General features: G+C 47.4%; 1 protein-coding gene and 2 pseudogenes across 1 annotated transcript; 2 read left to right on the top strand and 1 right to left on the bottom strand.

Annotated features, from left to right (window-relative positions):
* Position 1: 1 nt before the first annotated feature.
* LOC114910217 (plexin-B2-like) lies at positions 2 to 10,607 on the bottom strand (annotated as a pseudogene).
* Positions 10,608 to 22,801: 12,194 nt separating this feature from the next.
* On the top strand, positions 22,802 to 25,210 carry LOC114910199 (plexin-B2-like). The gene is made up of 5 exons (XM_029250355.1): positions 22,802 to 22,823; positions 23,263 to 24,378; positions 24,600 to 24,784; positions 24,903 to 25,028; positions 25,106 to 25,210. The coding sequence occupies exons 1-5, from the start codon at positions 22,808 to 22,810 to the stop codon at positions 25,208 to 25,210; spliced, it is 1,548 nt and encodes a 515-aa protein (XP_029106188.1). The 5' UTR covers positions 22,802 to 22,807.
* A 12,657-nt stretch (positions 25,211 to 37,867) lies between these two features.
* LOC114910288 (uncharacterized) lies at positions 37,868 to 37,976 on the top strand (annotated as a pseudogene).
* Positions 37,977 to 72,089: the final 34,113 nt, after the last annotated feature.

The raw sequence follows: 72,089 nt of genomic DNA, 5'->3' as shown, positions 1-72,089 counted from the left end.
ATAGTACCAAAACCGGCCCCTGCCCTCCTACAGAGGTTAGGGGTCTGTCACTTTGTTCTCCAGTACAGCCACTATCTGCTGCAGTTTCAAGGCGAGCTGTTTATTCTGGGCTGCGGGGTCCTCGTCTAAGGAGGTGATGATCTGGAATCAAGGCAAGAAGAGATTCCATTATCTACTTGAACGATGAACATCGGCGCAGCAAGTGGTAGGTAATAAACTAGGTTTGCTTGAGACTTTCATGTCTGCAGCTGTGCCTCCTTCTCAATGTAATGCATAAATTGTACTTTTGCTGAGATGTACGTCGCTTTGGACAAAAGCGTCTGCTAAATGAATAAATGTAAATGTTAGAGAAGACGCGCAGCGTCGTGTTCAATCTCAGATCCTTGTGTTCATATGTGTCTGACAGGAAAGGAAAAACGAGTCACATACCACATCATAGTACTTGTTTGCATACTGGTATAGCTGATGCAGAGCCACCTGGGTGCTGAGTTTGCCTGTGTGAGACTGCGAGACAAAGAACAACTTGAAGTAAGGAACTTCTAGGGCTGACCAAAACCAGCCGAAGCAGCCATATCTACACCCCCTTTGAAGGTAAGATCTTCTGGCTCCTCACTGTGTCCACATAAGACATAACATCACAACCTCACAGAAGTATCTATTCTGCACTTACGTGAGCGATGAACATCGGTGCATCAAGTGGATAGTAACAAACTAGGTTTACTTAATTACATGTCTACAGCCATGTCTCCTTCTCTTAATGTAACGCACAAATTGTATTTTTGCTGAGATGTATGTCACTTTGGAGAAAAGCGTCTGCTAAATGAATAAATGTAAATGTAAGTACAAGGGCAATAGTGGAAGACTCACTCACCCGTGACACCTTCGCTAAGTGGGTGTTCATATGCTGGTTGCTGACAGGCACCATCTCCCTGATGCCCTTGTAGTAATTATGGACAAATACAAGCCGAGACAGGTCATCTTGATCAAAGGCAAAGGGATTTTTGCAGATGGTAGGAAATGGTGAGATTACCAAGTGGTAGCCCTGACAGTACTTACTCCTCCACCATCTTCTTGTATGTGGAGATTTCCTTTGCATAGAGTAATTTGTGATTCGGGGAATCCTGTAAGGAATAATGCCAAAGGAAAGTGGTTAGAGAGGGATCATGGGCTGGAGAAAAAAATGAAGTCCTGGCTCTTGGATCCTTCGCCTGGCTTAACATCAACAAAGGCGTAACATCGAAGCGCTCCCAGGCTCACCCGGCTCAACTTGTGCTCGCTCTTGGTGCAGACGTCCATGAAGGTCTGGGCAATAACAAACAAGGAGGTGTCCACCACTTCGTTCACGTGAACGTCGAAGATGAAGTGGGGGTTCTTCAAGATGTTCACCCAGAACCTCAAAGGCAAGCTGTGGAGACACAAGCCTTTTCAAGAAACACACACTAGCACTCACACTCATTCCATGCAAATATAACTGTGGCCTCATCTTTAACCATGTTTCTGGATGTTATTCCTGTTCTTAGCTCTCAGATGTCCCAATGAATACTCCCACAATTAATCAGTTAGAGTCTGGCTGCAATTCACTTTGCCTTATCAACTGAGTACCGAGGCACACAATACAGGGATCATACAAATGCATTATTGTGTTGCAGATTAATTTTAAAAGTGCAGAAAATAGACACTTCTTCCCCCACATTTATTTAAGAGTTGAGGCATCTGAGCCAAATAAGTTTGGAATTCATCTCTGATTTAGTGCCCAGAGAGATGTTCCAAACAAATGAACAAAAAGAAGTGGATTTAATAAATTAGCAGGGGACATAATTATCCTGTCTGTTCAGCATGTAATAGTACACAAATTCATCAGTAAGCCAAAAGTGTTGTAATTACACTGTTAATCACTCATTCTCACAATACCAACACTTTCAGTCTATGCCCTCAAAAGAGCCTGTCAATCAAAGATAAATATATATGACGCAGATGGTTTACTGCGGTATAAATTCCACATCAACGTATCCTGTGTGTACGGAGCTCTCAGTAGAAATTTTAAATGAAAAATACAATGTCAAGCACGCACACGCGCACACATGCACACACGCACACACACGCACACACACTGTCTGAAGCTGCTCGTCCCGAGCGGGGTTACGGCGAGCCGGAGTCTAATCCGACAATGCAGGGCGCAGGGCTGGAAGAGGAGGAGACACACCCAGGACGGGACGCCAGTCTGTCGCAAGAAACCCCAAGCAGTACTTGAACCCCAGACCCACCACAGAGCGGGCACGGGCCAAACCCCCCGCACCCCCACGCCCCTGCGCCTCCTCTCACCGTGAAGCATTTGTCTCTGAAAACTGACAGCTCCAGCACTGCTTTCTCGGGAATTCTCTCTGCCAGAGACGGCAAGAGCACTCTACCTGCTGGTCTTCCACATGTCAATGGTCTGGTCATCCACGTTGTCGTGCTTCTGTGCCTGTTCGTCCAGGAAGTCAAAAAAGTACTTGACTGCTGGGGGCCCAACGGATGAACAGAGGACACTGCGGAAGAAGTCGTCCACAAACCGTTGCAGAGTGCCCTGAAACAAACACATTTGCGCATATGTAAGCAAGCCCAGGTGAGGAGGAGCCGTTTTCAAACGCATAGCAATCCTGTTATTTCTGTCATGAAATCTGATAAATATATTGTAACGACCTGCATTACAGTTTTGAGGGGGAAATACGCTTGTTGTAATTGGCTAGCGTTTGGTGACGCGCGGGGGATATAAGGGGGTGATTGCGTCTGCCAGGGGAGAAAGAGGAGTGAGCCTGGGGGTGCTAAGCAGGGTGGGAAGGCTGGCGAGACGCGCAGGTCCTGGAGGAAACGGGGTCCCTGGTGCCGGTGTTCAATGAAATGTTCGAGATGAACATTTCCTCTGCGTCCTTCTTCGCCCCAATCAAACCCACGGCGCTGCGTGCCACAATATGATATCCAAATACTAATCCAAATATTTCACTTTGCATTCCAAATACAGATTTTATTATTAGAACTATCTTTTACATATTCAGGGCTAGAATATAGAAGTATGATTGGATTCTTAGCAATGCACAACCAAACTGCTGCATATTAATGTGTTGTAGGCTTCACCAGCCCAGTGTATTTAGCATTCTAACTGCAGCAGGCTATTAACAAACCAACCTTGACAGACAGCAACCGCATCAAATAAAGCTCTGTGATGGCTTTGGTCATCGACTTGTCCTTCATGTTGCCCTTCTTGGATTTGACCTCATCCACCTCCTCTGCTGGCCGCACCAGGTGGAACACCTTGTCCTCTTCAAGCAGAGCATTTCCTGAAGGAGTAGGTAGAGTAGGGTTGTCAGCAAGACCATGGGAACACTACGGAAGGCAAGAAGTAGTACAGGAGCACCACTCACTCTCTTCATGACTGTCCTGGTGCTGGTCATAAGACTGCAGAGGATGCAGGACCCTAGACAGGACGAGAATGGCATTGTCTTGCACCTGAAACACAAGAACTATGTTCAGCCCGAGCTGGATACAGTCTGACAGATTTCAGGTCTGGAGCAGACACGACACAGACATTTGGTCACCACGTAAGGGGCAAGCCGTGACTCAACCTGTACCGTTAGAATCGATGCGTCCATTTCTTAAGATGTAACTCACGTCATAGTGGGCCAAAGTGTTCATGCGCTTCCATCTGCCCTCCTTTTGCGATGTCAAGTCAAGGTCCGACAGAATCTGCCCAGCAGATTCTACAGAGCAGAAAGACTATTTCAACATTCATTTTATATCCCAATCATATGCAGACTGGTGCAATCCAAGCAAGGAAACCCTTGCCTATAAAACAGAAATAATGTCATACCTACTTCAGTAATAAAATAGAGAAGAATAAGACACATTTTTGTACACTTGCTCAAGGATCTTCTCCTTCACTTGGGAGATGGTGTCACAGTTGAGTACCTTGACCAAAGTGACACCTGGCCCTTCCCCGTGAACGAGGACCTGCAGAGTCTAAGGCGAAAAGGGCGGTTAGCACTTGGCCTTCTGTGCATGCATCCAGTTCCCACACTGTAGATTTAACGTGCATCTTCAAAAACTGTCATAGATCACAAGGATTCTGCTGATCACGAAAGTGTCCACCGGTATTGTCTTCTTCCCATTTCTTGGAGTTCATTTAGCACCACAGATAATCCTTTCAAAATGAAGCATTCATACCCCAAGTGACCGCCGACGTGTGATCGGGTTCAGCCTACATAATACTCACCAGCGTACAGTACTCCACGTCGTCCCCCAGCAGGTCAGCGTCATTCAGCGTGTACTTGGCCTTTTTCATGACAGCATCCACTGGGCCTTTCTCCACTTGGTGTTTGACGGCTTTGAACAGCTTGTACAAAGGCTCTCCTGCCGAGTCCTGCCCGCACAAGAATTCACCATCAAGCTTCTTTCAGAACAAAACCGTTCCCTGTCACTAAAGCAAAAACCTTCATTTTGTTCAAACAAAGATCTGAACCAGTAGAAAATAAGATTAATCCACAGAGTGGAATCAAATGAGATTAATTTTGTGTCACAAAAGATGATACCTTCAAGAACTGATAGAGACAGATAGACATCCAGTTGCACAGCATTTTCTCCACCACTGTCTCTAACCTACAAGTAAAGGGCAGAGAAATTACTTTTTTTAAAGTGGGCAGGGGAAGATCACATTATTTAAAAAAAAAAAAAAAGGGCCGTTCTGAGACACCTTAAAGATACGCTGGTCTTATACACCTCACCTGTGCAGCATGAGCTTGGGGTTCTTGCTAGGGGCATATTGTTCCATGAGTTCTAACAGGAGTGTCCTCATGATGTCTGTGTAGTAGTCCAACTTGCCGTGAAGCGCCACCGTCAGCAGGGAGGCAAAGTAGCCCTTTGACCGGGCATTGAAGTCAGGATGCCCCTCTAAGGTGCGGATGAACTGACAAAGGCACGATCTGCTATACACCTCATATATCATTCTAAATTGTGTGCTATACAAGCTGGAAAACACATAAAATCCATTAACTTTTATGCTGTGAAAGCCAGTCTGATGATTGTGATCACACACAGGCTGAAATCACTTATCCCAAGAGGGGTCGCGGCAACACAGGGCGCAAGGCTGGAGGGGGATGGGACACACCCAGGACGGGACGCCAGTCCATCGCAAGGCACCCCGAGCCCCCTCTCTTTCAAACACAGGGGAAACGTATGAACTCCACACAGACATTTGAATTTGAACTCACACATAAACCCACAGCCCAGGAGTCACCCATTGAATGACAAGAGCACACTCGAACCCCAGACCCGCCAGAGAGCGGGACCTGGCCAAGCCCGCTGTGCCACTGCACTCCCCAGTGATGATTGTGAGGATTGTATTAATTTCACATTAAAAAAGAACTGGAGCAGCAAAGAACAGATAGGAAAAGACACAAATATGCAGTTTTTAGGCACTTGTGACAATAAGGAAAGTTTTGGGAGCTGCACTGATGTTAGGACCTACACTGAGAAGGAAAGGCTTGCTATTCAGCAGGTTGAGGAACTGGTTGAGGGCCTGCGTCACTGTGGCCCTCCTCGCCTCAGGAATGTCCAGCTTGCCAGTGATCATCACGTCACTGGCGCTGTCCTTGAAAGGCAGGAAGAAAACGCGGTCTGTGTAGGTCTTGTAGTCCAGGAAGGGGATACAGGGTTCACTGAGATCACCAGTGTGGTCCTCCATTTCAATCATGAGCTCTGAAAAGGGTTAGGAATAAAACTTTACATGCGCTATACAGGGGATTGTGCAACTGTAGATTAAAGGGCTCTTGCAAGTGGTAAGAGCCAGAGTAAAGGCTGCAGATGAGCAGAATATTAGTTATGGAAAAGACCTGTGAACTCCTTCTTGCAGCGGTCACGAACGCTCCCCTCCAGGTTCTCGAGCTGCTGCCTCAGTTTCTCATATTCTCTCTCAGCTTGCTTCCTGTGCACACGCATGCAAATGATCAAATTACAAAAGTGCCTCAAAAGAAGAAGCAATAAAATTCATACACTGAGTAACGGTGTTATGTAACTCCCTACCCACAGTTTTATCTTTTTTTTTTTTAAAGGAAAACTCAGGATGTGTGATAACTTATGTTCTCTCAGTTGACATTATATTTACATTTATTCATGTAGTAGACGCTTTTGTCCAAAGCGACATACATCTCAGCAAAAGTACAATTTATGCATTGCATTGAGAGAAGGAGACATAGCTGCAGACATGAAAGTCTCAAGCAAACCTAGTTTGTTACCTACCACTTGCTGCACCGAGGTTCATCATTCGAGTAGGTGCATAAAACACAGGACAGACAAATCCCGATACCCTCCCACCATTTTTTTTTTTTTTAAATATTATAAAATACGACCCAGAACCGAGAATCTCCAAGCTTTACCTTTCGTGTGCGGGACCACCAAGCGAGCAGAAGTAGACGAGCGAAGGGGCCTGGCTGGGGTGTAGCAGTTGAAGGGCATACGAACAGCAATGTTCCAAATTTGGAATTCATGCTCTGAGGTTTAAAACAAAGTCACTTACCTGTAGCAGCACACTGAGGCTATGATTATGATTATGGTGATCCCCACCATCGGGGTAATCACTTCAGGAATTATGATGTCCAGGGGAGATGTCCAGGATGCCTCAGTCTTCTTTTCATACTCCACTGAGCCTACAATCCACTGCCCATGGCCGAACTTAATCTGAAGGAAGCAGAAACGATACAGTTGGAGCAGAATTAAACCATAGGCATTCAGGCAACTCCACTAAAGCTGTTAGCAACTTCAGTAAAGCTGAGCAGCCTTTTCTCCTCTTCAAGCTTCAATTCAGGAATCCTTCTCTGCACAGCACAGTGCCTTACCTTAAGTTCCAGCAAATCTGCCTTTGTGTCTCTCTTGGGCCTCTTGAAGCAAGATGTTGGTTGGGTCCAGTCCAGGAAGAGCATGTCATCCTGTAAGATGCTGACCCCACAAGAGACGTCTCCCACAAAGGCTTCTGCTTCTTGGGCTGTCATTGCTTTGGCAAAACCTTTACCCTTGGGTGCGAGAGACAAGAAGATGGCTTAGCCACACTGTTCTGTGTTAACTGCAAAAGCTCTAATACTGAGAAAAAGAATTTATTGTATTTCAGAAGGGGGGGTGCGGTGGCGCAGTGGGTTGGACCACAGTCCTGCTGTCTGGTGGGTCTGCGGTTCGAGTCCCGCTTGGGGTGCCTTGCGACGGACTGGCGTCCCGTCCTGGGTGTGTCCCCTCCCCCTCCGGCCTTACACCCTGTGTTGCTGGGTAGGCTCTGGTTCCCCCGCGACCCCATATGGGACAGGCGGTTCTGAAAATGTGTGTGTGTGTGTGTGTATTTCAGAAGTACTGTATCAATTGGGTTTCATCAAGAAAACTGGGGACATTACATCACCTGTAACCGTTGCTTTTCTCAGCTGTAATTTTACATGTTAAAACAGACAACAAAAACAGTATGCAAACATTTGGTGAATATAAAACAATTTTGCAGGAATTACTCCTAAATAATGCCAACAGAAGATTATATTTACAGTTACAGATATGATGCTGTTCTCTGAAACAATCCTTTTTTGGTTCTCTTCAAACGTAGGATCCGGGTGGTAGTCAAAAGGCTTGAGCTCAAGCTCAATGTTGTCCATGACGATGTAGGTCCTGAGAGACGCTATCCCATCGGTCACGTTCACCGTCGGGGAGGAGAACTGCGTTACTGTGTCATTTTCGCCTTTTACCTCCACTTCAGACTGCAAGGGAAGGATCAGACTGAGAGAGACACCAGAGTAGAGTTCATGGCTTCTACCTGACCCACAACAAATGTATACACACACATTAAAATACTGGTGGAATGCTGGTGCTATAGGTGCTCCATTACTTAAAACCCCTACTGCTCCAAAAAGCAGAGAAGACAGGCACTGCACACTGGGAGTGATCTTTTGGTAAGAAGCCTTTCATCGGACACAAACCTTCAGTGGACTGGTGACGCCTGACTGCTCGCTGGAGGGCATCACTTTCACGGCAGCGTTCTGGATGAGGTCAAACCCGGTGCCGACGATAAAAATGATCCCCCCCCCCCACTGAAATTAGCACAACACTAATGTCACCCTAAATCTGTACAATATGATCAATAAACACCAGCTTTCTTCTCAAGGATTTGACACGTATACGAATATAGCATGTGCATGTTTAACTCCGTAGGTAAGGATAGGAAGTCGAACCCAAAGCAACCATTGTCTCATATGGAGCTGGCACAAAGCAAGGAGATGAGCTAAGGTGAGAAAATGCCACCAGTCATACCCATTGTTCATCACCTAGCGATGAGTGATCTGTATAATCTACTGAAAAGATGTCACACAATACGGTTCATTACAGCATAGTATTACATCTCCTGCTCAGTCCAGACCTATGGGAATGTGGTCCATTACCAGCATAATGCTTCAAAAAGATTACATATTGTGTAGTTCTCTCACTCTCCCAGTAAGAAGGGAAAAAGAAGTAGAGGACAGACTCACCATACAAAACTTGTGTCTGGATAGTGGTGATCCAGTTTAGGATTCTCAAAGAACCTGAACGGCGTAGGCACATCTTTCGTGGTGTGCTTCCCGTACTTCACTGTCACTGTCAGGTTATCAGAGGGGACCTTCTGTACCGTGTACTCTCTGGTTTTGCAGGTTATATTTTTCCGGAACGTCTCCCTGTGGACGGGAACGGTGGGTGCAGTTTGTGGCGGAAATTTGCACTGGGGTTCAGCAAAGAGAGGTGCAAAGACGACAGACATCTCGTGTCTCGGTGACCTCTCATCGCTTCTTCTCAGAAGCAAACTGGGAATTGCACTGCAGAAACTCAGACTCGGAAGAGCATCGCTAAGGCTTGGTGTCATGTCTCCAGGGCACAGAGTACTTACACGATACACACCACCCCGCCGACAGTGATGCTGACGTCATCCTTGGTACCGGTTTCCAGGTCCGTTCCTGTTATTGTGATAAGAGTTCCTCCCGCCCGTGGGCCTCGGTTAGGCTGGACCCTTTCGGGTCTGGGATCCTACAAGCGTTTGGTAGGACAAGAAACCTTCAGGACTTCTTGGAAATATGAATCCACACGACACAAAGTACTCAGCAGTGAACAAGTGAGCAAGTTCTCGACACGGACTGACAGCGACCGGGGCGACAGCTGGTACGGGAATGACGGTATGTTTACGTCAGTCTCAGTGATGTTCTCACCCTGTATGTGAACATGACACTCGACGTCCCGCTTTTCCCTCCTTTCACCTTCACCTCCACAACCCCTGACTGTTTCTGTTAGACTCCACCGATCTCACACACCACGCTGAAGCAGGAAGGGAAGAGGAGCGGCAGTTACAGAAATGCTGCGGTGCAACCGACAATGTCTGTTTGCAAAAGTGCAGGTGACCGGGTGCTCTGCTGTACCTGGTGGACACGGAGTACTTCTCTTCCTGGTGCACGCAGGGCTCTCCGGCCACTCTGATGCTCTCTATGTCCTCTTTCACGATACCCAGGTTGGAGCCTTTGATGGTCACTGAAATCCCCCCTTTCAGAGGCCCATACCGAGGTATGATCTGAAAAAAGAGCATTTCCTCTTCAGATACATACTTACAATGTACAGACAGGTTATCTGCATTTTGTAACGATTAGAGAGCCCGTGGGGGGGGGGGGGGGGGATGTTTGCCAGAGTTTATCCCTTCTTGTTATTACTTTCGGTAGAAAAACGATAAGGTAAATTGGTGTATTTGTGAGATGTTTGTTTTGTACGTGCATTTTTCGTGAGGGAAAAAGTCATTCATTCTAATAAAACCATTACCATCCTGCTCCAAAGGGACAGGTGTGTCACTAATAGAAATAACTAGATTACTTTTGCCTTGGTAGAAGTAAGTCAATGCCAGCATTAGGATTGCCAAAAGTGTTTTTTTTTTTTTTTTGTTAACAAATCGGATATAGAATAGTATTCATGGTAGGAGATTAGACACCAAGTGAACTGTTAGACACGAGATCTGGCAGTTTTTAGCTATGACCAAAAGGACATTTATTAATTTGCTTGGATAGATAAAAGGACAGGAGGTAATAAATGTGCTATTTTTTGTATGATACAGAGAAAACATGGTGCAGCGTCTCCAGAAACTCACATCAGTGATTTCAGGGTTGGGACAGTCCCTCCTCCGCTCACCACTCGGACACCTTTTCCGATACTCGCAGGACTTGGTTTTATCGCACCACACACAACTGTACATGGGGTCTGCACTCTTGCACAGGCTGCAGTCCTCACGGCCCACAGCACAGGAAGGACAATGACCTTGCCTTCCACAGCCCCATCTTCCGCCTGGCTATCGCAAGACGCTCCTCCCAGTTGACCCGGGCCGCTCCTTCTGAAAGAAAAATCACACCCAGCACTCTGAGGGGACCGCTACAAAGCGAGAGACCACCAAAGGTATCTTTTCGTGCTCACCAGAACCCAAAGCACTTCACCTCTGTCTTCCCGAGGTTGAGCGCTGAACCCGAGGCCCTACTGAACGTCTGAGTCAGGTGCAACGCTTGGGCAAGTGAGCAGTCGGAACATGCAAACAGGACTGTCATCTGCATACTGGGCCAACTTGACAGTCCTGCCCCCGCCTCCCGAAATAGGCAATCCATCTATCCCCGGGTGGGCCCGAATTGCTGCCACCAGCGGCTCCACGTACAAAACGTAGAGGAGGGGAGACAGCGGACACCCCTGTCTTACCCCACTCGTCTGGGGAAACCACTCCCCGAGAGAGCCGTTAATAGGAACCCGGCTGCCAACCTCATTATAGAGTGTTCGGACCCACCTGAGAAAAATGGGGCCCAATCCCAATCTGCCCAAAACATTAAACTTTAAATTGTGGTCCACCCGATCGAACGCCTTCTCTTGGTCCAGGCTGACCAGCGCTAGGGGTCTTCATGGACCAGGAGGGCTATAACCTTCCTCAGATGCTCGGTTAGGACTTTAGCAACTAACTTTGCGTCAACGCGGAGCATAGTCAGGGGCCTCCAGTTGCTCAGATCAGCTCTATCGCCTGTCTTATGCAACAAGGATAAAACCCCCGACCTCATGCTCTCCGTTAGCTTACCTCGGGTCAGTACTTCTTCCACAATCTCAAGGAAGACAGGGCCCAGGACATCCCAAAATGTGGAATAAAATTCCACCGGCAGTCCGTCCAACCCTGGGACTTTCCTCCAGTTCATTCTGGAGAGCCCCTCAGACAGTTCCCCCAGGGTGATGGGTGCCTCTAGGCAAGCCCAGGAATCAGCCGGGAGGGTCGCCTGCAAATGCTGTAAAAAAGAATCCCCTGTGATGGGGTCGGTTTCCCTAACCTTAAAAAGACTTTTATAAAACTCTGTAGCAACCTCAATCATCCGGGCCGTTTCATTAACCAGCGCTCCTTGCCTAGCTTGTAAAGAAGTAAAACCCATATCGTGTTGAAAGCCCCTCGTTTTATTAAACAAAAAGGAGGAACAATTTTCATCTTCCTCCAATTCTCTTATTCGGGCTCTTGCAAGGAGCCGTTCGCCGTTCACTAGCTCGCTGGTCATAAAGTCGCCTTAATTCCGCCTTTAGTTCCGCTTCTCTGTCGCTATTAAAATCTTTTCCATTGTTATGGTGGGCATAGAGCTTTCCCAACTTTTTCTCCACTTTCCAAATAGCTCTGCGAGATTGAGCCTTCCTACGAACACAATATTGCCTAGTAATAGTTCGCACCTTCGTTTTGGTGGCTTCCCACCAATCCGAAGCAGAGCTACAGAAAGGTTTGAGCTCCTGCCACACCTTAAAATGTTCATAAAAAAGGTCCCTTTACTCTTTCTCCTTGAGAACATCTACGTCCAGTTTCCAGTTCCCAGGACCATGCAACGAGGCCTCTATGGAAACTGTGGCGTCTACCATCAAATGGTCCGTCGGCAAATGAGGAGAGAGATGAACCCGTTTAAAAACAACAGAGTCGGAAGCTAAAATATAATCCCGGCGACTTTATGCTCCTCTACTATTAGATCAGGTAATGCCCGGATGACTGGGGTTGCATACTTTAAAACCATCAGAAAGACCAAATCTGAGCATAAAATTCTTAAAATGTTTGATGCTAACATCCTCTTTACCCTCCAGATATATAGTAAAATCCCCACCAATTATTAAATGTCTATTACAGACACAAAAGGGGGCCAACTCTTCTAAAAGAGATATGAGGGATGCGGCCTCTACCGGAGCATAGACGCACATCGCACGGATGCGCTGTCCCCTCCAGGTGGCGTCCACTCCCAATACTCTACCCTGTAGAACAGTAAACGTGCTTACATTCTCAAAACTTTGTTCACCAAAGAGAATGCCAACACCTGTTGAGTGGACGCCACCCACACTCCATTATGATCTACCTTTCCTCCAACCCGAAGAGAAAACGACCACATCCCGCTGGTCTCGAAGGTGGACTTCCTGTAAAAAACATAACTGGAAGGCAGAGGATGCAAGCCTGTCAAACATCGCTGCTCTTTTCAAAACATTCTTCAGTCCTCTGATGTTTAAGGTTAAAATTTTAAAATCAGCCATAAAAGGGGGCAAATTAAGTTTCAAGTTTATTGTCATAGATACAAGTACCAGGTACGTGTATCATGAAAATCTTCCTGAATGCTTCTCCACAGACTATGGGCAAGGACAATAGAAATACTGCACAAACAAAACAATGACAAACAAAACAGTGTCAATGACAGATAATGAGAATGCTTAAAGTGACAGTTTAATTTCCCAGTGTGCTTAGGTGGAGCAGTCCAACTCTAGTTACTAAAGGTGGCACATTGGTTTGTGTTGTATAGTCTTACAGCAGTGGGGTAAAAGCTGTTCCTGTACCTTGCTGTGTGGGTTCGAATAGACCTAAGCCGTTTTGCAGATGGCAGGGAAGAGAAAAGTGCCCGTGTGGGGTGACTACGATCTCTCGTGATGCGCATCGTCTTTCTGAGGCAGCGTGTCGTTTAGGTGTCCTGGATTGCTGGTAGCTCACTTTGTTCTTCTTAGGAACGGGGATGATGATGGTGTTTTTGAAACAAGTGGGTACAGTTGAGCTTTTTAAGGAGGTGTTATGTCCGTGAAGACAGCAGCCAGTTGCTCACTGCATGTTTTTAAAATTCGCCCTGAAATTCCGTCCGGTCCAGCAGCTTTGCGGATGTTGACTCGGCTAAAAGTTCTTCTCACTTGTGCCACAGAGACGGTGAGACTGGTGTTATCATGTTCTGTGGGGATGCGCAGTGGGGGGTCTTCGTTCTCGAACTCGAAGCGGCCATAAAAATGATAAAACGCATTCAGTTGTCTGGGAGAGACTCAGCGGCACCTGTCAATGACCGCCTTTGTGGTTATAATCCGTTAGTGTTTGGATTCCCTGCCACACAGCCTACGTGCATCTTTAGTACAGTTAAACTGTGATTCCACCTTCCTGCTATATTCGCGTTTCGCGCTGGCGATGGCTTTGCGGAGCTCGTACTTGCTCCTCTTGTACGCGTCCGTGTCTCCGGATTGAAACGCGCAAGTTCGTGCGCGGATCTTATTTCGGATTTCGGTAGTAATCCACGGTTTTTGATTGGGGAATAAGCGGGATGTTTTATGTGGTATGCAGACATTTACACAGAACCCGATGAAGTCCGTGACCACTGGCATACTCGTCCAGATTGGAGGATGAGTTTCTGAATATGTCCCAGTCCACGGAGTCAAAGCAGTCCTGGAGCCTTTCCTCCGTTTCTGGTGTCCAGCGCTGTACAGTGCGCGTCGTCACAGGTTCCTCTCGCTTCAGTTTCTGCCTGTAGACTGGGATCAGCAGAATCGAGGCATGATCTGACTGCCCGAGGTGTGGACGCAGCAGGGAGCGGTACGCACCTTTGTGTGAAGTGTAGCAGTGGTCGAGGGTGTTTGAGCCTCTGGTGGGGCAGGAGATGTGCTGATGGTACTTGGGGTACACGTTCCTGAAATTGGCTTGGTTAAAGTCCCCAGAGATAATGAACAGTCCATCTGGGTGCTTGTTTTCGTACTTAGTGACGACGTGGTACAGTTTGTGCAGCGCGCTGTGTGTTCCCTTGGGGTGGGATGTAAACTGCGGCCATAAGCACAGCCGAGAACTCCCTGGGGAGGTAGAGAGGTCGGCATTTGATCAGGATGTATTCAAGGTCCGGAGTGCAGTTCTGTGCAATCACTTCCACATTCGTGCACCATGCATTGTTAATAAGAAAGCATACACCCCCTCCTCTCTTTTTCCCCGATGAATCAGTCCGATCTGCGCGGTAAATTGAGAATCCCTCGGGCTGCACCGCGTGGTCCGGTGTGCTGGCGGTGAGCCGCAAAGCAGAAAACGCAGCAGTTCCGTAAATCTCTTCGGAATTTAAGTCGCCCTCTGAGATCGTCCAGTTTGTTGTCCAGAGACTGAACGTTGGACAGGAAAATGCTGGGCATCGGAGGTCGTAGCCCTCGGCATTTCGCTCTCAACTGAACGCCGGCTCTGCGGCCCCATTTCCGAGATCGCGTCTTCTGTGTGGTCTCAGGTGGGACGCGGTCATGATATTGTTCGCGGCAGAGCGAAGGTACCGAGTTCAGCTCTATAAACGCTAAGAATTGCGTCTAATCGCACTGTTTCACGTATTTGCAGAAGTGTTTGGCGGTCATGAGTAATAAGAGAATAAACTGGCTGGAAGGACAGTGACACAAACAAAATAATATACACTAAACTAACAAGTCTGCGAGGAGGAGTAATCAACACGTCGCCTCGTGCTGGCGCCATGTTGAATGTATTAAAATAACTAAGTAATTAAAATAAATTAACCAACCATAAGAGCAATAAAAACCCTATTAAAATTCATTAAAAACAAATTTAAAAATAAAATTCATTCCCCTCCTGACATTCTATCATACTCTGAAAATCTACAGTAACATATGGCTGCTCATTAATATCATCATTCTGGTCTGAATAAAGAGCTCATCATACTGTAGGGGGGTGCAGCCACAACCGGCCAGTCCGTATGACTTCCATCCCCTACCAGCAAACATCGGTCTCGGTCCTCCTCCATCTTTGCTGCTGGCTTTTCCTCTTTCCTGCTCACCCCCTCCTCTCTTCTGCTCTTCTTGTACTCCTTTGGAGTAAGGCCTTTGCTCCGCTTCCTATTTGTATCCTTTAGGGTACTTTGGGCTTTGGTGGGTGAGGTCCTTGGGGTCACACACATCAGGTGTTCCTTCTCTGCTCCTAACTCTGCATGCACCTGCTCCTCAGCAACATTACGTTGGACAAACATCTCTTCCTCCCTTCCGCCAGACACCCGGCTCCCCGACACGGCGTCAGTATAGGAGGGTTTCCTCTGAGAGCAAGTGCGGGCAAGATGCTTTTCTGCCCCGCAGATATTACACCTGCATGGACCTTTACAATCTCTAGCCATATGGCCTTTCTCCAGACAGTTATTGCACTGCATGTTGGTGCACTCAGCCCCCGTATGCCCAAACCCCTGACACATTCGACAGAAGGGTGGCTGGTTAGAATAAAAAAGATAGCCCTTGCTTGTACCCAAATTAAAAGTAGCGGGTGGGTGGCGAAACCCATCTAAACCTTGTGGATGAGGGAGCAAACGGATCCGAAACTGTCTTTTCCCTATCGACTTCGCCAAAATAAAAGGGTTAAAAACATGCACAGTCACTATGCGCTGGTTATTAACCCAACGGTTCTCGACATCATAGAATTTCAATGCAGAATGATTGGCGAGGGTTCTGCAGTTCTCAAAAATCCTTTTAAAACAAAGTTCTGTAGTTAAAGTGACGTCAAAGAACCGCAGCAGGTTATTCCATTGAACGCAAATAACATCCTCCACAGCAAGACTGAGGAGACCCAAAATTACCTCTTTTATAAAGGTAAGTCGGTCACGGAAGTCTCTGTCTTCCTCCTAGGATCTCCAGTAAAATCAAGCTGTTTTTCAACGGTCCTCCATCCGCTGCCCGCATTCCATTCGGCGAAAAAGAAGTTCTGCCAGTGTCCATTGTTTTCGCCAGTGGTCCATCTGCAGTTTTCAGGGGTGTACCCATCGAAGGTTCCTCCCTTGCAGATGGAGTTCTTCCTGGCGAAAACTTCATGTATAAACTAAAAAAGGGATACTTGATTGCAGGACACCAAATGGACAAACCGTGCTGCTGAAGTCCGAACCAAGCCGTCCCTTGGAAAAGCATGCCTTTCAACAGCAGTCTTGACAAAGACACTTTAGACAGTACAAGTAGTACAGAACATTGGAGAATCTCCCTGGGTCACTCCCAGCCCCCCTACCGCACCCCACGGTTAAGGGGCCACCCCAGAACTCCCCAGAATTCCCCTCTTGACCACTGAGCATAAGCAGAACGACAATCAATCAGAACATCACACACTCAACTATGTACATACATGAACACTAATATCAACTATTTACACAAAGCTATTACAACTCTCCTCAATACAACTCCATAGCCCCTACGTTTAATACTACTTCTGAAGTAAGTTTAAATGAAAGTTTACTCTCCACAGTTTCTTTTCTGCTCCTTGCGCCCATCTTGGGCGTTGATGTCACAGCAAACCTAACATCCAGTCTCTCACTTTCATTTAACCAAATCTGTGCAATGCATGGATTGATCATGCACTGATTGTAATGGGGAGAGCACAAAAAAATGACTGCCACTTGTATGCAATTTGTATATGAGAGTTGATTTTATGTGATTTCCCTTCTTCTGTGTGTTACTCAGGCAGTGAGACTGTTGAAACTTAAAAGTGTATCATTTCATTTCACAAATGCAGCATGCAACATTTAAAACACAAATTGAATGGGACATGTGGAATGTGAAAAATTGATTCTACAGCTTTGCTGTGCGCTATATGCTTTTGTATTAGAATGTCTAATTAGTGAAACGGCCTCTGCAAGAAGGCGCCACATTCCAGGCAGCAGTTTGGTTCCAGTCCGTCCCTTTCTGTGTCAGCCTGCTCCCACAAGATATCTGGAGGAATACAGAATTACGTAGTTCGCGTGAGACTGTGCGTAATGAGACAGATAACAGTGGGGACGGCTGGGAGTGTTTTCATGAAAGGATGGGAGATTGGGGGGCACCTTGACCTGTTTGGAATGATGAAACAAAACATGTATCTCACCCATGCTTGCGAAGAACCGCCCTAGAATGTGTATAAATGTCTGCTTGCTTAGCTGCTGAGGTGTGACTCTCTCTAGGAGGCTCACCCATGTGCGCACATGAATAAATTAACTTTTCTGTAATCTGACTGTCTTGTTGAACTGAGTCTTTTCTTCCTACCGCAGATGCCAGGCGGCCCGAGGTGGGCCTTTAACCCCCCGTATCCGCAGGAGGAGAGGAATGGGGCCGAGGTCCACAATTGTCCTCTCAATTAAAAATAAATTGAATGGGATTCTACACATTTTTTCTTCACCAGAAGAACACTGTTCTTGCTTGATTTTCACTACTATCCATAATATCGTTGGGTTATATGATTGGTTGTGGGTGTTTTAATATAAAACGATAAAGTAACATTGGAAGGTCTACTTTTTGGACTTTAGGCTTTCACTTTTCCTGTCTTTTCTGAAATTAAGGTAATACACATTTTTTTCGCAACGTAGTGAGCTCGAGGGCTGCCCACAGCTCCCACAACCCCGTTGTGAGAGAAAATTTCATCAGTTGTTCATTTTACTTTTTGTAAGGCTCTTTGTTCGCCTTTAAACTATGAATTAGGGATTGTTGGGGCCTCGGGTTCCTCTCGGTGTGAAGGAACGGTCTCATGAGACAATGACTGAGGAGGAGGAGGAGCGAGTCCAGCGGCGGATAATGCGCTGACGCACAGGTGCTGCAGCACGAGCATGTGAGCAGAAAATGTCCCTGCCCTTTGTACAGACCGCCCGTCGCCACTGCCGATTGGATGGTTTAGTAAGGTCTTTGGGTCGCCGAGAAGATGATCGAACTTGACTATCTAGAGGAGGTTAAAGTCGTAACAAGGTTTCCGTAGGTGAACCTGCGAAAGGATCATTAACGGGCAGCCGGAGCGACCTCCTGTGTGCAGGTGCGACCAACGCCCATCATGTTGCTACAGATTCAACGATTCTACCCTCTTTCAAGTCCAACATTTGATTGAATCCCCACATGTTGTAGCTCAAAATAAAGATAATAACCTGTAGAATCAAAGTAAATTCATCTGGTAGCTGTGGGGTGCTGCACACACACACATTTTCAGAACCGCTTGTCCTTTACGGGGTCACGGGGAACCGGAGCCTACCCGGCAACACAGGGCGTAAGGCCGGAGGGGGAAGGGGACACACCCAGGACGGGACGCCAGTCCGCCGCAAGGCACCCCAAGCGGGACTTGAACCCCAGACCCACCGGAGAGCAGGACTGCAGTCCAACCCACTGCGCCACCACACCCCTGGGGTGCTGCATTTGTGATGTATCGAGCAAAAAACTAGTGGGTTTATCCTGTATATGGGGAAAGTGTGCAATGAATTGTGTGCCCTGGCAAGCCCAAAAACTGCTTCAAACCCCCTACCTAATGCCATTGCTAACACTTTCCATATGATACTTATATAATATATACGCATATAACAATGCATATATATGAAATGCACCGTAAATGCACCATACCACAGCTACCAAGCAAATTTACTTTGGTTCTACAGGTTATAACCTTTAATTGGACGTATAATATCTGGGGTTTGAACAACTTTCGGAGATTGAATGAGGATGCAATTTATTGCACAATTTTAGCACATACTGGACATAGCCACTATGGTTTTTGCACAAAAACTCACAAATGATGAATCCTACAACTACAAGACAAATTTAATTTGATTTTACAGTTTATTCCCTTTACTTTGAGGTAAAATATGTAGGGTTGGAAGCAGATCTTGAGGGTCCCTGAGCACACAATTCATAACACACTGTTTCCACACACTGGACAAACCCCCTATGTTTTCGCAAAACCTCTTACGAATGCAGCATCCCACAAGTACAAAACAAATTTTATTTGATTCTACAGGTTATTTCCTTTACTTTAGACGCCCTTGGCAACTTAGAGAGCCCCATTACTTTGCACAAGCTGTCGGAGGTGCTTGGCAAAATGAATCGGCGCAAGGTTCCCGGCCTTGATGGTTTAGCAGTGGAATTTTGTTCCACGTTCTGGGACATCTTGGGGCCGATTTTTCTGTGCGTTGTTGAGGAGGTGCTGGGCAGCAGCTTGCTCACTAAGAGTATGAGGACAGGGGTGCTCTCCTTGTTGTACAAGAAAGGCGATAAAGCCGATCTTGCCAACTGGAGACCCCTCACGATGCTTTGATGCAAAGATCATAGCGAAAGTCCTGACTGAGCACCTGAGGAAGGTAATGGCCGACCTGATCCACTGGGACCAGACGTGCGGAGTACCCAGGCGTTCTGTGTTCTGGAATTTGCACCTGGTCCGGGACGCGATCGCCTGGGCGGAGGACCGAAAGGTCCCCCTCGCGCTGGTCGGTTTGGACCAGGAAAAGGCGTTTGACCGAGTGGATCACCGCTTCCTATTTAATACCTTGAGCAGATTGGGCTTTGGCCCTAACTTCCTGAGGTGGGTGCGTGTGCTCTACACTGAGGAAGTCACCATCAATGGCTCCCTCGGGGGGGGGTGGGTGCCCCAGTGGAGTGGAGTGAGGCAGGGTTGCCCGCTCCTTTATGTTCTTTATATTGAGCCGCTGGCGGTCACCATACGCGCCCACCCAGGGATTGATGGTCTGCTTCTGCGAGGGTCCTCTTAAGGTGTTGGGGGTCAACTTTCTTGCAGAAGGTGCAGCCAGGGTTAATTGGGAAGAACGTTTGACCAAAGCCAGACGGAAAATGGGTTTGTGGAGGACAAGGTCCCTCTCCTTAATAAGGAAAACACTGGCGCTGAAGGTAGACATCCTCCCCACTTTGCTCTACCTTGCGCAGGTGCACCCCTTCCCCCGCACGATGTGGAGAGGCCTCCCGAAGGACGTTTTCGATCTCGCCTGGGGGGGCAGGTATGAGTATGCGAGGAGGGAGGTCATGTACCTTCCAAAGGAAGAGGGAGGGATGTGCCTGATATTCCTCTTAAACTGGATTGTCTCTTCCTCTCCCAGTTATGTAACCGACTGGCAGCTCCGATTGAGCATCCCCACCAGGACTTTGTGCGTCTTTGGTTGGCCCTTCCGATGCGCCAGTTGGTGAAGTCCTGGTCCAACACCGGGCCTAATGCCGAGACACGGCCCGCCCATTACAGCCAAGCTGTAAAGTGGAGTAAGCCCATGGCGGCCAGGGTCGAGGCAGAGACCCTCGTTAAGCACAGGGCCTTGTATAAGATTTGAACTGGTGTTGAATACACAGTAAGTTGCCGGTCAAAGTAGTCCTGTACAGGCACAAATTGACCAGCCACCCACTCTGCCCGTGACTCCAGCGTGGCGAGAGTGAAACTCTCGCACATGCCTTTTGGGACTGCGGGCAGGTGCGAGAAGTCTGGCATTTGGTGACTCGCCTGTGCAGGAAGATCGATACGCAGATGGTACTGACGTACAACAAAGTCTTGGGGGGATGGGACCCTGGCGTTCAGAAGGCAGCAGCCGCCCGGACGTGGCTGGCGATTAGCGTGGCCAAGCAAATGCTTTGGAACACCAGAACCCAGCTGGTCCAGACAGAGGTAGACTTGGGCGTCCAGGGTGTGTATCATAAAATATCAATGACTACGTGTGGGTTGCGTTTGTGTTTTCTTATTTATGTATTTATTGTTATTTATCTATTAATTGACTTTAGTGTAGTGTAGATTTAGTTTTGCTGTGTGGTGCATGTTGTGTTTTAGTCTGTATATGTACTTTATCATTCACCGACTCTACTAAAACAACAATAGGGGAGACGTGTTGCGAAAAGGGAATCACCCAAAAACAGTAGGTAAGGTGTATGGTAACACCCTGGGAACAGGCCAGGGGATCGTCCATCTTGAGCGGTAAATGTTACCGGGTAAGTTTTCCTTTAATTATTTATTAAGTATGGTTTTAAGCCTTGGGGTATGTCCTTTAGTGTTTTACAGGTTCTGCCATGCGGTTCTTATATTAGTTGGTCTTATTGATTTTAGTATTATTTTAAATTTTATTGTTTGCATGGCAGTTTTTAGGATTAATGTATTTATTGAATAAAGATTTTAATTATCAGAAATGATGAATGGAGAAATTTATTCCTGTCGAGTAAGACAGTGTGTGGAGGCAGACATCCTTGGGTGGGTTGGTGATTCATTCTGATCTGTAAGAAAAAAAAAAAAATGTAAATGGCCTGGCTGGCACAGTGGCACAGCAAGCAGTGGGCAGTGCGAGAGGATGTGGGTTCCAGCCCTGTTCAGTTAGTGTGGAGTTTGCATGTTCTCCCCGTGTCTGTGTGGGTTCCCTCCAGGTGCTCTGGTTTTCTCCCACAGTCCAAAGACATACTGTTCAGGTTTCCCCCATAGTGTGCGAGTGACACAGAGAGAGTGTGTTTCACTGATGTATGGATGAGTGAGCCATTGTGTGTAGTGTATCTAGCAGTGTAAGTCACGTTGGTGAATAAGGTGTGTGGGCTGATAACACTACATAGAGGTAAGTGGAAGTTGCTCTTGGAGAAAAGTGTCTGCTACATAAATAAATGAAAGAACCTTTAATAGGAGAATCACTTTGTTTGATATGGTGATGTTTACATTTCAAGCACCAAAATATACACATATGCAACCTGCACCGGGGGGTGTGGTGGCGCAGTGGGTTGAACCACAGTCCTGCTCTCCAGTGGGTCTGGGGTTCGAGTCCCGCTGGGGGTGCCTTGCGACGGACTGGCGTCCCGCCCTGGGTGTGTCCCCTCCCCCTCCGGCCTTATGCCCTGTGTCACCGGGTAGGCTCCGGTTCCCCGTGACCCCGTATGGGACAAGCGGTTCTGAAAATGCGTGCGTGCGTGTGCGCGCGTGTGTGTGCAACCTGCACCACAGAACATGTCAGCAGAGAACCTGTCCAATGTGGGTCTGTTCCCCCAGCAGAGGGAGCTGTAGCTGCGCACCACCTGTCGGATTAACGTTGCACTCCGACAGGTTGCGCTGCCTCTCCCTATGCACGTGAACGCTGCAGATCCGCTAGAGTTTGTGAAGCACACACAGCCGCTGCGTTCACATTCCTCAAATCCCAGCGTGTGAGTCCAGCGTTGGGCCGCTGCAGTGTGTGCTAGACTGTGGTACATTATTTAAAAAGGAAAAAAAGACGTTTGCACTGAAAAATGTGTGTTCCTTAAATTGTGGAAATTCCAGCAGAGCAGGATTAGAGCGGCTCTCTTCTTAAAACTGCTTCAATCAATCTATGTGTTACTTCTAACCACTATTCATTTCCTCCTGCTGCGAAGCGGTGTAGCTGTTTGGGTCCGAATTCTACAGTGGGCTTCTCTGTACTTTTCAGACTCAGCAGAGCAGTGCCCCGTGGCGTGGAGGGGTTATCCAATAAGCAACAGTAGGTTCCCCTCAGGGAAACAGTAGCTAATTGCTGATAGTAATATATATATATATACAGTATGTATGTATGTATGTATATTTTACATCTTTTCGGTGTCCGCTTGCTGCACTTATTCTGATACTACGTGCACTCATATACAGTGATCCCCGTTACCTGCAGTTTCAGTTGCCCCGCGGCCCGAAAATATTATGAAATCTCGTGCCGTCCCGCCCGGGACGTGAATCATCCCTTTGTCCAGCGTATGCACGCTATATAATTAATCCGCTACCCGCCCGTTCGTCACTTAGTGGCGTCGCGGTTACCAGATGATCGACTGTTGCGGTATTGCAGTGCTTGTGTTCAAGTAACATAAGCTAAACTTAATTTAAAAAAAAAAAAAATCTATACTTATTACTTATGAGGACCTGGGCGTTGCTCCTTAGTTTTCCTTTCTGCTGGTGGAGAGAGTGGGACTCGGAATGACTGCTCTTACCAGAAAACTTGTGGCAAAACTGTAGAAATTATAGGCATTAACTGTACATTTAATAGATTGGAGTACAAAATTGCTGCCTGCTTTAACAAATTTGTGTGAAGCAAATCATTGCCAGATGTTCAGTGAGCAGGTATATTGATGACAGATGTATTGTGAAAACGAAAGACCGGATCCTGCTATTTCGTGAAAGTGTGTAGAGCTGACAGTGAAGCATGTGTTCATGTCTACACGTTTGTCTCACTGTATAGAGAGATGACTAACAGTCTCGCACTTAATGTCCTCTTTCAGAAATGGCGTGGTGGACTCTGGCAGTTCTGCTGCTGTCTCTCTCCATAGTCTGCTGTGCGGAATCCATCCAGGAGTTCACATCCAGCACCCTCATCAATAACGTGGTGCAGGACCCCCTCACAGGCCACATCTATGTGGGAGCCATCAATGCCATCTACCAATTGGACTCCTTGCTCAAGCAGGAGAAGAAAGTAGAGACTGGTCCCAAGAGGGACAGCCGCCACTGCACACCCCCCATCCAGTCCTGCCACGATGCCAAGATGACAGACAACACCAACAAGCTGTTGCTAGTGCACCCGTCTAACGGCTCGCTCATCGTGTGTGGAAGCCTCTTCAAGGGCATCTGCTCCCTGCGGAAACTCGGCAGCATTGACCACCTGATCTACTGTAACGACAGCAAGGGTGAAAAGGCTTATGTGGTCAGCAGTGAGGAGACGGTGTCTGTAGTAGGAGTGATGTCAACCTTCACCAAAGAGAATGATACATTTGATGTGTTTGTCGTGGGGAAAGGCTACGGAAGCCAGGGCAACATGAAGCTTATCAGCACCCGCATCCTGCAGGACTTTGGCAATTGGGATGTGTTTGAGGACATTGTTGAGGCTCCTGCTGTTCAGGTCACCGCATTTGTCAAGAAGTACAGGCACAATTTTCGCTACTTATTCAAGGAAAGTGGCTTCATCTACTTCCTCTTCACCCGCACAAGAGGGGGGCTACATAACAAAAACTATACCTTCATCTCCCGCCTTTGTGAGGATGATCACCATTACTATTCCTACATGGAACTGCAGCTCAGCTGTGGCCCCAACAACATGTACAACAAGGCACAGGCCGCCTTTGTCTCCTCCCCTGGGGAGGAACTGGCCCGAAACCTGAGCGCATCCAGTCAGTACGGCCAAGTGCGGTCGCAGGACAAGATTCTGTTCGTAGTGTCCAGCACCGATGAAGACAAGCCCCGTTCGGGGCTCTGCATGTACCCCCTGAGATATATCAACCAACGAATTATGGAAATCATCAGTGCCTGCTATACAAAAAATGGGAAAATTGGAAACAAAGTAGCTGTTGATTCTCCGTACACAACCTCAGCAAATCTATTATGTTCAGTATCAGTCCGTGTAAGTAGCGCTCCGTTTCAAACATGACATTAGCAATGTTTTCAGAAGTGTCTTGAGGTTCTGTAAAGTCGGAACAGTGAAATGGGATAGCTCACCTTAAGGTTTATTGTCTTTATTAGAATTTTCTAAAAGTGAAAACCTGAGTATCCCCTCTTGCACACTTGACAAAGTGATTGTATGAGGAAGCTGACGTTAAAGACTTCTCTCTCTGTGCCCATCAGCAAGACACGCTGACAAAGTACAAATGTAGTGCTGATTTCCTGCCTTCACCGCTGGCCAGCACACCAGGCTTTGCGCTGGCTGCCCAAGCTGTCCACACCACCAGAGACCTGCTCATGGCTGTCGCCGTTGCTGTGGAGGCTGAGCACACGGTGGCCTTTCTGGGAACCAGCAATGGGAAGGTGTACCACGTGAGTACAGCAGCAGAGGGTGTACGGTATCTGAGAGCAGTCCCAGGTACCAGTGTGGTCAAACTCATTTTCATAGGAAAGAAAATGGTGTGAAACTAGAACACAGGTAAACTTCCAGGTACACCTGTCCAGCACACCAGAGGTGTACCGAACTGTCACTGGACCCAGCTCTGGTGAGGCAGTGAACAAACACCTGCTATTCGACAGAAACCACAGGCATCTGTACGTCACCACAGGAAAAAAGGTACCGTCTTGGGAAGTGGACTGTATTTGTACTCTGTGTAAGACGCTTGATGCTGGATATCCTTGGCTCTGTGTCAGATCTCAATGGTACCAGTGGAGGAATGTGATATGATGAAGGACTGCAAGTCTTGCATGGACCTCAAGTATCCCTACTGTGGCTGGTGTGCCTTGGAGGGCAGGTAAGCACTCAGTTCACACCCAGTTAGCAGTGAGATATTCACTACTTTCTACACAACAGTTTGCTCCTACTGCTTTCTGCATGAATGGCTCCTTTGTCTAAGGCATAATAAATGCAGACAGTCCTATTTAACAACACGCCACATTTCACGTATCCATATTTTAATTAAATAAATGGTTTGATCAAAGTCATTGATGGAAAAAGTATGTGAACTTCTAGGGTAATGACATGCTGAAAAGAGGGTAATTGGAGTCTGCAGTCAATGCATTGGGTGTTCCAGTCGACTGAGGTGTGAGTTTGGCCTGCCCTGCCGTAAAAAAAAAAAAATACACACGGTTTTTAGTACCTGCTCTTCACAGCACAATTCAGTTGAAATACAATAGCCTGATCAAGCCTACATAAGAAAAATACTGAACAAGAGCTGTGTTTGTGGGAGGTTACCATGGAAGAAAGCAGTGCTCTCCAGAAAGACATTACTGCCCATCTCACCTTTGCTGTCAGCCGGGTGTTCACAGCTGGAACAACATTATGTGGACAGGTGAAACAAATCTGACCTTTTCTGGTAACTGTATACAGTATTATTTTTAGAGAAAGCCAAACACTGCATACCCACATCAGTAGCCAATCCTGTGATCTAAAAAAAGGGGTTTTCAAACTGGGGTCCGGAAGAGGGAGTTAGGGGGTCCGCGGAAAACTTGACAGAAAAAAATATTACAGTAATATAATTTTTTACGTAATCTACGTATAGTTTCGTGATTTATGAGTGATTCCTTGTAACGTGTTTATCCCAAAATGCTTTGCGCTCTTTACATTTTGCACTTTTGCGCACGTGGCGCGTGCTAAGAAGCTGCGCACGACTGGCGAAGCCTTATTGTTACCAGCTACTAAAGACATTGTCAGGGAGTTATTGGGAGAGGGAGCAGCACGAAAAGTAGAGTGCGTGCTTGTGTCAGACAATAACGCAGTGAGCAGATGCATAGGTGACATGGCCAACAATATTGCTTTGCAGCTTTTACAACAAGTGCAGGCCAACGAGTACTGTGGCGCGCGGCGCTCTGGGTTCGGATGGGGCGAAAAAGGACGCGCAGGCAGCGTTCAGGAAGAACGTTTTACTAGAACACCGGCATACGGGGAAATGATGCTCGCGATCCGAGGGCCCCATTTCCTCAAGAACCTGCACCTCATTTTATTTTTTTTTTTCTTTTTCTTACGGATCAGAATGGGTCACCAGCCTACCCAAAGGTGTCTGACTCCACACACTGTCCAAAGCGACAGGAACTAATATCTCCATTCATCATTTCCGATAATTAAAATCTTTATTCAATAAATAAATCCTGAAAAGCTGCCATGCCAAAAATAAAATTAAATAAAACAGTAAGATCAGTAAGTCCAACAAATATGAGAGAAAAGAAAAAAAACGCATGGCAGAACCTTTAACACACTAAAAAAAAAAAAAAACCTGCACCTCAAGCCCCCCTTCCCAGCCTGCTTTTTTTTTTCAAACTTTATTTAATAAAGTTATCAATAATACATACAACCAAAACAATACATTAAAATCCACAATCAAACAAATCCAACACTGTTTTCCTACAGTTGGTCAACAAAATCACAAAGCAACCATCCATCTTCCTCCGCTTTTATCCGGGGCCGGGTCGCGGGGGCAGCAGTCCGAGCAGAGTACTCCAGACCTCCCTCTCCCCGCACACCTCCTCCAGTTCCTCTGGGGGAACCCCAAGGCGTTCCCAGGCCAGCCGGGAGACATAGTCTCTCCAACGTGTCCTGGGTCTGCCCCGAGGCCTCCTCCCAGTGGGACAAGCCCGGAGCACCTCCCCAGGGAGGCGTCCAGGAGGCATCCGGAACAGATGCCCGAGCCACCTCAACTGGCTCCTCTCGATGCGGAGGAGCAGCGGCTCTACTCCGAGCTCCTCCCGGGTGACTGAGCTCCTCACCCTATCCCTAAGGGTGCGCCCAGCCACTCTGCGGAGGAAACTCATTTCTGCCGCTTGTATCCGCGATCTCATTCTTTCGGTCATGATCCAGAGTTCATGACCATAGGTGAGGGTAGGAACGTAGATCGACCGGTAAATTGAGAGCTTCGCCTTACGACTCAGCTCCCTCCTCACCACAACAGACCGGTACAATGACCGCATTACTGCGGACGCCGCACCGATCCGTCTGTTGACCTGCCGCTCCATTTTTCCCTCACTCGTGAACAAGACCCCGAGATACTTAAACTCCTCCACTTGAGGGAGCAACTCCCCCCTAACCCGGAGGGGGCAATCCACCTTTTTCCGACTGAGAACCATGGCCTCGGATTTGGAGGTGCTGATTCTCATCCCCGCCGCTTCGCACTCGGCTGCAAACCTCCCAAGTGCACGCTGCAAGTCTTGATTTGATGAAGCCAACAGGACCACATCGTCCGCAAAAAGCAGAGACGAGATCCTGCGGCCACCAAAACAGACACCCTCTGTTCCCTGACTGCGCCTAGAAATTCTGTGCATGAAGATAATGAACAGGATTGGTGACAAAGGGCAGCCCTGGCGGAGTCCAACATGCACCGGGAACAGGTCTGACTTACTGCCGGCAATGCGAACCAAGCTCCTGCTCCGGTCATACACGGAACAAACAGCCCGTAGCAGCGAGCCCTGAACCCCATAATCCCGAAGTACCTCCCACAGGATGCCACGAGGGACACGGTCAAATGCCTTCTCCAGGTCCACAAAACACATATGGACTGATTGGGCAAACTCCCACGAACCCTCCAACACCCTAGTGAGGGTATAGAGCTGGTCCAGTGTTCCACGGCCAGGGCGAAAACCGCATTGCTCCTCCTGAATCCGAGGTTCGACTATCGGTCGGATTCTCCTTTCCAGTACCCTGGCATAGACTTTCCCAGGGAGGCTAAGGAGTGTGATCCCCCTGTAGTTGGAACACAATCTCCGGTCCCCCTTCTTAAAAAGAGGGACCACCACCCCGGTCTGCCAGTCCAGAGGCACCGTTCCCGAACTCCACGCGATGCTGCAGAGGCGTGTCAGCCAAGACAGCCCCACAACATCCAGAGACTTGAGAAACTCGGGGCGGATCTCATCCACCCCCGGAGCCTTGCCACCGAGGAGTTTTTTGACTACCTCAGCAACTTCAGCCAGGGTAATGGACGAGTCCCCCTCCGAGTCCCCAGCCTCAGCTTCCTCTACGGAAGGCGTGTCGGAGGGATTGAGGAGATCCTCAAAGTACTCCTTCCACCGCCCGAGAACATCCTCAGCTGAGGTCAGCAGCGCACCACTTCCACTGTAAACAGTGTTCGTGGAACACCGCTTCCCCCCTCTGAGTCGCCGGACGGTTTGCCAGAATCTCTTTGAGGCCGACCGAAAGTCTTCCTCCATGGCCTCACCGAACTCCTCCCAAGCCCGAGTTTTTGCCGCGGCGACTGCCAGAGCCGCGCTCCGTTTGGCCCGTCGGTACCTGTCAGCTGCTTCAGGAGTCCCATGAGCCAGCCAGGCCCGATAGAACTCCTTCTTCAGCTTGACGGCATCCCTTACTTCCGGTGTCCACCACCGTGTTCGGGGATTGCCGCCGCGACAGGCACCGGAGACCTTATGGCCGCAGCTCCGAACAGCCGCACCGACAATGGAGGAGCGGAACATAGTCCATTCAGACTCGATGTCCCCCACCTCCCTCGGGACCTGGTTGAAGCTCTGTCGGAGGTGGGAGTTGAAGACCTCTCTGACAGGGGCCTCCGCCAAACGTTCCCAACAGACCCTCACTATGCGTTTGGGCCTGCCAGGTCTGTCCAGCTTTTTCCCCCGCCATCGAATCCAACTCACCACCAGGTGGTGATCAGTTGACAGCTCAGCCCCTCTCTTCACCCGAGTGTCCAAGACATATGGCCGAAGGTCAGAAGAAACGACTACAAAGTCGATCATCGACCTCCGACCTAGGGTGTCCTGGTGCCAAGTGCACTGGTGGACACCCTTATGCATGAACATGGTGTTCGTTATGGATAAACCGCGACTAGCACAGAAATCCAATAACAACTCACCGCTCGGGTTCAGATCAGGGAGGCCGTTCCTCCCAATCACGCCCCTCCAGGTATCACTGTCGCTGCCCACGTGGGCGTTAAAGTCCCCCAGTAGAACGACAGAGTCCCCAGTGGGAGCGCTTTCCAGCACGCCCCCCAGGGACTCTAAAAAGGCCGGGTACTCTACACTGCCGCTAGGCGCATAAGCACAAACGACAGTGAGAGACCGTTCCCTGACCCGAAGGCGTAGGGAGATGACCCTCTCATTCACCGGGGTAGACTCCAACACATGGCGGCTGAACTGGGGGGCTATTAATAAGCCCACACCAGCCCGCCACCTCTCACCTTGGGCAACGCCAGAATAGTGGAGAGTCCACCCTCGATCGAGTAGAGTGGTTCCAGAACCCAAGCTGTGAGTGGAAGTGAGCCCGACTATATCTAGACGGTATCTCTCAACTTCCCACACCAGCTCAGGCTCCTTCCCCGCCAGTGAGGTGACATTCCAAGTCCCAAAAACCAGAGTTGGCGCCCGAGGTTTGGGTCGGCCGGGCACTCGGCCCCGACCACCGCCCAAATCACAACGCACCGGCCCCTTATGGTTTCTCCGGCAGGTGGTGAGCCCACCGAAGAGCGGCTCCACGTTGTGGCTTCGGGCTGAGCCCGGCCAGGCCCCGTGGGCATAGACCTGGCCACCAGGCGCTCGCATGCGAGCCCCCCCCCCAGGCCTGGCTCCAGGGTGGGGCCCCGGTGACCCCATACCGGGCGGGGTAAACGGACGCCTTGATTTTTTTTTTGTCATAAGGGGTTTTTGAACCGCGCTTTGTCTCGTCTGTCATCCAGGACCTGTCTGCCATGGGAGACCCTACCAGGGGCATGTAGCCCCAGACAACATAGCTCCTGGACTCATTCAGGCACTCAAACCCCTCCACCACGATAAGGTGGCGGTTCACGGAGGAGCACAAAGCAACCATTACATAAAATACATTGTCAAGACAAAGTCTTTCCCATAACAATCCCCTTTCTGGCTTCAAAGAATATAACTGACCCATGTCTTCCCCACACCAACATACCCAAAAGGACTGTCCCAGCCTGCTTAGCGCCACCAGGTTGGTTTGGTTCGGTTTGGTTGTTTTTTTTCCCCCCCCTCCCCTCATTGGAAAACAGAGACACCCCTTTATTATCCCCTCAAGTCCCCCCAAGGGTTGCACTCTTTATTCACATTTTCCCCATAATGCAACTATTTACAATAAATGGATTCCCTGCTGGAGGATGTGGTGGTGCAGCGTGTTTGGCTGGGTCTCACTCTCTGGTGGGTCTGGGGTTTGAGTCCCGCTTGGGGTGCCTTCCAACTGACTGGAGTCCAGAGTAATGGCTGAATAAAGGTTGTATCTGGGGACACTTCTGGAGTTACGATGCGTGAACGGTTACGCCATGGATGGTCTGAAGAGATCTCGGGCAAAGTGGATCTGGAAGAGGTGGGTTTTCAGAGCCTTCTTGAAAACAGATGGAGTTTCTGTAGTCCTGAGTGACAGGGGAGGGTCATGCCACCACAACGGACCCAGAACCGAGAACCTCCGAGCTTTGCCTTTCGTGCGCGGGACCACCAAGCGAGCAGAAGTAGATGAAAGAAGGGGCCCGGCTGGGGTGTGCCGGTTGATCAAGTCCTGTAAATAGCCGGGAGCAGTTCTACTGATGATGCATTTGCACACAGTAACCGGGGTTTTGAATCTGATACGGGCAGCTATAGGAGGCCAGCGTGGAGAGGCGAGTAGAGGAGATAGATGGGAGCGCTTTGGCAAATCAAACACAAGTCGTGCAGCAGCATTCTGCAGAAGCTGCAGAGGTTTGACGGGATTAGCCGGAAGGCCACACAGAAGAGAGTTGCAGTAGTCCAGACGGGAAGCCAGCATGGCCTGCACAAGGAGTTGGGCGGAGTCACTAGTGAGGTAGGGACGGATCCTAGGAATATTTTTGCAGGATGTGTCTGCAGGACCGGCTTGTGGCTTCAACATGTTGAGAGAATGACAGGCTCGCATCAGTCGTAACTCCCAGACTCTCAGCAAAGGAGCGAGGCGAAATGAGTGAGGTGTCCAGTTTGAGCAAGAGGTCGTGACAGGAGGGCAGGCCAGCTGAGGGGTAAAGAATCTCTGTTTTGGAGAGGTTGAGTTGGAGGCGGTGATCATACATCCGTGAAGAGATGTCCGACAGGCAGGCAGCAATGCGTACGGAGACGTGTGACGCACCAGGTGGAAAGGAGAGGAAGAGCTGGGTATCGTCGGCACAGCAGTGGTATTTGAAACCACGGGAGGCTATGATCGGACCCGGGGGGAGGGGGTGTAGACGGAGAAAAGAAGAGGACCGAGCCCTGCGGAACACCGGTTGAGAGAGGCAGAGGAGAAGAACGAGCGCTCCGCCAGACCGCTTGATAGGACCTGCCAGAGAGGTAGGACTCAAACCCTGTGAGTGCCGCACCTGTGATCCCAAGCCGGTTAAGAGGGGAGAGTAGAACCCGGTGATTTTCGGCGTCGAATGCCACAGACAGTTCGAGGAGGATGAGGACCGAGGAGAGGGCGGCAGCTCTAGCAGCTTGGAGAGCGTCAGATACCGCCAGAAGGGCGGTCTCGGTGGAGTGACCAACGTTGAAACCAGACTGACAACCATCAAGGAGATGGCTCCGGCTGAGTTGATCACAGGCTGCCCGCTCAAGGGTTTTTTTTGGACAGGAAGGAGAGGAGAGAGACCGGTCTGTAATTTTGAACCGGACTGGAGTCCAGGGAGGATTTCTTTAGCAGAGGCGAAATGAGATAGAGCACTTTTGAAGGCAGCCGGGAAACAGCCAGAGGAGAGTGAGGAGATGAAGGAGGAGAGTTGCGGGGAAATGTTCTGAAGGAGTGATGATGGGACCGGATCAAGCGAGCAGGTGGTGGCTCGGCGCAACATCAGGAGGTCAGCGACTTCAGATTCGGAGAGCGGCTTGAAGTTGGAGAGGACAGCTTTGCAGGGAGGTCCAGCGCGAACCGGGCAGGTTGATGGTGAGAATTTACCAGTGATCGCTTCGACTTTGTCTCAGACAAAACAAAGCAAAGTCTTCAGCGGTGAGAGAAGGGGGGAGGAGGTGGCGGGGGACACAGAAGGGATGAGAAGGTGGCAAAGAGAGTGTGTGGGGTGTTTTTTTGGATGCAGAATGTATTTTGTTGTGGAAGAAGGAGGTTTTAGCTGAAGAGACAGCAAACTGAAAAGCAGCTAAGAGTGACTGGTAAGCATCCAGGTCCGACGGACTTTTAGACTTACGCCATCTTCGCTCTGCCGCCCGCACTTTGGTCCTGTTAGCGCGTGACACATCAGACAGCCACGGGGTAGCAATGGGGCGTGCCGGTCTAGAAGACACGGGCAGAGAGAGTCGAGGGTGGAAGACAGGGCAGAGAGGAAAGCGTTAGTGGCATCATCTGTAGATAGAGCTGAGAATTGTGGAGCAGAAGGGAGAGCGGCCAGAGTAGCAGAGGCAAAGCAGGAAGGTGAGAGAGATTTTAAGTTGCGGTGAAGGGCGACAACGGGTGCAGAGAAGAGACGAAGAGTTAGCAGTGAGGGACGGCTGAAAGGAAATGAAGAAGTGGTCAGAGACATGCAGCGGCGTGACAGAGAGAACAGGACAGATAGATAGATAGATATACTTTATTGATCCCACACGGGAAATTATTATGTTACAGCAGCAGAACACAAGTCAGATAAATACTTGCAATATATATTTAAAAAAAACATATAAAACAAGTGGAAAAATACAAGATAAAAATATATGTGCAATTATGTATACTGTTGGAAAAATAAAAGAATAAAAAGTATATTAAATAAATTAAAACAGTATGTAGTGCAACAGTAAAGTGCAAGTTGTACAAAACGGTAATACAATCAGTAACAAGATGAACTAACAATAGTGCTGAATAGTTCATCTGTCACACAGAGGTGAGCTGTTGTACAAAGTTATTGCGAACGGTAGGAATGATTTCCTGAACCGTTCTTTACGGCAGCGGAGCTGAATGAGTCTTTTTGAAAATGAGCTACGCTGTCTCTGCAGCGTGCTGTGCAGTGGGTGGGAAGGAGTGTCCATGATGGAGAGCAGTTTGTTCAGTGACCTCCTATTCCTCACTGACTCAAACGTCTCCATGTTCTGTCCAATGATGCTGCCGGCCTTACGGATGAGCTTGTTCACCCTGCCTGCATCTCTGGCGTTGATGCTGCTCCCCCAGCAGACCACGGCAAAGTATATGGCGCTCGCAACAACAGACTGGTAGAAGATCTCCAGCATCTTGCTGCACACATTGAAAGATCTGAGCTTCCTCAGAAAATAGAGTCTGCCCATTCTCTTCTTGTACACAGCATCAGTGTGGTCCCTCCAGTCCAGACTGCTGTTCAAGTGGACACCTAAGTACTTGTATTTCTGAACAGTCTCAACCTCCTCCCCCAGGATCTTTATGGGTCTGACTGCAGTTCTTGTCTTCCTAAAGTCGACGACCATCTCCTTGGTCTTCTTGACATTTAGGAGCAGATGATTCCTGCTGCACCACTCCACAAAGTTATCCACCAGGTGCCTATACTCCAACTCCTGTCCATCTCTAATACACCCCACCACTGCAGAGTCGTCAGAGAACTTCTGCAAGTGGCATGATTCAGTATCATACTGAAAATCAGAGGTGTACAGAGTGAACAGGAATGGTGACAGAACAGCTCCCTGTGTTGCTAACTAAAACATCAGACAGGAAGCTCCCCAGCCGTACAAACTGAGGCCTGCCTGACAGATAGTCGGAGATCCAGGAGACCGTAGATGCACTGACACCCATCCCCAGCAGCTTCTCACTCAACAAAAGAGGTTGGATGGTATTAAAGGCACTGGAGAAGTCAAAAAACATGATCCTCACAGTGCTGCCACTACCATCCAAGTGTGAATGAGCTCGATGCAGCAGATTAGCAACGGCATCATCCACACCCACATGAGGCCGATAGGCAAACTGAAGAGGGTCCAGACTAGATTTAACCTGTGGTCTCAGTTGTATCAGCACCAGTCTCTCCAGTACCTTCATAACATGTGACGTTAGAGCAACTTGTCTGAAGTCACTGGGGCCAGATGGGATGGCTATCTTTGGCACCGGTACTAAACAAGATGTCTTCCATAGCACCGGAATCCTTTCCTGCAACAGACTCAGGTTGAAGATGTGTTGCAGGATGCCAGACAGCTGGGCCGCACAGGACCTCAGGACCCGGGGGCTGATGTGATCCGGGCCTGCAGCCTTGCCTTGGTGGAGTCTCTCCAGCTGTCTTCTCACTTGGCCAATGGTCACATTCATAGGGGTTGGAGTTGAGGGATTGTGGTCAGATGTACACTGTGGGGGGTGGGAGTGGGTACGATGCAAGGCATTAGAGGGTGACGAAGAGGGTGTGAAGACTGGTCCGGTGTGGAAAACAGCCACAGGAAAACGCAAGGTTAAGACAGTTGCCCGCTTTGCGAGTAGCATGGGATTGGGAGAGATCAAAGGACTGCAGTCAGCAGCCAACATCATCATGTATGACCCTTCCTCATGCAGGCATGAGAAGGCAGTGGCAACAGGGGTCCTCCGTAGGCAAGATGCAAAGGGGCAACGACACAAGCTTCAGCTGACTGCATGGGCAGGGCTCGTTTGGGATTTGAACCCAGGACCTCTCGCACCCTAAGTGAGAATTGTGCCCCTAGACCAGGGGTGTCCAAACTTTTTGCAAAGGGGGCCAGATTTGATGTGGTAAAATGTGGGGGGCCGACCTTGGCTGACGTTCTTTACATAGAACAACAATATATTTAAACAAATTTTAGCAAGCCATTCTGTGTTTCACATTTGCCTTATTATTTTAATTTCAACAATCTTAAGCATGTCTTTTTGTTCATTTGAAACATGCATATCACATGCAATTGAATATTCACTTAACTTTTTTTTCTTAAACAGAAGTAATTGTACTCTTGAGTGCAAATTACATTTGAAACATGAAATATATCACCATGGCTGTTCAATGTTCACAGAACTTTTGAATAAAATAACAGAGAAATGAGCAAGCAATAGACATATCCACAAGTGCAGGGCTCATTTGAAATATGACATATCAGTAAATATAAATGTTGATTGAACTTTTAAAAGTTTATTCTGGAGTGAAAACTGACAACTTGTCTGAATTTATGACTGATTTTGATCTTAACAAAAATTAATTCAGAGACTTATTGTAAATGACAAATGACTTGTCTGCATTAATGTGACGGGTGATACTGAGATCTGGACTGCAGCACAAAGGCCAGGTCTGGCTCAAAGGCAGTGGTATTGATGCGCAAGGTGTCTCGCAGGTGAGAGTCCGTTAGCCGTGTCCTCACACGGCTCTTATTTAAGTTCATAACCGAGAATGTCTTCTCACACAAATACGTCGACCCAAACAAGCTTAGCATTTTCTTAGCAAACGCTCGAATCTCTTGAAACCTGTCCTTATCCAGCTGTCGGTAAAAGTTGGCAAGAGAAAGCTGCTGGTGCCAACTGCGGCTCTCGGCGTCACACTGCAGCTCAATGAGCTCCAGCTGCAAATGGTCTGGAACATCATCTGTGTCCACGGAAAAAGGTGAGGAAAAAAAAGCGATCTCCTTCTCGATAGCTGCAAAATCCCGAAAGCGTTGTCTGAACTCTTCAGCCAGAGATGAAATATCTGATGCGTACCTCCTCGTTTGCGCACTGACATTGCTCTGTGGGAATCTGGTCATGATTTCTTGCAGCGCTGAAAAGTGTGCAGTATTGGGTTGGGTCTGCGACAGGTGTCTTTCAAACAGTTTCAGCTTGGTTCCAAAGGCTTTGATGTGTGAATTTAGTTGGCTTATGACTGCGTCTGGTCCCTGGAGACTGGTGTTGAGGACATTAAGGTGCTTTCTAACATCAACTAGAAAACCCAAATCAGCCAGCCACATAGGGTCACTTAGTTCTTGCATAGGTTGTCCCTTTTCAGCCAAAAACTCACCGATTTGCTGCCTAAGAGAGTAGAAGCGCGACAGTGCAGAACCCCGACTGAGCCATCGCACGTCAGTGTAATAGACAACATCTCCATATTCCGCATGAATCTCGCTTAGAAACTGTTGAAACTGACGGTGGCATAGCGCTCTGGAGCGGATATAGTTAATAGTTTTTATCACCGGTTTCATAACATGTTCGTATTGGAGATGTTTGGCACACAGAACTTGCTGATGAATGATGCAATGGAGTTTTACAGCTTTACCCCCTTCTTCACTTACTTTGTTACTTATTAGTGTTGCTAATCCACTTCGTTCGCCAGTCATGGATGGTGCGCCATCCGTAATAATCCCAGAAATTTTATTCCACGGGAGTTTCATGTCATCCACGGCAGCGCAAACAGAAGAGAATAAATCTGTTCCTCTCGTTTGGGTTTTCAGGCTCTGGAGGTCAAGTAGTTCTTCAGTAACGTTCATTTCATTGTCCACTCCCCTCAAAAAAATAAGTAACTGAGCAGTGTCCGAGGCGTCTGTGCTTTCGTCGCAAGCCAGCGAAAAAAAGTCAAACTCCTTTCCTCTGACTCTCAATTGTCTTTTGATGTCTGATGACACTTCTTCAATCCTGCGTGCCACAGTGTTACGTGCCAGGCAGACTTTGGCAAACTCTTGCTGCTTCTCAGGACAGATTTTCTTCACCATAGTCATCATGCAGTCTTTGATAAATTCACCCTCAGTGAAAGGTTTGGAATGCTTTGCGATCAGCGCTGCTACCTCGTAACTAGCCTTTGTGGCGTTCTCATTTGACTCTCGGGCTCTTGCAAAATACTGCTGCTGTGAGATTAAACTAGCTTCAAGCTGCTTCAATTTCTCGCTGCGTTCCTTCCCTGTAATCTTGTCGTACATGTCAGCGTGTCTCGTTTGGTAATGTCGCTTGACATTGTACTTTTTAAAAACAGCCACTGTCTCTTTGCAAATGAGGCAGACACAGTTGTTGCGTATTTCAGTGAAGAAATAGTCCAATTTCCATCCATCCTTGAAGCGTCGACCCTCGCAGTCAACTTTCCTTTTTTTGTTCATTGTCGCCATTTTAGAAAATTGGCGGCAAAGGGTCACACGGGGTGATGTCGCGTAGAGTGCTGCTGCCCTACAGTGGGTAAATGAGGAACAGCATTTAGTGTGCAAGCTGCTTCATATGCTGGTAACAGTACTGCTGCCCAGTGTTCCCTCTAAGCTGCGCGCGTGCGCAATTGCGCACAACGTGCGGGCCAGACGTTACTGATTTTATGACAGAGGCCGAGGGCCGGATGAAATTTGACCACGGGCCGCATTTGGCCCCCGGGCCGGACTTTGGACATGTCTGCCCTAGACCAACAAGCCCCCCTGATGGCCTCGCTCGACTTTGCTTTTCGAGCCACCACATGTTACCGAACCCTTTCTTCAATTGTTGATCTATTTATTTATTTTTAAGCCCGGCGTCTTCCAAACGTAACATTTTCCTTGGCCCACCCGCTGGGCGGAGACGCTTCAAGGCGACGTAGTCCGCGCACTCTCGTTCGTTTCTCTGCGAGCTGGAGGCGACCTCGCGGCGCGCCCGACTCCGCACGGGAAGGCTGCGCATCGACAGATTTTTGCAGTTCTACAGCCCGCGGCCATACCACCCTGAATACTCCCGATCTCCGAAGCTAAGTAGGGTCGGGTCTGGTTAGTACTGGGAAGGGAGACCTCCTGGGAATACCAGGTGTTGTAAGCTCTTTTTTTTTCCTGTCTTTTTTAAAAATTGATTTCATTATTCATTTCCTTATCTATTCACTTATTTATTTATTTAATGATTAATTTTCATTTTATTTTCCCCCTCTGTTTTGTTTCGCACGCGAGGAACCGCTCTCCGCCTCCGCTCACTTTTTCAGGCTCCGAGTCGGGGTCCCCACCTGGAAGTGCGCTCATTGTCTGGAAACAGTCCTCCTTCGCTGCTTCGTCTGTGTAGCAGGATTTCACTGCATTTGAACTCCCCCCGCGTTAAACACTCTTGTTACCCCAGGAGTTTATTCGCAACTGTTCATTCTTCTCTAGCCTGCCAGGTCTAATTGGGAAGAACGTTTGACCAAAGCCAGACGCAAAATGGGTTTGTGGAGGCCAAGGTCCCTCTCCGTATTAGGGAAAACACTGGCACTGAAGGTGGACATCCTCCCCATATTGCTCTACCTTGTGCAGGTGTACCCCTTACCCCACACGATCCGGAAAGGCCTTACAAATGATGTTTTTGACTTCGTCTTGAGGGGCAGGTATGAGAACGTGAGCAAGGATGTCATGTACCTTCCAAAGGAGGATGGAGGGAAGGATGTGCCTGACATTCCTCTTAAACTGGATTGTCTCTTCCTCTCCCAGTTATGTAACCGACTGGCAGCTCCGACTGAGCATCCCCACCAGGACTTTGTGCGTCTTTCGCTGGCCCTTCCGGTGCGCCAGTTGGTGAAGTCCTGGTCCAACACCGGGCCTAATGCCAAGACACGGCCCGCCCATTACAGCCACGCTGTAAAGTGGAGTAAGACCACGGTGGCCAGGGTTGAGGCAGAGTCCTTCCTTAAGCACAGGGCCTTGTATAAGGCTTTGGTTGAGAGGAGAGGAACTTAAGTTCTTTTGGGGCTCAAGCTCCAGGTCACTTGGTCCAGGGTTCAGCCAAAGGGGCTTGACCACCATCTGCAATATTTGAACTGGCGTTGTTTACACAATAAGGTGCCCAGTCAAAGTACTGTTGTACAGGCACAAATTGACCAGCCACCCACTCTGCCCACGACTCCAGTGTGGCCAGAGTGAAACTCACGCACATGCTCTTTGGGACTGCAAGCAGGTGCGGGAGATCTGGTGTTTTGGTGACTCACCAGTGCAGGAAGATCAATCTGCAGATGGTTTTCACATACGACCAAGTCTTGAGGGGATGGTCCCTGGCTCTCAGAAGGCAGCAGCCACCCGGACATGGCTGATAGTTAGCATGGCCAAGCAAATGCTCTGGAACGCAAGAACCCAGCTGGTCCAGAGAGCGGTAGACTTGGGCATCCAGGATGTGTATCAGAACATCCAGGCTGACCTAACTTTTAGGATGGAGAAAGATGTCACTTAGTGGGGATACTTAGAAGCCAAAGAGAGGTGGAAGGGCTTCTTTTGGCTGTGACCCCACAGGAAGTCCAGGGGCAGGTTGCACACCAAAGACCACAGGACATCAATACCTCTGTCTTAGAGGAGGCAAGACCAAACATGGATGCACAAGGCAGCATCGATCATGGGGAGGATGCGGGGCAGATGATATCAAGACGGGCAGGGAAGGAAAGGTGTAGGGAACAAAAACTTAAGGTGAGATGGCCAGGCGCCACTGACTGTAAGGAGTGGACCTCTGTTAATAATGATTTGAGAGGGATTTTAAATGGTTTGAAGGGTACGGCTGAGTCTAAGATAAATCAGTTGGGTGAGATTATATATGACTATGGGGAGAAGAGATTTGGGGTGTTTGAGAAGAAGCGTAAAGGTGAGCAGAGTAGGTTAAAGTCAAGAAGGCAGATGGAAATTGAGAGGTTGATTCAGGAAAGAAGACACCTAAAAAAGCTTTGGAAACGAGCAGATGAGGAAGGTAGAAGTGGTATTAATATCTTGCAGGAAGAATTGAAACGTAGATTGGTAGTGTTGAGGAGAGCGGAAAAGCTTAGACTGAGGAGAAAGAAGAAGGAACAGGCTAGGGTGGCATTCTTTAAGGACCCATTTAAATTTGTGAAGTCCTTGCTTGAGCAAGAGAAGTCTGGGTGTTTAGATGTTCCAAGAAGGGAGTTGGAGAGCTATCTGCGGGAAATGCACACCGATGGTGAAAGTGAGAGGGTTTTTGAGGTACCTGCAGACATTCCTCCACTAGGGGAGATTGTGGTACAAATGGATGTGTGTCCTCCAAGGTTGAAAGAAGTACAAGAGGTGGTATGGCGTGCAAGGGCAGCATCTGCTCCAGGACCCAATGGGGTTCCTTACCGGGTGTACAAAGGTGCCCCAGACATCTTAAAGTTTTTGTGGAAGCAGATGGTGGTCGTATGGAAAAAAGGTATTATTCCAAAGGAATGGCGGCGAGCAGGAGGAGTGTTTATACCCAAAGAGAAAGATGCGGTAGATATAGGGCAATTCAGGCCAATATGCCTTCTTAACGTTGAAGGGAAAATATTTTTCACTGTTGTGGCGCAGAGGTTATCTGCATATTTGTTGGTCAACAATTCAATTGACACCTCTGTGCAGAAGGCAGGAATTTCGGGTTTTTCAGATTGTTTAGAGCATTGCAGTATGATTTGGCATCAGATAAAGGAGGCCAAGTTGGACGGTAAAGACCTCCATGTGATCTTCCTGGACTTGGCAAATGCCTTTGGCTCAGTGCCGCATGTTTTGCTGTGGAGGGCATTTGATTTCTTTAAAGTCCCAGAGTGTATTACGAGACTGGTTAAGGTGTATTTTGAAGACATTAAGTTTTATTTCTGTACCAAGCAATACACCACATCTTGGCAGCAGCTGGGGATTGGTATAATGGCCGGATGCACAATCTCGCCTCTGGCTTTTACCATGGCTATGGAGGTGTTAATAAGGGCGTCGAGATGGGTGGTTGGGGGTATGAGGCTGAAGGATGGTCCTCACCTTCCACCAATCAGAGCGTATATGGATGATATGACTCTGATTACTACTACTGTCCCATGTACTCGTCGCTTATTAACGAAGTTGAATGGAAATCTAAAACTGGCCGGATTGAAAATTAAACCTAGTAAGTGTAGGAGTTTGTCGATAGTTAAAGGAAAGTTATCACGGGAGAATTTCCAGATTGATGGGGAAAAGATTCCATCAGTGGCTGAAAGGCCAATTAAGAGCTTGGGTCGCTGGTATGATTCCTCATTTAGCGACAAGGAGCAGGTCAAAGATTAAGGGAGGATGTTGTACTGGCAATTAATAGGATTGATAAATCTTTTTTGCCAGGGAAGCTGAAGGTTTGGTGCCTTCAGTTTGGTTTATTGCCTCGTATTAGATGGCCGCTAACTATATACGAGGTCTGTATGTCAGAGGTTGAAAGACTGGAAAGGGTTATGAGCAAAGCTATTAGGAGATGGTTGGGGGTTCCTCATTGTTTGAGCAGTGTGGCTTTGTACGGAAATGGGGTCTTGGAACTACCACTGACTAGCCTCGTGGAAGAATTCAAGTGTGCCAAGGTTGGTTTGGAATTAACACTGTCAAGCTCAAGAGACCCAGTGGTGAGATCGGTTCCTGTAAGTTTAAAAAAAGGACGTAAGTGGGATCCACGGGAAGCTGTTGCGCAAGCACAGACAGCGCTTGAGCACAGAGATGTGGTTGGTCAGGTGCAGGTAGGTAGGGCGGGGCTCGGTGCCGGCGATCGAATAAAGTTGTGGAGTAAAGCTAAGTTACCGGAGAGGAGAAAGATGGTGATTGGTTTTATTCGCGAACAGGAAGAGGAGGCAAGGCGGGTAACTGCGACGTCACATGGTGTGCAAGGGCGATGTTTGGCTTGGGAGCATGTGGAGAAGCGGAAGATCAGCTGGCGTGATCTGTGGGCGATGGACGCCGGTTGTATTAAGTTTCTCATCGGAGCCACCTACAATGTTCTCCCTACTCCGCAGAATCTTAATCGCTGGGTAGGTACGGAGCCGACTTGCAGCTTGTGCGGTGGTGTAGCCTCTTTGAGGCACATTCTATCTGCATGTAAGGTTAGTTTATCTCAGGGAAGATATACTTGGAGGCATAATGAAGTGTTAAGATCCTTGGCATGCTTGTTGGAGAACAAGCGGGTTGAAGTTAATTCACTCCCGCAGTATGGAAGAAATAAGCTTATTTCTTTCGTGCGGGAGGGGGAGAGTGTTATAAGTCACGCGCGTGGTCGTGGTGATACGAGTTTTAAATGGGGTGAAGTGCGTGACTGGAAGTTGTTGGCGGACGTGGGAAAACAACTGCAGATGCCGCAGTGCATTGCGATCACGGCGTTGAGACCCGATATTGTGCTGTACTCCGAGGGCGCACGGATAGTGTACTTCATTGAATTAACAATACCCTTCGAAGACTCATTGGAAGATGCCTTTGAGAGGAAGAAATTGAAGTACACTGAGTTGGCTGGTGAGGTGAGGGAGCGAGGCTGGCAGTGCGTTATTAGACCAGTGGAGATCGGTACTAGAGGGTTTGTTGCAAAATCAACCACGTCGCTGCTGTTGGAGTTTGGTTTTAGGGGTCAGTCGTTAAGAGCAGCCATTAAAGGCTTGTCAGAGGTAGCAGAAAGATCTAGTCAGTGGTTGTGGATGAGAAGGCACCAGGGTGTTTGGGGGAAGCACACTTGAGTGGGGAGTACTCACCTAGGTGAACATCAATGGTTTGAGTTTTGTTGTCACCTCCATATGCTGGTATGGTGTATTGGTTGGTTGTTGGTGGTTGGGGTGGGTTTTTTGTGGGTGGAGTCGCTGGGATGGCACTGTGGGCATGGAGGGGGGTGGGTCTGGGACGCCAGATCTCGCCGTTGAGCCTTCTGGAGGTGTAGTGGGCTCAATTCAATGAAACATCAATGAAGGAAGGTGCCCACTTGACAACCCCAACGAAGTGCACGCGGTGGCTCCCGGCAAGGAGGATGGTGTTTGCCCATGATATTTTTTTTTTTGTGAAGGGAATTGTTTGGTTTTGGGAGGGATGGAATATTGTGGCATGGTTGGTTTCTCTAGCCCCCTTGGTTTTTGGCACGAGGGGTTGAACATCTTTCCCTGTGTATTATTGTATGTTTATTGAATAAAGATTTTAATTACCTGAAATTATGAATAGAGAAATTTAATCCTGTAGAGTTTAACAGTGTGTGAAATCAGACACCTTTGGTGGGCTGGTGATCTGTTCTGATCTGTGAAAAAAGAAAAAAAAAAAGAAGAAAAAACTTCATTGTAACCTTCAGCTAACATTAATGTAACAATAACCCAACCATTACTAAACCCTAAGCCCTAACCAGTACTAACTCCTAACCCTCACCCCACAACACCTAACCGTAACCCTAATCCCTAACCCTACCCATTACTAAACATTTACCCTCACCCCAAACACCTATCTGGAACCCTAAACATTACTGTAGCCTAACCTACCTTAATTTAAGCCTAACCATAATCAAACCGTAACCCTAACCAAACCATATTCTAAGCTTAGCTTAATTGTAACTTTAACCTAAGGCAAACGCTACCCTAACCTAAACATTACTAAACCTTAACCCTCACCCCAAACACCTATCTGGAGCCCTCAACATTAAGCCCTAACCATTGCTATAGCCTAACCTACCCTAATGTAACCCTATCCATAAACTGCTGGAAGAATCATCGGCACACCCCCCTCAGCTCTCCAAGAACTGCACTCGTCCAGAGTCAGTAAAAGGGCAAGCAAAATCATTCTAGACCCCTCACATCCAGGCCACTTCTGCTTTGAACCTTTGCCATCTGGCCGGCGCTACAGAGCACTGAACACCAGGACACCCAGGCACAAGAAAAGTTTCTTTCCACAGGCCATCTACCTCATGAACAGCTAAATCCCCCCTAGAGAGTAAACCAGTGCAATACACAACGCTATTTATATTTATAAGTATTTATCACATCATATCTCTTACTCACACTCCCTTGCATTTGTATAGAACATACCTGTACATACATACAATGTCTAATGACTATTTTTGTATATTGGGTACTTAATATATTTATATATTTTTTATCCTTCATTCACATATTCTATCTTCTCATCTGTCTTGTCACTGTCAGTCTGTCTGTGCTATGGAAGTTTCTGTCACCAAGACAAATTCCTTGTATGTGTGAACATACTTGGCAGTAAAGCTCGTTCTGATTCTGATTCTGATCAAACTGTCACCCTAACCAAACCCTATTCTAGCCTAACCTTAACTTAATTGTTGTCACGTCCCCTGCAGCCGGCACATCGGCACACAGGCAACACCTGCCGTTTCCTAATGGGAACGGCAATAAAGAGGGAAGCCGAGGAAGCCCAGATGTGGAACCTTGTTTTGCCTCCTTTGTTTCCCTTGAGCCGTGCTTCAGTGAACCTATGCCGACATCGACCTTTGCCTGTGCATTCCCGACCACGTTCTTTGCCTTGCCTTTTGTACTATGTTTGCTGATCTCCTAACCCACGCCTCTCCCTCGACTTTGCTTTCTGGATTCTGATTTGGCTTCATTAAATATCGGTGTACGATAACTCTGCACTTGAGTCCGTCCTTGCTAAGCGCAACCATGACAATTTTAACCTTAACATAAGGCTAAAGCTACCCTAACCTAACCATTACTAACTCCAAACCCCTAACTGTAAACCTAAACCCTAACCCTACCAATTACGAAATATTAACCCTTACCCCAAACACCTAACCAGAACCCTAAACATTAAGCCTTAAGCATTACTATACCGGGGGTGCGGTGGCGCAGTGGGTTGGACCACAGTCCTGCTCTTCAGTGGGTCTGGGGTTCGAATCCCGCTTGGGGTGCCTTGCGGCGGACTGGCGTCCCGTCCTGGGTGTGTCCCCTCCCCCTCCGGCCTTACGCCCTGTGTTGCCGGGTTAGGCTCCGGTTCCCCGTGACCCCGTAAGGGACAAGCGGTTCTGAAAGTGTGTGTGTGTGTGTGTGTGTGTGTGTGCGCGCATTACTATACCAGAGGGTGCAGTGGCGCAGTGGTGCAGTGGGTTGGACCGCAGTCCTACTCTCCGGTGTGTCTGGGGTTCGAGTCCCACTTGGGGTGCCTTGCGGCGGACTGGCGTCCTGTCCTGGGTGTGTCCCCTTCCCCCTCCGGCCTTATGCCCTGTGTTGCCGGGTTGGCTCCGGTTCCCCGTGACCCTGTCAGGGACGAGCGGTTCTGAAAATGTGTGTGTGTGCATTACTATACCCTGACCTACCCAAATGCAACCATAACCAAACTCTATTCTAATCTTGAAGTGAAGTAATAAAGTAAATGAGAACATTTATCCTGCCTGGAATAGGGTCACTGGGACCTACCCCTGGGGCTAGGCCTGGGGTTAGTTTTCCTAGGCGAGCACCTGGTGGCTGGGCAGCCCACGTAACCCGGCTCAGCCTTCAGGCAACATGGGGAGGGCCATGTGGGCCCACCACCCACAAGGTTCAACATGGGGGTTGGGTGCGCTGTATATCAGGTAGCAGGAATGGGCAGGGTGGTGCCCACTGAAGTACCTTGAATGGACCTATGTAGGGAGGGCTGAGCTTCTTGGATGGTAACTGCAGCTTGATGTCTCAGATGGACAACCACACTCTCTGCCCGGGGAGGAAGGAAAGGGCGCGGCAGCGCCGATCAGCCTGTTGCTTCATCCGTCACATGCTCTGTTGGAGGTGCTCCCATACAGCACACCAAGCCTGTTCGCTGCCATGATGCCGGGCATTATGCACATACTCAGCCCAGGGCAGGAACCGGGACCACTGATGTTGTCTGCAGCAACAATAGCTTCTGAGGAAACAGCAAAGATCCTCATGGAGCTGCTCTACCTGGCCATTGGCATCAAGGTGGTACCTTGATGTGAGACTCACCGACACCCCCAGCTTGCGCCAATGCCCTCCAGACCCTGGAGGTTAATTGGGGGACCTGTCCGATACTATGTCTTCTGGGAGACCATAGAGCCGAAAGACATGGTGGAACAAGGCCTCCGTGGTCTCCAATGAGATAGGAAGCCTAGGCAGGGGGATCAGGTGACAGGTCGATGAGGGTCAATACGACGGTGTTACCGTCCGAGGGAGGCAGATCTACGAGGGAGTCCACCGCCACATGGAACAGGGCCGGGTTGGAACAGGAAAGGGCTCCAGCAGACCTGCAGGCTTCAGGTTCGGAGTCTTTGCCTGGGCACATACGTCGCAGGCCTCTTCGTACTCCTGAACATTGGATGGGAGTGAAAGGAACCAGAAGTCGGCTTGTAGAAGGGCTAATGTTTGGCGGGTGCCAGGGTGGCCTGTGGTCAGGGACTCATGGGCCCTGTCATGTCTAGAAAACATTATTAGTTCATTTTTAGAGTTTTGTAAAGTTTTTGTTTGTCGATAAAGTTCATTCAAAAATCAAGCGCATCACTTCCTGTTTGTCAGACCAGGAAAGGCAAGGAAGCCACATGACCAGCAGCACAAGGATCTGATCGCATCCACAGCTAAGGACTGAGAAATCAATGTTGTAAGTGACTGGATTTCATCATTTAGAGTCTTAGGATATTAAGAATTATTTCAGAAAAATATAGAACAATTTACGTTCTAAGAATGTTTTTACAAACGAACATGTACATGTAAGCTGTATGGTTATGTTAATGTTTGCCACATGTATATAATGTTTTGTTATGTAATATAATGATATAGACTATTTTTGTAACTGATTTTCTTTATTTTTTTTGTATTTTGGTCACAGTTTTCACTCCATGTCTTGGTGAAGGAGTCATCAGTAAAGTCTCAAAAAATACAAAGATGACTCGTCTCTTTATCTTGAATGGAGTTTAGCTTGGTGTTTAGTCTGTGGTTGTTACACCTTGACGAGAACACTAGAGGCCCACTACATCAGCATTGGGCGCATGCAGATGGGCACGTACTCCTTACCCTCTGGTTTATCCATTGGTCCTGGGTCTGTTGCTTGTGCGACCTGGAGGTCCTGGAGGAATTGCCATCATAGAGGGGCCACCACATGGGCCTCCAGGGGGATAGGCTCTGGCAGGTTAGTCAGCGAGTCTTTTATTGGGTAAGGGAGACAGGACGTTGGCTTTAGTGTTCTTGGTACCAGGCCTGTAAGACACCGTGAACCTCAAAAGGGTAAAAAAACAATGCCCACCTGGCATGGCGCGGGTTCAGTCAGAGCGTCGACTGCAGATACTCCAGGTTATGATGGTCCGTGAGCACCAGGAATAGATGCACCGCCCCCTCCAGCCAGTGGCACCATTCCTCCAAGGCTAATTTGATCGCAAGCAACTCCAGGTTGCCTATGCCATAATTGCATTCAGCCAGGGACAACTTATGGGAAAAGTATGCACAAGGATGCATCTTTGGAGGAGTTCCTTGCCGCTGGGACAACACCACCCCGACTCCTATCACCAAAGCACCCACCTCCACCGCAAAAGACAACACAGGGTCGGGGTGTTGGAGGATAGACGCGGTCGTGAAACATCCCTTGAGTTCTCAGAAGGCACTTGTGGCTTTTTCGTTCCAGGCCAGCCAGACCCTCTTATCTGAGGTGAGCGCAGTGAGGGGGGCAGCAATTGAACTGAATCCCCTGATGAAGTGCCTATAGAAGTTAGTGAAACCCAGGAACCGCTGTAGGGCTTTAACTGTCTCAGGTCTGGACCAGTTCACCATCACGCCGTCATCATGGTGGACTGGCCCAGATGGTGACGGGTCAGCCAGGTGAACCCCAGGATGATGGGGGTGTCTGGTGACCGTATGAGAAAAAACACTATCTCCTCCTTGTGGCAAGCCTCAACCTGCATGCTGATCAGTTCAATTTGTGCCTCCACTACCCCAGAGCCCAAAGGCTCCCCATCTAGCGCGCTGACCTGTAACATCACATGGCAGCCCCGCACCGGTACGCCATGGGAGTGTGCAAATACCGAGTCCATAAAGCAGTTCTATATAAGCTCTCTAGCCTAGCTCGCAATGTCAGTGTCACTTGCTGATGCTAAAGATCTTATTAAGGCAATTTGTGTAATTGCCTTATGTGAAGCTGAAGGCAGCGATGAAGGTGGAAAACTTGTAATGTCTGAGACATGCAAAATCTATCTGAAGAAAAGATTTGTTGAAGGGTGTGAAGCTTTGCCATTCACTGAACAGTTTGAAGGAGATGGAGGTGAAGGAAACTTTGAGGAATGCCCAACAGCACTAAAAGAATGGGTGGTAAACTTGTGTGAAGAATGCAAGTTGTTAGCTATTGACAGTGGTTACAAAGATAACTTGCATTTTTTACCTGAGATTGTTTCTCATGTCAGGAGGCTTTGCTGTTATCTGCCACTCTGGACACGGATAATGGTTCCACTGTTTAACACGTTGAATCTTAATGCAAGTTCTTCTAGCGTGGAGGCAGAATTCAAAAATATGAAGGATTCTGTCCTCGAGCATGAACCTTTGCCCATGAGAATAGTAGACAAGCTCCTTATTCACTATTTAAAATTCATCGAAGGACGCATAAGAATATCTGTGGCACAAAATGATGGGGCTCCTCTTCACTTTCAGGGACAGAAACACCTCACTTTAAGAAGTGTCATAGCATTTTGCCAACCACCAACTAAAAATGTCCTAAGCTATTACATGGCATACTGCCAAAAGGTCTGATTTCAGCTGGAAAAAATGGGATGACGTCAAATATTATGACTGTGATGAATGCTCATATTGAGGTTTGCCCACACACTGTTCTTTAGACAAAAGATTAGCTCACTGTTATTCACCATATGTATCATGTCTGCTGAAATTCACTCTAACATTGTAGCTTCCCAATCAGGTAAGACCTTGCACTTTAATTTTGTTTTATATCATACACAAAATGTACATCTGTTTTAAGCAATTTTCCAGCACATTTTTATTTCATTATGTTTTTTTGTTAAGCTGGCACTGAGTTACAAAAAATACATGTGTTGTGTACATAGGACTCAGAAAACTTGCAATGAATTTGTACATGTTTTGAGTTTAATTGTTAATTTAAAAAAAAAAAAAAAAATTCATGTAAACTGTACATTGTTGGTTTTTTCCATTCGTTGTGTCAACCTGGGAGGAAGTGATACCGTTCATTGAACTGCACCAGTTCTTTGATCGTGTTCACCCTCAACATGGACCGGTGAGTGAAGTGGGAGAGGTAAAAGGCAGTAGTGTTACACAGCCTGGAAGTCATAATATCCATATTATGAATATCACCAGAAATAACGTGTCATATAATCACTAACATCAGAAAAAGTATGAGAAATGTTACCATGGTTTGAAATGGCACAATCCGGCACAATCTTAGCACTTACAAGAAATGTGTTTTCCTTTTTTTCTGCTGTTTGTAGGGGGGCAGCTTCATGGAGCTCAAATAAGAGTTTATAAAAATGCTAAACTTCATATGACACAGCCGGCCCCAATTTTTAAAGCTTCGCATTTCACTTTTACACTCACTCGCTATTGATAATAGCTTCTCCAGTGGAAGGTGTGGCTGAGTTGTCTGGGGTGATCCAGGTTTCAGACTTCACACCGTGTGCTGTACAGTGTAGTTGTGCAAACACTGAAAGGATCAAGTCAACTGGAGTCTTTGCTCATTTAACCAAAATGCACATAACTACTGCCAGGGACAGTGAATATCACAATGCTTATGTTATGTTGTTCGTATGCCCTTGACCAACACTCAAAACTCTCTCCCTTCCCACTGGAGGTACTCATAGAGTTAGAGCTGGACATTGGGTCACCTTAGGGACTTTTTTGGGGACTGGTCCCCACTGGGCTTTTCTTAATAGGGAGTAATGTAACATTTCATGCCACTCAAGAAACCCCTTAGGAGTAGGAGTGATGTACTGACCCTTAAATAGTTGTGATTTGCATATAGAATGCTGGGCAATGTAAATAGCCGTTCAACCATGAGTAGGACTCTGTGTCTTTACTGTGGTTGAGTTCCTATTACTACTCATTTTGAAACAAGTGTTTAAAATGACCTAGCATGGCATGGTGGCGCAGCAGGTTTGGCCTGTGTCTGCTCTCTGGTGGGTCTGGGGTTCCAGTCCTGCTTGGGGTGCCTTGCGATGGACTGGTGTCCCATCCTGGGTATGTCCCCAACACAGCTTTGCACCCTGTGTTGCTGGGTTAGGCTCTAGTTTGCTGTGGCCCTGGTTGGGACAAGTGGTTTCAGAAAGTGTGTGTTTAAAATGATGGCTGTAGGGAAGTGCTTCTTGGTCTCTTGTCTAAGATCAAGTGTAGCACTGTGGTCTGCCACCAGAGGGTAGTAAAGAGTATATTCATAGCTCTTTTAAGGGCTTAAAGGCTGCCGGACAAGTTGTTTGCATACAAAGTTTCAAGTTTCAAGTTAATGGCATAGGTACAATTACCGTGTACAAGTATCATGAAATTCTTCTTGAATGCTTCTCCACAGACTATTGACAAGACAGAGGCAATGCAAATACTGTACAAACAAAACAATGACAATGAGTAATGCTAATAGCAATGATAATAAATAATGGTAAAAGTAATAACAATAATACAAGTAGAGAGCCAGAGAACTCAGAATGTGACAGCGAGCATACGGATGCTTAAAGTGACAGTGTCATTTACCAATGTGCTTGGAAGGAGCAGTTACAGCTCGGGACAGTGATACGAATAGGGTTAGGGTTACAGGATTTGGTAGGGACATGGTTAAGGTTAGGTTTAGGGATAGAAATAAGGAGAGGGATAAGGATAAGCAAAGGGTTAGGTTCACGTTTTGAAACAGGGATGTGGTTTGGGGATACGGACAGGGATAGGGATAAGAACAGGGTTCGGGATAGGGTCAGGGTTTGGATGTGGTTAAGGTTAAGGACAGGGATAGGGTTAAGTATAGGTGTGCTGTTACAGTGAGTTATTGGTAAATCAGTTATGATCACCTGAGTTTAAAGCTTGAGCGAATGTCAAGCATATTTAGCGGTATATTGTTTTTCATGTTCTTAATAGGCAAAATGTGAGGTGGTGCCATCTACTGGCGGTTTCTTGTACATTTTTCGTATCACCGGGACTTTTACGCTTCCTCCCCGACAGGAAGTAGCAAGTAGCTCTGTTGTCCTCTTCAGTGCACGTGGTGAACTCCTTCTCGTAATCTCTCCAGATCTCGTCCATCCTCCACCCTGCAGCAACAGCGCCTGTATGTTTCAGTTCAGTTTCACTTCATTAATGTTATAGTCCCCGTTTTGTCACAAGATGTCATAATTTTGAGTAGCTATGTTAGCTGTTATTGATGGTGTTACCTTACTGAAATAGTGTATAAAAATTCTCTGATAGTGTTTTGAGAAATCAGAGGGAGTCTTTGAGGATTATCTTAAGTAATGCATGTTTGCTTTTGTGCATTAGACCAATTGTGATGCTTTATGGTTTGTATACTTATTTGGACTTGGGTTGTTGATGTACTGCATGTTCGTTTCTTTGTCTTTTAGTCTCACCCCTTGCCTAAAACCATTAAACCTGTTTGCGAAAGAAACACTTTGTCTTCAGAGTCGTACGAAGGCTGGGAGTTTAGCTGACTGCCAAACCACTAAGGCTGTGTAGGGGACCGTACAAAAGGGTTAGCGTTAGGGATAGAAATTTGGTTAAGGTTAGGGTTTGTGATAGGGTTACGGTTATGGTTAAGGGATATGGTTAAGGTTAGGGGTAGGGATAAGGATAGTGATAAGGATCAGAAAAGGGATCGGGTAAGGTTAGGCTGGACAAGACGCACCATGCTGAGCTGGGAATTCAAGCTGTCATACAGCAACAATATCATTATTAGCTGGAAACTTTCTTAGAAGTCTTATTTAATCTAGTGGCATCCACCACTCTAGCACCATTTACCATCTTGTACGAGGTTAAAGATACCGGATACTAGTTTCCAGTATCTTTAACCTCGTACAAGACCCGAAGGGTTGGCTGGCAGCGGTGCACCAATTGATCCCTCTCAGCTGTCTTGACCGTCCTTTGCAGCCTAATTCTGTCCGATTTGGCAGCTGAGCCAAACCAGACAGTTATGGCAGTGCACAGGACAGACTCATGACAGCTGAGTAGAACCGGATCAGCAGGTCCTGTGGCAGGTTGAACTTCTTCAGTTGGCGAAGGAGGTACTTCTGCTGCTGGGCCTTTTTTCACGATGGAGTCAATATAGGTGTCCCACTTCAGGTCCCGGGGAGATTGTAGGACCCAGGAACCTGAAGGACTCCACGGCTGACACGGTGCTGTTGAGGATGGTGGCTGGGGGAGTGCGGGCGGGCTTTCTCCTGAACTCCACAATCATCTCCACCGTTCTGAGCGTGTTCAGCTCCGGGTCGTTTTGACTGCACCAGCCAGCCAGCTGTTCAGCCTCCCTCCTGCATGCAGACTCGTAACTGTCCCGGATGAGGCCAATAACTGCGGTGTCGTCTGCAGACTTGAGGAGCTTCACAGAGCTTCGCAGTCAATTGTGTACAGGGAGAAGAGCAGTGGAGAGAGCACACACCCCTGAGGAGCGCCGGGGCTGATCGTGCAGGTGCCGGAAGTGAATTTCCCCAGCCCCACCAGTTGCCGTCTGTCTGTCAGGAAGTAGGTGACCCACTGACAGATGGTGGTGGGCACAGAAAACTGTGTCAGTTCTGTCTGAAGGAGGTCTGGGATGATGTTGTTAAACGCCAAACTGAAGTCCACGAATAGGAGCCTTGCATAAGCCCCTGGTCTGTCAAGGTGTTGCAGGATGAGGTGCAGTCCCATGTTGACTGCGTCATCCACTGACCTGTTCGCCCTGTAGGCAAACAGGAGGGGGTCCAGCAGGGGTCCGTTGATGTCCTTCGAGTGGGCCAACACCCGTCTCTCGAATGACTTCATGACTGGAGACGTCAAAGCAGCAGGTCTGTGGTCGGTCGTTTAGCCCCGTAATCTTGGATTTCTCTGGGACTGGGACGATGGTGGAGCGTTGGGGACAGGAATTGGAAAAGCTTAGGGATAGCGTTCGGTCTAACGTTAAAGATAGTTATTGGGTTTGCCTTAGAGTTAAGCCACCTCTCACCTTGGCAGCACCGCAGCCGCTACTCACAGGGCCAAGACCACAGACTGCTCAGCACGGGGGCTTTCACCTGCTCCGTCACCGGCCTGGGTTGGTTCGCCCCTCCCTAGACGACCTGGTAATAAATAAATCATTTGATGGAGCGAAAGAGTAGAGGGCTGATCTTTCCATGGCCCTGTCCAGAACCCCACCCACCTTCTCCAAGAAGGCTGAATACTCTGAACTGCTGTTTGGTGCATAAGTGCACACACAACAGTCAAAGTCTTCCTCTCTGCAACCCTCTCGCCCACCGGGGCAAACTCCAACTATATGGCAGCCGGCCGGGGGCTTGTGAGTATCCCCACACCCGCCCGGTGCCTCTCACCTCGTGCAACTCCTTAGTAGGTGAGGGACCACCCCTTATCGAGGAGTTTGGTTCCAGAGCCAACACTGTGAGTGGAGGTGAGCCCAACAATTTCTAGTTGGTATTCCTCAACCTCCCGCACCAGTTCCGGCTCCTTCTGCCCAAGTGAGGTGACATTCCACATACCAAGAGCCAGTTTCCGTCGTGAGGGGCTACAACGCCATGCGCCACCCTGCCCCCTCCCGCCATCAGGTATACATTGCACCCGACCCCCATGCTGGACTTTGCAGGTGGTGGGCCCACATGGCCCCCCACGATGTCTCTTCGGGCTGAGCCTGGCCAGGTTACGGGAGAAGGTGATTGTGCAATCTCAACGCCAGTGAGGAGGCAGTGCCTCCGCAATCTTTTTGATAAAGATCATCATATTCAGCCAGAAGCACCCCCTGTTGGGGGTTCTCAGCACGCTCCACTGAGGTGGCCCTGCACGGCACAGTCAGAGATGTCTTACTACACCGGGTCGTGCTGTACTAGCCAGGGGAAACCCAGGATGACGGGGTTAGTGTTTACAAACACTTTTACCACAGCAGCTCATCAACACGTTTCAAATGCGCAGAGGTTCTCGGTTCTGGCTCCGTTGTGGTGGAATGACCTTCCCCTTTCACTCAGAGCTGTCTACTTTTAAGAAGGGTCTGAAAACTCACCTTTTCCGGACCCATTTCGCCCAAGATCTCTCCAGCTCATGTATGGTTTAAATGTTCATGCACCATAACTTCATGAGCATCACCAGATAAAGCCTTTACTCAGCCACTACTCTGGCATCTTATTTGCTTGCTTGAGTATCTTCTAATATTAAAAAATAAATAAATAAATAAAAAAAAATTTTTAAAAAGAAAATTGGTAGGAGGATATAGGGATTTGTATGTCTTGTGTTTTATGCACCTCCTTGAATGATGAACCTCAGTGCAGCAAGTGGTAGGTAACAAATTAGGTTTACTTGAGTCATATGTCTCTTAATAGTCAAAAGTGTCTGCTAAATGAATAAATGTAAATGTAAATGTGACTCCAAACACCTGAGGTAGAATCCACACACAGGAAATTAAGCTGACGTGACGATGTCATTAAAAGTCCTGATATGACACCCATGAGCTATAGACTTTACACCAAGGATCTTCAAAGATCTGTGAAGGTAAACGTTAAGCACAGGCTAAGACAGTACCTCTCTGCATCGTTGTGCTCTTCCTCAGACATCCTACTGCAAAGGAAATCCTTCAAGGTGCAGGTATTTTCCATCCACTCAATGAGACCAACGCTGAGGGCAGAACCACAATGTATTGGATATGTATCACACAGATGCTGCACAACATTTCCCAGACACAAACCCATGGACACCATAACTAATTAAACATTGTGCCTTACTGACCATTGAGAGCTAACCTTAGAGTTGAGGCTAATTTGTTGAAATAATCAACACCCCACAGTAAACTGGTAAATTTCTTAATTTGATTTATTCTTGAAAGTCAATTAAATGATTACAGCGTGATATCCAGCATTGTTAACATTAATCAGTATTAATCTGTAAGTGACGTATTTAATTTGCTACATAAATTTCATTGATTGGATCCAAAAAGCACGGCCATTATTCAAAATGCCTAGACAATAAAACAAAATTGCAAAATGTATAACGAAAAAAGAATTAGGACAGTTGTGTTAAAGCAATAACCACACATGTGCACACACACACACACAGAAAAATACGAAAACGAGAGCGCACCGTGTTGTCATGGGGATAACTTTATAGATACGCAGCACCATGTTCAGATACACTGTTTTGATCACAGTGTCAATGGTGCTGGGCCCGGGATAAGTCCTCGCTGATGTTGAGCCCCACGTACTAAAAACTGCCCACCCTATCCACTGCTGTCCCACTGATTAGAACAGTTATGCCATCTCTTCCCACAGTCATCTCCTTGGTTTTACTAATGTTCAGAGAAGAGGTTGTCGTGCTGACATGGTACTGAACGCTGAGCTGTAATCAGGAAGCAACATTCTCACATATGCCGTTTTCCTGTCCATGTGTGAGAAGGCAGTATGGAGGGCAGTGACAATAGCACCCTCCGTAGACCTGTTCTGGCAATATGCAAGTGCAGTGGGTCTAGGGTATCAGGTAGCGAAGAGGGGATGTGAGATTTGACTAACCGTTCAAAGCACTTCATGAAAAATGATGCGAGCGCTGCAGGGCGGTAGTCATTTGAGCAGCTGAGTCTCCACCGGGCATCCCTGCAGAGCACGGAGGCCAGTGGCTGGGCTCGTCCAGAGGTGGAACCCTGGGACCTCTCACACCCTAAGTGAGAATCGTACCCCTAGACCACCAAGCATCCCTCAAGGTCACTTTTTGACCCACCTCGTGTTACTTTTTCAGAGCCCCGCATTTTCCAAACTTTACTTTTTCTTGGAGGGGGTGCGGTGGAGCAGTGGGTTGGACCACGGTCGTGCTTTCCGGTGGGTCTGGGGTTTGAGTCCCGCTTGGGGTGCCTTGCGACGGGCTGGTGTCCCGTCCTGGGTGTGTTCCCCCCCGGCCTTACGCCCTGTGTTACTGGGTAGGCTCCGGTTCCCCGCGACCCCGTATGGGACAAGGGGTTCTGAAAATGTGTGTGTGTGTCTGTGTGTACTTTTTCTTGGCCCGTTTGCTGAGCGGAGACGCTGAAAAGTGACACGGTCTGCCCCCTCGTTCAATATCCTCCAAGTACTGACCTTGTGGTGCAACGGTAGCGTGTCTAACTCCAGATCAGAAGGCTGTGTGTTCAAATCACGTTGAGGTCAGGCCTGGGATTTTGGCGACCCTCCGAAGCGCACTCTCACGCTAAGTCCCTGACCTAACCATAACCGTAACCCTATCACTAACCTTAACGAAATTGCTAACCCTTTTGTACGGTCCCCTACACAGCCTTAGTGGTTTGGCAGTCAGCTAAACTCCCAGCCTTCGTACGACTCTGAAGACAAAGTGTTTCTTTCGCAAACAGGTTTAATGGTTTTAGGCAAGGGGTGAGACTAAAAGACAAAGAAACGAACATGCAGTACATCAACAACCCAAGTCCAAATAAGTATACAAACCATAAAGCATCACAATTGGTCTAATGCACAAAAGCAAACATGCATTACTTAAGATAATCCTCAAAGACTCCCTCTGATTTCTCAAAACACTATCAGAGAATTTTTATACACTATTTCAGTAAGGTAACACCATCAATAACAGCTAACATAGCTACTCAAAATTATGACATCTTGTGACAAAACGGGGACTATAACATTAATGAAGTGAAACTGAACTGAAACATACAGGCGCTGTTGCTGCAGGGTGGAGGATGGACGAGATCTGGAGAGATTACGAGAAGGAGTTCACCACGTGCACTGAAGAGGACAACAGAGCTACTTGCTACTTCCTGTCGGGGAGGAAGCGTAAAAGTCCCGGTGATACGAAAAATGTACAAGAAACCGCCAGTAGATGGCACCACCTCATATTTTGCATATCCGAGTTTGCTAGCTGGTAGGTTAATGTTTTTTTTAGTTCCGTTTTGTGCTATGCTTTCATCAGAAATTCTAATGTACTATCAAACCAAAGTACTACAAGTTTTGTCTGTGTGATAGTTAAGTTTAGCTTTGAAAGCATAATTTCTAAATGCTGTAAGTGATTTCATAAAAAATTATAATATATAGCTCATCAGAGAAATTACACTCACTTGCTAGAAAATATTCCACCAGTGAATTAAGAAATAAGTTGTTAAACAAAAGAATTATTACTGAAAATTGTCTTCTCTCCTAAAAACTGGCATTTGTTGCATATTTCATATGTAAACTAACGAAAATCTGGACTTAACATCTTCACAAGTAAGTTTGTAGTGACCTGATGTGAGTCACAGGCATGTAGACACACAAGTTAGTCATTACTACATCAACTACATTTTCTTTGTGAACAGGCTTGCCCATTTAGCTAATTCCTGTTCATTTTTAGTTTATTTCAATTGCAGGCTCTTCATGTCTAATCTTGGTGTAATGTGGAACAGAACTTTTTGGGGATCCCATATTGTTTTGGTAAGTGCATTTAACAAACACTTAAAAGCAATACTGATGGCAGCAGTATTTCAGCGGTCATTCAGTTTAAAACAATGTTTTAAACCACAACTCCATAGATCTGCAACAGCTGCGGATAAATTTCTGTAATTGTGTGGTATCAGTTTTTTCTTTCTTTATTGTTACCACGGTTATGGTACAGCAAATGACCATTAAAAAAAAAGCGAAACTGAAGGAAAAATATATAGGGAAGAAGGAGGAGCTCAACACCCGTAGGTCGTCATCTTATAATTCACAATGAAGTGCTGTTACATTCATGCTGAAAAAAGTACCGGTACACATTTCTTTCACCTTCTTCAACTTTCAGCTTCTTGCTAGATGTGGTTCTGTGTCTTTGTTTTTCCTATAGTAGTATAATGGCTAATTGCAGCATAGAGTCAACCTGTCACAGGTCATGTGTAGACAGCTAAACTCTTCATGTTTTGAGTGAACTGTGAAAATGTTGTACTGAAGTAACAACATTACCAAATATTGATTTGACAACATTTTAACGGCACGGCATATGAAGCTCAGAGTCATCGTGGACAATGATGGCTTTAAAATGGCTCCTTCTAATGGCTTCTCCATTCGGGAAGGCCAGAAACTTTAAAGGAGTTTCACAGTACAATTTGCCAAGTATTTGGAATTGAACGAGACTTTCGTATTCAGTTCGTGGATCCTGACTTCAATAATGAATTCATGAATGTTACATCAGTACAAGACATACGGGACAGAAGTACAATCAAGTTAGTGTACATCATGTTGAGTGATGTGGGTGTGAGTCCATCTTCTCCATTGCAAAATTCCCCCAGCACTTCAGGATCATCTGGAGCACCAAAAAGAGGCCCAACATCTCCCAGTGTGTCCTCACTGTCTTCAACAGACTATGATAACACCATCATTCAGGGACCGAACCGAGAGCATGTGCATGACCACGTGAGTTCTCTATTCCTTGCTTTCCAAACAATGTACAGGTGTAGCATATACATATGATACAGTGTGATGGATAAAATGAACCACATATTAGCAACAGCTACCGTACACACTCAACATTTCAGTTTCACCAAAGGGGGGGGTATTCAAAATGAAACTACAAAAGTAATAAATGTGAGTATTCTTAAATCATTGGACATATGATATGTTTTCAGATAAAGTATATAGGGACATAGAAGCTATGTTAAAAGTTTGTAAGATATGGTGAAAACCTATAAGCTCTAGTAAGCAAGCTGCTTTTCTCTGATAGTCCAAGGGCTGGTTTAAGGAAAAATGAATATGTTTTGCTGATGTTGAAAGCTCATATTAAAGATTACATTACCATAGTCTACATGGGTTTATATTTGTGGAAAGTTCAGACTTACCAGTGTCCTGGGTGGTGTCTGCAGCTCCCTGTTTATAATGCCCGTATTGCTTGTATGAGTTGCTGTAGGTGTATTCTGACTTTGTAGGGTAGGCCCCCGGGCCCCCGATTCCGTTCGGGTTAAACTGGTGGTACGAGTAGGGGTTCATAGATTGTGAGTATGTCTGACTCTGATAGTACTCATGTTGGCTGTGCCCCGTCTGTCCTCTGTAGAAACCCATATCTGTGGCTGAGAACTCGGGCAAGGTTGGAGAGTCTTTGGATGCAGGGTGGCAGCTCATAGAGTTTGGGATGTCAGTCAAAATGCTGGCGAGCTGCTTTTCAAAAGCTGGTCCACTCATTATTGGTCGCACAGCACCTCCTTCCTGAAAGCAGACGGTCCGAGTGTGCAGTAGATAGAGAAGGGAAAAGAGCAGTAAAGCAGGACCAAATCCTTCAAAAAAACTTCTCTGGTGAAGCTCTTTCTGCAGAACTGCATGCACTGGGGCAGCACCCAGCCGAGTTAAACTCTTAGTTATCGAACACTGGGTGGCTTCTCTCTTCCTTTTGGGCCAGAAGAAGCGCCCCCCCCCCCCAAACTGCCCCCAGGGTAAAACAGCTCTGTGTCTCCTCCCCTGCTTCAAGCACACAGCACACACAGCAGCACACAACACACACCATCTTGCTGGTGCAATAATTTACTGGAATTATTGCCTTTCTATCCCAGATCAGTAATCAGTCAAGGTAAACTCGTGTTCATCAAAAATACCGTTTCACCCTTAAGATGCACATTTGGTTTGCGTTGAGCATACAACTGTAATTGAGCATAACGCTTTTTGGAAAAGGAGCCAAAGTATCATTCTACTGACACATTATTTATATTAGTGGGATGACCTTTTCAGTGTGAGTCACCCTGCTACCATGGCCTTCCTATATTGAGTTCATTGTCTGTGATTTTGATATGTCTCCGGAACCTATCGGTCTAAGAGCTCGGAACAGAGTTCCGGTGGTGTTGTTGAACTCTGTTTTCTCTGAGCATATTCGGTGGAACCTGATGAGTTGGGACTTGATCAATCCTTGGAAGGTGCGTTTGGGCTGGAAGCTGGATTTGTGCAGTAGACAGTGAGTGTCGGTGCTTTTAAAGTAAACCTTGGTCTCGAGTGTTTTAAAGCCACCTTGAGGTTTACTGTAATGGACTGTGGTGTCCAGGAAGTTTACTTCCTGTATGTCTCAGTGTTGTTTTATTGTTATTTTGGAGTGGTGTGTGTTCATGAGTGTGGTGAATGTGTCAAAATCCTCGTGGCCATGGTGCCAGACCCTGAAAATGTCACCCAGGTATCTGTAGCACTGGAGTGGTCTGTTTGGGCATTTCATAAATAGAGTTTCCTCCCAGTCTGCCATGTAGATGTTAGCATAGGCCAGGGCAAGTTTTTCTTTGTTGTTTTTTTTATTTATTTATTTATTTAAGGGGTGCAGTGGCGCAGTGGGTTAGACCACAGTCCTGCTCTCCGGTGGGTCTGGGGTTTGAGTCCTGCTTGGAGTGCCTTGTGATGGGCTGGTGTCCTGTCCTGGGTGTGTCCCCTCCCCCTCCGGCCTTATGCCCTGTGTTACTGGGTTGGCTCCGGTTCCCCGTGATCCTGTATGGGACAAGCAGTTCTGAAAGTGTGTGTGTGTGTGTGTGTGTGTGTGTGTGTGTGTGTGTGTGTGTGTGTGTGTGTGTGTGTATTTAACCCATTGCTGTCTGCTGTAGGGGGGGGGGGCACGGTGGTGCAGTGGGTTGGACTGGGTCCTGCGCTGCGGTGGGTCTGGGGTTCAAGTCCCGCTTGGAGTGCCTTGTGATGGGCTGGTGTCCTGTCCTGGGTGTGTCCCCTCCCCCTTTGGCCTTACGCCCTGTGTTACTGGGTAGGCTCTGGTTCCCCGCGACCCCATATGGGACAAGCGGTTCTAAAAATGTGTGTGTGTGTGTGTGTTCAGTACCATGGTGGATTTCTATTGATCTGCCTTGATCGACAGCTCATAAAAATCCTCCAACTCCGAAGCATCCTAGATTTTGCACATAGCCAGTGACATGCTATGTTCAAGCAAAGAACACTTGATCGCTTTTTTAAAAAATAAACTGTATATGTTGATTGCTGATATGCCACCGTAGTTAGTAGTGTTTACACATACAGAACATGTATTCTTGAATGTTTTCGTTATCGTACTCACTCTGAGTAGAATGACAGCGGAAATAATTTTTATAACTTGCGTGAATGTAAACGTGGTTTTTCAACCCAAAGTGCTTTTTGTTGATTGTTTTGTTGTTTAAGTAAAAAGATTTAATAAAAAATTAAGTTGCATTTTAATTTCTACTGTAACAATAACCACTAATTTGCAGAATTTTTTTTTTTTTTTTTCAAAGGTAATATACTTGCAAGAAAGTAAAGGTGTTACCAGTAATGTTACAGGGAATAGCCAAGTGTGATGATATTGAACTGAAAATTTACTCCAAAGAGCACTGTTGAGTTGATAGGCCACGAATTAGGAGTGATTTCTCAGCTCCAGACAGCTGACATCATTTTGTCGAGTAATAATGTGACTTTGGGATTTGATTCAACCACCCTGGAAGGTTAGGACATCAACCAACCAATAAATCAATCATGTTCATTTCACTACTGAAAATGAAAGTGTATGTGCTGCAGGGAATGAGTTGGCAGGTGAAAGAGCAGAATACTACTGCAATCACATTTGCCAAACGGTTGATAATTTGGCCCACACTTTTCTTCAATGAAGGCACATACTTTCAGGAAACCAAGGCAAAACTGTTTGATTAAAATATCTAATACAATGACCACAGTGTGGTTTGGAAGCTGCACAGTACAGGATCGTAAGGCGCTACAGCGAGTGGTGAAAGCTGCTCGAACCATCACTGGAACATCCTTATCATCACTGGAGAGCCTATAGCAGGCCAGAACCATTAGGAGAGCCACTAACATCATCAAGGACAACAGTCATTCCCAGCACAGCCTTTTCACACCCTTACCATCAGGCAGACACTACAGGAGTGTTAGAGCCAGAACCTCAAGGTTGAAAACAGTTTTTACCCACAGGCCATCAGGCTTGTGAACAACACCCATCCACTGTCTCTCCACCCATCACAGCAGACACAGTTCATCCTCTGAGCCTGAGAGGTGTCAACTACCCCCATCCCTCCTACACACGCATACACATCCACAACACCAGTATCATCAGAGACCACAGACTACCTCCACATACCTTGCGTACGCAAATACACACCCCCCCCCCCAACTGCAAACAGACCCAATCTACCTCTGCAGGACTTTGCACATGTACGACTTTCATGTTTACATTGCGCACTGCACACTTTATATACATATATAACCTCGTTTCTTGGATTTTTGCACTAATAGTAATTTTTGTAATTTGTGACCTTGCACTAATAGTCATTTTTGGAAATTTGTGAATTACGCCCTCTGTTCTTCTTGTGTTTTTCTTGTGTTTTCTTTCCTTATGTCAGGGGTGTCAAACTCAATTTCATCCCGGGCCACATCAGCATTGTGGTTGCTCTCAAAGGGCCGGTTGTAACTGTAAGACTATATGAATGTATCTACTCTTTTATTACATTACATAATTACCTCTGCATTCGATTACTACTGGTTTTGGTAATTGTTCTGCCCGCAGATCTGTTTAGTTCATGTGATTAATTGCTTTGTTGAGCGGAACCTTTATTTCCGTAAGTTATACGCAATTTGTGCACATGCGCTATTTCCATGATGCGCTACTGCCGCGATAGGCATAGTGGAAGCATCTTGAGTTCTGTGTGCTTTCCTACGCCCGTGGAAGCAATAACTGTAAGTTGTGAAGTTCTTGCAGACATTGGCTAAAATGTTTACGTGCTTTTAAGTTTGACCTTTGTAATGTAAACTCTGTTTATTCAGCCGTAACTCCACGTTATTGTCTTGTAAAACGCGTGTGTGAGTTCGCGCTGTGTCATGCTAAGTGTGCTATCGGCAAACGATTTAACTAGTTATTATAACGATTGTTGTAATTAGACTAAGTTTCCTTTACTGTTTCTGTTTATTATAGTTTCACTCGCATTTTCACATTTGGAGACAATAAAGGAGCAAGACGCTCATAATCCTGGCTCGTGAGAATCGAGTTTGGCTTGCTGTTAAACTGCGTTAACGTACTGGGTGTGCACAACACGCAGGGAGAACAGTACAGTGAAAAGTTACACCAGCGGTGGGTGCCGGGAAAAAATACAAGAACGCAAGCATGCAGCGTCCATCTTCACCTAACTCTTCAGTCCATGCAGCATCAAGAGCGAGCTCTAAGCGCTCATCTTCTTCCAAGTCATCTATCATGGAGGCTGCTGCCAAGGCTAGAGCCTCAGCTGAAGCAGCTCTTACCAAGGTGGCTTATGCTAAAAGTCAGCTAGAAATAAAAAAGCAGAGAGCTAGGCTAGATCTAGAATTAGAAGCATTGGAGATTGAAAAGGAAGCGGAAGCTGCGCGAGTAAACGCTGAAATCTTAGAAGCAGCCGCAGCTATGGGAAATGATGACATGCAAAGTGTGAGGAGCGCTGTCTCGCCACAAGTGATTCAGCAGCGCACGGAAGAATATGTGCGGTGCCGGTCACAGGTCAGTACTCAGACTCCTGCTTTATCGCATCACGATGAAATCCGGCACGCTGCGAACAATGATACTCAGCAAACAACACCTGTAGCTGCAGAGGAGAAGCCTCCACTCAATCTCTTCAGACCCTCAGCAGATCAGCACGCATGTGCAACTGAACGCATACTTACTTCACGACCATCGGATTACCCACGCAGAGAACATGGTCAGCATCCTTCTCATGCTAACACTTCAACCATGTTAGACTTTGCCAAGTTCCTAGCACGCAGAGAATTAGTGACCACTGGTCTCTCCAAATTCGATGACACGCCAGAGAACTTCAGAGCATGGCAGTCCTCATTCCTCAACGCGACACAGGGCTTGGGGCTCACATATAGTGAAGAGTTGGACCTTCTCGTGAAATGGCTGGGTAAAGAGTCATCTGAGCATGTGAAAAGGATCCGCGCCGTTTACGTTACTGACCCCAGAGCTGCCCTCCATCTGTGCTGGGAAAGACTTCAGGAATGCTATGCTACACCAGAAATAGTGGAAAATGCCCTATTTAAAAGATTGGATAGCTTCCCCCGTCTGTCGGCTAAGGACAACACAAAACTGAGAGAGCTCAGCGATCTTCTCATGGAGCTGCTCGCAGCTAAAAATGATGGCTATCTTCCTGGCCTGGCCTACCTCGATACTCCTCGTGGGATAAAGCCCATAGTGGAAAAGTTGCCTCCAGCCCTGCAAGACAAATGGCTCTTCACCGGCTCACTATACAAGGAACAGCACAGAGTAACTTTTCCTCCTTTTTCATTTTTTGTTGACTTTGTCTATGACCAGGCTAAGGCCAGAAATGACCCAAGTTTCATCTTGTCTGGCAGCGGTCAGTCTTATAACAAAGGTGAGAGAACTCAATCAAAGCACAGCGGATTCAAGACTGCCATATCTGTGCAAAAGACAGACGTGTCTGCCACAGTTGATGCAGACTCCACAAGCACTACAGAGGCTGAGAGAGGAGACAATGATCTAGCCCGATAGTGCCCTGTGCACAAGAAAACTCATCCTTTGGAAGAATGTAGGTTATTCAGAATGAAAACATTGCAGGAACGAAAAAGCATCCTAAAGGAACACAAACGCTGTTTTAAGTGCTGCTCTCCAAGGCACCAGGCCAAGGATTGTCAAGCGACTTTGAAATGCGGCGAGTGTGAGAGCGAAAGACACTGCTCTGCAATGCACCCTCTCACCTCCCAACCTCCTGCTCCACTGACCACTCTAGAACCAGACGCAGAAGCACGAGGCAGTCCTCCACTTGAGGTGACATCACGATGCACCAAGGTCTGTGGAAAGGGCAGCCTCACGCGGTCCTGCTCAAAGGTGTGCCTGGTGCGTGTCTTCCCCCGGGGTCAACCGGAGCACTCCATCAAAATGTATGTCATCATTGACGATCAGAGTAACCGCTCACTGGCCCGCTCTGAATTTTTCCACCTGTTCCGGGTTGAGAGCAACCTGTCACCATACCTGATGAAGACATGCGCAGGCACCACGGAGATGACTGGAAGAAAGGCGGTAGGCTTTCAAATTGAAGCAGTGAATGGAGGTGTGTGCATGGACCTTCCACCACTCATTGAGTGCAATGAGATAATGACCAATAGATCTGAGATTCCAACTCCAGAGGTCGCTCTCGCACACGCTCACCTAAGGCACATTGCTCCCCACATTCCCAAGCTAGATCCTGACGCGCAGATGATGATCCTGCTAGGGAGAGACATGATACGTGTGCACAAGGTGCGAGAGCAACTCAATGGACCACATAATGCACCCTTTGCTCAGCGTCTAGACTTAGGCTGGGTAATTGTAGGTGACGTGTGTATTGACAGTGCTCATAAACCAACTCTGAGTGTCTTCCGAACCCACATCCTACAGAACGGATGCCCGTCTCTCCTCACTCCTTGCCATAACAGCATCAGGGTAAAGGAAAAACCGTGCTACGGCGGGGAGCGCAGGTATGGTCTCTCTACATCCACGTCAAAACCTATGCAACCTGAAGACAAGCTCGGGCTTATGGTCTTTCAGCGTACAGACAATGACAACAAATGTGCCATGTCCTTCGAGGATGAGATCTTTCTAAAGATTATGGAGAAAGAAGTCCATCAGGATGAAAAGAACAATTGGGTGGCTCCCTTACCGTTCAAGTCACCTCGTCCCCCACTCCCGAACAACAGAGAGCAAGCACTGTCCCGCCTTAGGTCTTTAAGACGCACTCTGAGCAAAAACGCGGAGATGAAGCAACAGTTTTCCTCCTTCATGGAAAAGCTCTTCGAGAACAAACATGCAGAGAAGGCACCGCCCATCCATGAGAAGCAAGAATGTTGGTACCTGCCCATTTTTGGGGTGTACCATCCGCAGAAGCCAGGGCAGATACGAGTCGTGTTTGGCTCAAGCGCCCAACAACACGGTGTCTCCCTCAACTCAGTGCTGCTTACAGGCCCCGATCTGAACAATACTCTCCTGGGTGTGCTGTTACGGTTTAGGAAGGATCTCATCGCAGTCACTGCTGATATCCAACAGATGTTTTATGGATTCCTGGTAAAGCACGACCACAGAGACTACCTGAGATTCCTGTGGCATAAAGACAGTGACCTATCCAAAGAGATAGAAGAATATTGCATGCGAGTGCATGTCTTTGGCAATAGCCCATCCCCGGCGGTTGCTATCTACGGTCTGCGGCGAGCTGCTCAGAAAGGAGAACCAAAGTATGGAGCTGACACAAGGCACTTTGTTGAAAGACACTTCTATGTGGACGATGGGCTCATATCCCTTCGTACAGAGTCTACAGCTATAGACCTACTGAAGCGTACTTGTGCATCACTTGCAGAGTCTAACCTGAAGCTGCACAAAATCGCATCAAACAGCATCACTGTGATGAAAGCCTTCAAACCAGAAGAACTGGCCTCAGGCATCCAAGACCTGGGTCTAGATGATGAGACTCTGCCTGCCCAAAGGAGCCTAGGCCTATGCTGGGACATCAGCACAGATATGTTCACCTTTAAAGTAGCTGTCACTGACAAGCCTTACACCCGTCGTGGGGTGCTATCAGTCGTCAACAGCATCTTTGACCCCTTGGGTCTGGCAGCACCAGTGACGATCAGAGGCAGATTGCTGTTGCGGGAGCTGTCCAGGGGAATTCAGGATTGGGATGCTCCTCTGCCAGATGAAAAGATGAGCAAATGGGAAGTGTGGAAATCGTCACTCGAGGAGCTAAGCAGCCTCCACGTGCCTCGCTGCTATATACCCAAGTCACTCTCAAGACCTATGTACACGGAACTGTGTCTTTTTTCCGATGCCTCAAACTGGGCCATAGGGGCAGTAGCTTATCTAAGAGCTGTCACTGAAGATGGCCGTTGTGAAGTTGGATTTGTCCTGGGAAAGGCAAAACTATCACCGCAGCCGGAGCCCACAATCCCACGCCTTGAGCTTTGTGGGGCCGTCCTGGCGGTTGAGATAGCGGAGCTGATCTTAGACGAACTGGACCACAAGCCGGACGCTGTACAATTCTACTGCGACAGCAGGGTGGTCCTCGGATACATCTGTAATGACTCAAAGCGATTCTTTGTCTACGTACACAATCGCGTGAATCGCATACGCCAGTCAACGTCCCCTGAGCAGTGGCATTACGTCCCTTCAGAAGAGAACCCAGCCGACTTAGCCACCAGATCTGTGGCTGCATCACAGCTCATGAACACAATGTGGTTCAAGGGACTTGACTTCCTCTATAAGCCTCCAAAGCCAGAGAAGCACGAGCACTTTGAACTGATAGACCCTGAAATGGACGTGGACGTCAGACCGCAAGTAACGGCTCTCGCTACCCACATTGAAGCTAAGCGACTTAGCTCTGAAAGATTCCAGCATTTTTCCACATGGAACTCCTTGTTGAGAGCTGTTTCCCTCTTGATACATCAGGCACGTTCCCACAAGTCAGGCTCCACCGACACATCGCAGCACATGTGTAAAGGATGGCATCAATGTAGCAGGCCTCGCACTCCTGGAGAACTCGAGGCAGCCAGGAGGCTCATACTAGAGTCTGTTCAAAGAGACACATATCCGAACGAATATGCTGCTCTTCAAGCAAACACAGAAGTCCCTAATTCAAATCCAATCCTGACCCTTGACCCCTACATCAGTGATGGCCTCCTGAGGGTCGGAGGGCGTCTCAGACATGCTTCCCTTGAATCAGAGGTAAAAAACCCAATCATCCTCTCAAAGAATAGCCATGTTACCAAGCTGCTTGTGAAACACCATCACATGGAAGTGAAACACCAGGGGCGTCAGTTCACAGAAGGGGCCATCAGAGCGGCTGGACTGTGGATTGTTGCTGGCAAGAGGCTGGTGAGTTCTATCCTTCATCGCTGTGTAATATGCCGAAAGCTCAGGGGGAAGGTAGAAGTGCAAAAGATGGCTGACCTCCCTCCGGAGCGGCTCAACACATCTCCACCCTTCACGTACGTGGGGCTGGACATATTTGGACCATGGTCGGTGGTCACTCGACGCACTCGTGGAGGTGCAGCGCAAAGCAAAAGGTGGGCCATTCTGTTCACATGTATGAGTACCAGGGGAGTACACATCGAAGTTATAGAGTCTATGGATGCCACCAGCTGTATCAATGCATTGCGGAGATTCTTTGCAGTTAGAGGCCCCGCAAAGCAGCTTAGGTCAGACAGGGGGACTAACTTCGTCGCTGCCAGCGCGGAACTGGGCATGGGGTGTCTTGATGAGAGGCAGACCAGCATCCTGAAGTATCTCCACAGCAACGGCTGCACATGGAAGTTCAATCCCCCGCACGCCTCCCACATGGGGGGAGTGTGGGAGCGTATGATTGGGGTGACACGCAGAATATTAGACTCTATGCTTTTACAAAACAAACGCACTCACCTGACACATGAGGTTCTGTGTACCCTGATGGCAGAGACCTCAGCAATAATCAACGCAAGGCCGCTGGTCCCCATCTCATCGGATCCCTCCTCACCAGTTCTGCTATCCCCTGCCATGCTCCTAACTCAAAAGCCAGGCCTACATGCTCCACCAGGAATCTTCACTGGAAAAGATCTCCTGAAAGGCCAGTGGAGGCAAGTGCAAGCGCTTGCGAATGAATTCTGGGGCCGTTGGAGAAACGAATACCTAAGCACGCTCCATTCAAGACGCAAGTGGCACAGAACGCATCGGAACCTGCAACCTGGGGACATTGTGCTGTTACACCAAAGTCAGGCGCCTAGGAATGAGTGGCCAATGGCTCTGGTCACGTCAACCTCTCCAAGCAGCGATGGAAAGGTCCGCACAGTTGAAGTACGGACGTCATCTCAGGGCACCTCGAAGACTTACCTGCGGCCCATCTCCGACGTCGTCCTCCTGCTGGAAAATGACTGGGAAGAACGGGATTGAAAAGGACAGAGAGAAAACAGCTTAAATTTAGTGGCATTAGTTATGCCAGACGGGGAGTGTTCTGCCCGCAGATCTGTTTAGTTCATGTGATTAATTGCTTTGTTGAGCGGAACCTTTATTTCCGTAAGTTATACGCAATTTGTGCACATGCGCTATTTCCATGATGCGCTACTGCCGCGATAGGCATAGTGGAAGCGTCTTGAGTTCTGTGTGCTTTCCTACGCCCGTGGAAGCAATAACTGTAAGTTGTGAAGTTCTTGCAGACATTGGCTAAAATGTTTACGTGCTTTTAAGTTTGACCTTTGTAATGTAAACTCTGTTTATTCAGCCGTAACTCCACGTTATTGTCTTGTAAAACGCGTGTGTGAGTTCGCGCTGTGTCATGCTAAGTGTGCTATCGGCAAACGATTTAACTAGTTATTATAACGATTGTTGTAATTAGACTAAGTTTCCTTTACTGTTTCTGTTTATTATAGTTTCACTCACATTTTCACATTTGGAGACAATAAAGGAGCAAGACGCTCATAATCCTGGCTCGTGAGAATCGAGTTTGGCTTGCTGTTAAACTGCGTTAACGTACTGGGTGTGCACAACACGCAGGGAGAACAGTACAGTAATAACTCAATTAATACCTAGTTTTGAAAGTAGAAGCCCAGAACAAATAATGACAAAGTTTATTCAAGTGTACAAATGTTGTACAGTTTATTTAAAAAATAAATGAGGTAACAAAAACACGTTTGTTCTGTATGTGAGCACACGTTCAGATTTCTCTGTGATATTCTAAATTAACTTAATTCATGAAATTAAGAAAAAATCATTACTTATACATCTGCATCAACTTTTCTTCGACATGATGGGTCTATTGATACTTTTTTTTTTTTTTTTTACAAATCCTATCACTCCACTAGAACGCTGCTGCAGGAAAAAAACAGATATCCAGACACTGCCATCTACTGGCTAGATGCCTTCATCGCGCAGGCAATAAAATTGAGATGCATTTTCAGGTCCCGAAAATAAAATTTATAATAACAATAAAATAATTTGTAAGCTCTCGTGGGCCACATAAAATGAGGGGGCGGGCCGGATTTGGCCCGCGGGCCTTGAGTTTGACACCTATGCCTTATGTCCTTAAAATTTATGTCATAGGTTGTTGAGAGGATTCACAGAGTAAGAATCTCATTGTACGGTGTAACAAACTGTTTACTGTACACGTGACAATAAACTCTTGAATATTCCTTGAATAATATGTGCAGCCAATCATACTGCCATCTGTCTCACAGGTAGGCAGTATGGAAACAAAGGAACTTCTGAACTGCAGATGGGTACAAATTTCGCACTCGAATCTGATTACTGAACTCATTGAAGCCACACAGCTACCGTTGAAATTAGCTGTTGTAAAAGTTGCTGGACATGTTAGTGGCAAAGATAAATTAGCTGTTGGAAACCGAATGGCGGGCAAAGTGGCCAAGGCTGAAGCTCAGAAAGGTGTACAATCTCCACACGTCCGAAATAGCGACAAAGTTTTTTCTATGATGTCGCATGTTAGCAATATGTCAGACATTGATATAAAACTACTGCAAAGCCAACCAATGTCAAGTGATTTAAAACATCGGGCTGAGAATAGCTGTCAGCCAGGAGGCGATGATATTCTACGTGATGCACAGGAAAGGATTGCGTTGCCGAGACTGGCTCTCGTCACGCTGATACGACATTATCCTGGTCTCTCACACATGAGCAAGCGGAAGGTGGTAGACACCATAAACAAACTGTATTGTATATCGAAAGCGTGCGAAACCGTAGGACTAGTATTAGACTCATGCCTAACGTGTGCCAAAGTGAATCCTCACAAACCTGTCAAACACGATTTGCTCCCGTTTCCCGAAGCACCGTTTCAGCACATCCAAATTGATTTCACGCATATGCCACCAGTAGGCAACCTGAAGATGATGCTAGTAATTGTTGACAGATTTTCAAAGTGGCCAGAAGCGTTTCCGTGTGCTCGAAAGAACGCACAAACAGTAGTTAAAATAATCCCAAAGGAGATCATTCTATGATTTGGTATTCTAACGATCACTGAGAGCAACAACGGCACGCCGTTTGCTTCAATTGTAACTCGACAACTAGCCAAATTGCTAGCTATAGAATAGCATTTTAACATCTCATACCATCCTAAATCAGCAGGAGTGGTAGAACGAACAAACGGAACACTAAAAGAGCGATTAACCAAAGCGAGTGTGGAGACAGGATGAAACTGGGTCATGATGTTACCAGCCATGTTGGCTGAAATAAGAATGACTCCCTCTTCTACTACTAAACTGTCACCTTCTGAAGTGCTGGTGGGTAGGCCTTTCCCAAACCCGTGGGTCAGAGGCCGCCCAAGCATTCCTTCCACAGGTGACATGGAGGTGGTCGTCGCAGATTATGTTGCAGCGCTGGTGGACAAATTGAATTCTATTAATGGTGACATGTCACTAACTCTTTCTCTCCCCACAGATAAGCCTACACATAACTTTGTTCCCAATCAGTTGGTACTGATCAAGAGTCTGAAGCTGGTCAAGGTTGGAGAACCAAAGTATCTGGGCCCAGCAACAGTCATTGCAGTAACGAGAACCGGTATGCTGACTGACCTCCAACCACAGTGGATACACACCAGCCAGCTCAAACCAGTAACACCACAAGAGGAAGGGAACGTCAAGGATAGTGTGGATCAACACCAGAGCCCAGCAGAAGGGAGCTGAACACGCAGTACTGCTTGGGTGATGGTGAAGGTCTATTACTAGACTTGGCCAACATAGTATAAAATGTTGCTATTGTTCTTTGTATTGATCCCAACCACTAAATGGTGGGTGAAATATAACGTTATCCATTTGGAAAAATCTGGTGGAAACATCGCACACACTGTCAAGGCCCGTGCCTTCTCCAATGTCAAATATCTTTTATTCACAGGAGCATGGGGGGTATGTTTAACCAACAATATATGTCTCTAGGAACACAAGCTCATGAAGGATATTGCAAAATGAATGCTCAGAAAGTATAAGATTATGATGATATAAACTGAAGTGTCTTCGAAGTTTTAAATGGTTCCAGTGTTAATGAGCTTGCTTAAGCGTATGGAGCTTTATTCCATAAAAACAGCCTTAGCATGACTTCGACAGAGAGCGCTAAATCATGGATGATTTAAAGTGGCCATTATGAGAAATAAATGGCTCTCGTATCTCTTATCTGCTTTGCTCGCTCTGTCCTCCCTGTTCGTCTGGTGTGTGTCAGACCTGCCAAGAATGTGCATGCAAGTTAACGGTCCAGCTTTTAAATTTTCT

The sequence above is a fragment of the Scleropages formosus genome, chromosome 3 (genome assembly GCF_900964775.1).
Source record: "Scleropages formosus chromosome 3, fSclFor1.1, whole genome shotgun sequence".
NCBI lineage: Eukaryota > Metazoa > Chordata > Actinopteri > Osteoglossiformes > Osteoglossidae > Scleropages > Scleropages formosus.
Note: the sequence above shows the minus strand (reverse complement) of the source record. Positions and strands in the feature narration are given on the sequence as shown.

Coding starts and splice junctions, on each gene's coding strand:
- LOC114910199 (XM_029250355.1), top strand. Junction 24,785..24,902: donor GCAATGGGAAGGTGTACCAC/GTGAGTACAGCA, acceptor GTAAACTTCCAG/GTACACCTGTCCAGCACACC. Junction 25,029..25,105: donor ACGTCACCACAGGAAAAAAG/GTACCGTCTTGG, acceptor GCTCTGTGTCAG/ATCTCAATGGTACCAGTGGA.